The following is a 69,131-nucleotide window of genomic DNA, read 5'->3' as shown; positions in this document are numbered from 1 at the left end:
TTCTAGATTCTTCAAAGTAGCCACCTGTCACGTTCTGACCTTAGTTCCTTTGATTTGTCTTTGCTTTAGTATGGTCAGGTCGTGAGTTGGGTGGGTTGTCTATGTTCAGTTTTCTATGTTGTGTTTGCGTTTGGCCTGGTATGGTTCCCAATCAGAGGCAGGTGTCGTTATTTGTCTCTGATCGAGAATCATACTTAGGTAGCCTTTTCCCACTTGTGTTTCGTGGGTGTTTATTTTCTGTTCTGTGTTTGTATTTCACCGTTCAGGACTGTTTTTGTTTCGTTCTCGTGTTTTGTTGTTTTTGTTCGAGTATTCATTTTCATTAAAAGAGAATATGAATACTTACCACGCTGCACCTTGGTCCTCCTCTCTCTCTCCCAACGACGAACGTTACAGAAACACCCACCACCAAAGGACCAAGCAGCGTGGTAACAGGCAGCAGCAGCAGCGCTCTCAGGACTCCTGCGCATGGGAGGAGATTCTGGACGGCAAGGGACCCTGGGCACAGGCTGGAGAATATCTCCGCCCCAAGGCTGAGCTGGAGGCATCGAAAGCCGAGAGGCGGTGGTATGAGGAGGCAGCGCGGCTGGAAGCCCGAGAGGCAGCCCCAAACATTTCTTGGGGGGAGCCCATGGGGAGTGTGGCGAAGTCAGGTAGGAGACCTGTGCCAACTTCCCGTGCTTACCGTGGAGAGAGAGGGACCGGGCAGGTACCGTGTTATGCCGTGATGCGCACGGTGTCCCCGGTGCGCAGGCATAGCCCGGTGCGGTACATAGCAGCGCCTCGTATCGGCCGGGCTAGGTTGGGCATCAGCCAGTTGCCATGAAGCCGGCTCAGCGCATCTGGTCTCCAGTGCGTCTCCTCGGGCCGGGGTACATGGCACCAGCCCTATGCATGGTGTCCCCGGTTCACCAGCACAGCCTGGCTACGGGGAGCATTCAGACAGGTAGGGTTGGGCAGGCAGTGCGCCTCCACAGTCCGGTCTATCCGGTGCCGCCTCCACGCACCAGCCCTCCGGTGGCAGCCACTCACACCAGGCTGTCTCTCCGTCTCTTCCCTACACGTGCTCCCGCCTGTCCAGTGCTGCCAGAGTCTTCCTCATGCCCAGCGCTGCCAGAGTCTCCCGTCTGTCCTGAGCTATGCAGAGTCTCCCAGTCTGTCCTAAGCTGCCAGAGTCGCCCGTCTGTCCTGAGCTGCCAGAGTCGCCCGTCTGTCCGGAGCTGCCAGAGTCGCCCGTCTGTCCGGAGCTGCCAGAGCCGCCCGTCTGTCCGGAGCTGCCAGAGCCATCCGTCAGCCAGGAGCTGCCAGGGCCGTCCGTCAGCCATGAGCTGCCAGAGCCGTCCGTCAGCCAGGAGCTGCCAGAGCCGCCCGTCTGTCCGGAGCTGCCAGAGCCGCTCGTCAGTCAGGAGCTGCCAGAGCCGTCCGTCAGCCAGGAGCTGCCAGAGCCGTCCGTCAGCCAGGAGCTACCAGGGCCGTCCGCCAGCCAGGAGCTTCCAGAGCCGTCCGTCAGCCAGGAGCTGCCAGGGCCGTCCGCCAGCCAGGAGCTGCCAGAGCCGTCCGTCAGCCAGGAGCTGCCAGAGCCGTCCGTTAGCCAGGAGCTGCCAGAGCCGTCCGTCAGCCAGGAGCTGCCAGAGCCGTCCGTCAGCCAGGAGCTGCCAGAGCCGTCCGTCATCCAGGAGCTGCCAGAGCCGTCCGTCACTCTGGTGCTGCCGGAGTCGTCCTTCACTCCCGCCTGTCCGGTGCTGCCGGAACCTCCTGTCCATTCGGGACCCATTGCTAGGGTCCCCAGTCCGAGGTCGGCGGCGAGGGTCGCCGCTCGATAGAGGCCACGGAGGTGGTTGAGGAGGCGGACAAAGACTATGGTGGAGTGGGGTCCACGTCCCGCGCCAGAGCCGCCACCGCGGTGTCGTTAGTTGTCTCGTTAGTTGTCTCTGATTGAGAATCATACTTAGGTAGCCTTTTCCCACTTGTGTTTCGTGGGTGTTTATTTTCTGTTCTGTGTTTGTAATTCACCGTTCAGGACTGTTTTCGTTTCGTTCTCGTGTTTTGTTGTTTTTGTTCGAGTATTCGTTTTCATTAAAAGAGAATATGAATACTTACCATGCTGCACCTTGGTCCTCCTCTCTCTCTCCCAACTACGAACGTTACACCACCCTTTGCCTTGATGACAACTTATCACACTCTTGGTATTCTCTCAACCAGCTTCATGAGTTAGTCACCTGGAATGCATTTAAATGAACAGGTGTGCCTAGGTAAAAGTTCATTTGTGGAATTGTTTTCCTTCTTAATGCGTTTGTGCAAGTCAGTTATGTTGTGACAAGGTAGGGGTGGTATACACAAGATAGCCCTAATTGGTAAAAGACCAAGTCCATATTATGGCAAAAACAACTCAAATAAGAAAAGAGAAACGACAGTCCGTCATTACTTTATGACATGACTGTCAGTCAATACGGAACATTTCAAGAACTTTGAAAGTTTCTTCAAGTGCATTTGCAAAAACCATCAAGCACTATTATGAAACTGGCTCTCATTAGGACCGCCACAGGAAAGGAAGACCCAGAGTTACCTCTGCTGCAGAGGATAAATTCCTAAGAGTTACCAGCCTCAGAAGTTGTAGACGAAATAAATGCTTCACAGAGTTCAAGTAACAGACACATCTCAACATCAACTGTTCGGAGGAGACTGCGTGAATCTGGCCTTCATGGTCAAATTGCTGCAAAGAAACCACTACCAAAGGACACCAATAATAAGAAGAGACTTGCTTGGGCCAAGAAACACGAACAATGGACATTAGATCTGTCAAAATCTGTCCTTTGGTCCGATGAGTCCAAATTTGAGATATTTGGTTCCAACCGCTGTGTCTTTGTGAGATGCAGAGTAGGTGAATGGATGGTCTCTGCATGTGTGGCTCCCACCGTGAAACATGGAGGAGGAGGTGTGATGGTGTGGGGGTGCTTTGCTGGTGACACTGTCTGTGATTTATTTAGAATTCAAGGCACACTTAACCAGCATGGCTACCACAGCATTCTGCCGCAATACACCATCCAATCTGGTTTTCACTTAGTGGGACTATCATTTGTTTTTCAACATGACAATGACCCAACACACCTCCAGGCTGTGTAAGGGCTATTTCACCAAGAAGGAGAGTGAGGGAGTGCTGCATCAGATGACCTGGCCTCCACAATCACCCGACCTCAACCCAATTGATATGGTTTGGGAAGAGTTTGACAGTGGAGTGAAGGAAAAGCAATAAGTGCTCAGCATATGTGGGAACTCCTTCAAGACTGCTGGAAAAGCAACAGTCTTGAAGGAGTTCTCACAGCTGGTTGAGCGAATGCCAAGAGTGTGCAAAGCTGTCATCAAGGCAAGGTAGGGTACTTTGAAGAATCTAAAGTATAATTTAATTTGTTAAACACTTTTTTGGTTACTACATGATTTTATGTGTTATTTCATAGTTTTGATGTCTTCACAATTATTCTACAATGTAGAAAATAGTACAAATAAAGAAAAACCCTTGAATAAGTAGGTGTACATTTTTTTGACTGGTACTGTATATATATATTTGGGACCCATATGTATACTTTGTACTGTTCTTTATAAAAAAAAATAGATATTTGTTATATTTGACTATGTAAAACCTAGCACTACTACCTATTTATCTGAGATTGAGGCAAATATATAGCATTTATCATGTTTTAGGGAAGACCCAGATGCAGACAGTGTCGAAGTAACAAAAGTTTATTACTAGAACAGGGGGCAGGCAAAACAACAGGTCAAGGGCAGGCAGAGGTTTGTAATCCAGATCAGAGTCAAACAACCCCATGCCATAATTAGATAGTGAAAAAACACATCCATCTCTATCATAATTTCTATAAACAATAAAATATAATTTACCAACATTTCTGAAAATGGATATATAGCATTTTGGAATTAAACTCTTCGTGAAAATGAGTGAAAAAAGCATATGAATAGGAAGAATATTTGCAACCATGATTTCAAACCATCTACTACAACACTTAAACCTATATTTCTAAGCAGTAGGCTGAACAGTTTATTTTCATTTTTATTTCATGCCAACATCAAAACAAATCATACAAGTCAATGTCATACTATATTACTTGATCTACACTGTACTCCCTCCCCTTGCTTCATTTGAAATGCATCCAACATGATACAGTCAAATGGGGGATGTTAGCATTATCTCCGTAAACTCAACTCTCTATGCTCCTCTTCAGGCATGAGCAAATCATCCATTGGATAATGACCATCGTCACCTATATCTTGGATGAAATACTCCTCACTGTCACAGGCAGTGCTGTGGACACCCTGCTGGCAGTCTGTAGCTTGGCTCTGGTGTCTCTCCTCACTCTCACTGGTATCACTCTCTTTACTGTCACTGGTATTGCTGCTATCACTGGTCTCACTAGTGTCACTGCTCTCGCTACTTTCACTGCTTTCGCTACTTTCACTGCTTTCGCTACTATCGCTGGTATCCTTGATGTTACTTGTGTCTCTTATGTCAAAGTTAACAGTACTGACGTCACTGGTGACAGTACTGACATTACCAGTAACAGCACTGACGTCACTGGTATCAATGCTGACACTGGTCTCACTGAGAGAACCAGAGGCTTTGAGGAAGCTCTCCACCAATGCCAAGGCTGCATTGCTCTGAACTGTATCGCCAGGCTGGCTGTGGTTGGTTGTCAAAGTGGTGGGAGAGAGTGTGCTCTGTTTCACTGCTCCCTGATTAGTGGGTAGGTCCAGCTGCCCTTTGACCTCAGAGCTGCTGTTGTCCTCTGCACTCAAGACTCGGACGGCAAACACTCGGATCCAATTCTAGAGAAGTGGACAAGACACAGATGGGTGAAATAAAGGTTGGTTGTCGTCAGTTCATACAGAATGGTAATCCTTCATTTTAAATCAAATCAAACTTTGCTGATAACATGCGCCGAATATGACTGTACAGTGAAATTCTTGCTTCCCGAACCTTTCCCAACGATGCATAGTTTCAAAAATAGCAACTAACACAAGCGGAATAAAATAAAATACACAAGAATGGAGCTACAGTGCATTCGGAAAGTATTCAGACCCCTTGACTTTTTCCACATTTTGTTACATTACAGTGTTATTATGACATGTATTAAGTCCATTTTTTTCTCATCAATCTACACATAATACCCCATAATGACAAAGCAAAAACAGGTTTTTCGATTTTTTTTGGCAAATGTATAAAAAAACAACAACAGAAATATCACATTTACATAAGTCTTCAGACCCTTTACTCAGTACTTTGTTGAAGCATCTTTGGCAGCTATTACAGCCTCGAGTCTTTTTGAGTATGACGCTACAAGCTTGGCACACCTGTATTTGGGGAGTTTCTCACATTCTTCTCTGCAGATCCTCTCAAGCTCTGTCAGGTTGGATGGGAGCGTTGCTGCACAGCTATTTTCAGGTCTCTCCAGAGATGCTAGATCTGATTAAAGTCAGGGCTCTGGATGGGTCACTCAAGGACATTCAGAGACTTGTCCCAAAGCCACTCCTGTGTTGTCTTGGCTGTGTGCTTAGGGTTGTTGTCCTATTGGAAGGTGAACCTTCGCCCCAGTCTGAGGTCCTGAGTGCTCTGAAGCAGGTTTTCATCAAGGATTTCTCTGAACTGTGCTTCGTTCATGTTTCCCTCGATACTGACGAGTCTCCAAGTCCCTGCTGCTGAATAATATCCCCACAGCATGATGCTGCCACCACCATGCTTCACTGTAGGGATGGTGCCAGGTTTCCTCCAGATGTGACTGTCACGCCTGCTCCCGCTCACCCTCTCTGGCGCTCGAGGGTGCCAGGCTGCCTTTCATTACGCACACCTGTCACCATCATTATGCGCATCCGCGCTCATTGGACTCACCTGAACTCCTTCACGTTTTGATTGCATTCCCTATATCTGTCTGTTTTCTCTGTTTCATCTCCATGTCAGCATTATTGTTGTTTCCGTTTCCACTGTCCAGACGCTGTCCGTATTCTGTTCCTGTCTGTGGTTTTTAAATGTTCACTCCCTGTGCCTGCATCTCGTCTCCAGCGGCAATCCTTAGTGTGACGCTTGGCATTCAGGCCAAAGAATTCAATCTTGGTTTAATCAGACCAGAGAATATTATTTCTCATGGTCTGAGAGTCCTTCAGGTGCCTTTTGGCAAACTCCAAGTGGGCTTTCATGTGCCTTTTACTGTGGAGTGGCACAGCTGTCTAAGGTGCAGCAGTTTAAGGCACTACCTCTCAGTGCTAGAGGTGTCACTACAGACCCTGGTTCGATCCTGGGCTGTATCACGTCTGGCTGTGATTGGGAGTCCCATAGGGCAGCACACAATTGGCCCAGCGACGCCCATGTTAGGGTTTGGCCATCGTTGTAAATAAGAATTTGTTCTTAACTGACTTGCCAAGTTAAATAAAGGTTCAACTAAAAAAATGAAAATAAAAAGTGTGACTTCCGTCTGCCCACTCTACCATAATGGCCTGATTGGTGGAGTGCTGCAGAGATGGTTGTCCTCCTGGAAGGTTCTCCCATCTCCATAGAGGAACTCTGGAGCTCTGTCAGAGTGACCATCAGGTTCTTTTACACCTCCCTGACCAAGGCCCTTCTCCCCTGATTGCTCCGTTTGGCCGGGCGGCCAGCTCTAGGAAGAATCTTGGTGATTCCAAACTTCTTTCATTTAAGAATGATAAAGGCCATTGTGTTCTTGGGAACCTTCATTGTTGCTGAAATGGTACCCTTATGGTACCTTTCCCGAGAACTGTGCCTCGACACAATCCTGTCTCGGAGCTCTACGGACAATTCCTTCAACCTCATGGCTTGGTTTTTGCTCTGACATGCACTGTCAACTGTGGGACCTTACATAGACAGGTGTGTGACTTTAAAAAATCATGTCCAGTTAATTGAATTTACCACAGGTGGAAACATCTCAAGGATGATCCAATGGAAACAGGATGCACCTGAGCTCAATTTCGAGTCTCATAGCAAAGGGTCTGAATACTTATAAGGTATTTCTGTCATCTTGTGTTATTTTGTATAGATTGATGAGGAAAATGTTTTCTTTAATCCATTTTAGAATAAGGCTGTAACGTAACAAAATGTGGAAAAAGTCAAGGGTTCTGAATACTTTCAGAATGCACGGTATATACTGGGAGTACTAGTACCAGATCAATGTGCACAGCTACGAGGTACTTGAGGTAGATACTGTACGTACATGAAGGCAGGGTAAAGTGACTAGGCATCCAGATAGATAATAATAAGAGTAAAATAAAGAAAAGAGTAGCAGCAGCAAATTATGAGTGTAAAAGTGTGTGTGTGAATGTGCGTGCGTGTATGTATGTTTGTGTTGTGTCGGTATGTGTGTGTGTGTGTGTGTGTGTGTGCGTGTGTGCGTGTGTGTGTGCGTGCGTATGCATTTTAATGTTTGAAGGTGTGAGAGATTTGTATAGGAGTGACAGTGAAGTGCGTGTGATTAAATGTGTGTATATGGTGTCAATGTATAGTGTAGTGAGTGTGCGTAGGGTCAGTGCAAGATAGAGTCAGTGCAGATTGTTTGGGTACCATTCATTGGCTATTTTAGCAGTCTGGCTATTTAACACACAGGAGGTTGGTGGCTCTTTAATTGGGGAGCACGGGCTCATGGCAATGGCTGGAGTGGAAATATTGGAATGGTATCAAATACATCAAACACATGGATTCCAGGCGTTTGATGCCATTCCGTTCACTTCGTTCCATACATTATTATGAGCTGTACTTCCCTAAGCAGACTCCTGTGATTTTAGCAGTCTTATGTCATGGGGGTAGAAGCTTTCTTGAAGCCTGATGGTCCCAGAACCGATGCTCCGGTACCGTTTGCCAGACGGTAGCAGGGTGAAGAGTCTGGCTTGAGTGGCTGGAGTCTTTGGCAATTTTTTGAGCCTTCCTCTGATGAGCTAGTAGATTGTGAATGACTCGTAAGCACATACTGTATGTAGCAAGTGCTCTGTGCAGACTAAATATAAATGTCAAACTAAGATTTTGACAGGCTTAGCATTGTGTAAAATGCGTTCTTATTATAAGTACATGACATAACAGGACACAGGATACTATGACAAGTGCAAGACGAACCTTTCGAATGTTTTCTTCACTGCCTTGGCTGTTGTCTCGTGTATCCCCAATAGCATTGGAGTCAGTCTGCTGAAACAAACCAACAGAAGATACAGTAAATGCAACCATCGTCATTTTCCTGACATGTTGTCAATTGATTGCATCTTTCTCATTTTATTGTTTTGATATGCACTCTGTGAAATGATGTAAATCTGAGGATCTTTACCCTGTCCTCCAGTGATAGGCTCTCACTCTCCAAAGAATGGCTCTCGGAAGACTGTGTGAAGGGGAACAGATTGCAACAAAATGGACCAAGGAGGTATTTTTCAATGTATCTATTTTTGTATCGATTAACAGCCCTAGTATTTGCACAACCAGAACAACTCACATTAAATACAATACTACAGTTTACTGTAGAATACTACAATACTTACTATAGAATTCTATAGTAAACTGTAGGATACTGTAGAATACTATACTACACACTGTAGTGTCCCTCAATCATTTCTAGTACTTACTAAAGTAAATACTACAGTAATGTCTGCAAAAACACCACAATGTGCAAAATACTGCACTTTTTATATTACAGTATTTAATTTGCATTTACTCTGCCCATTCCCCTCCCCATATAGCAATTTATGCCACGCATAAGTGAGAAACCTACATGCCAAGTATAGAACATATATTGCGTTCTCTACAGGGTATAGAAAAGAGCAGAAGCTCTGAACTATCCGTTCAGACCCCAGTCCTACCTACATACAGGTTATGGAAAATGTGCTCTTTTAGTATTTCTCCAGTAGGTTTCCTGAAGGAGAAAGCCTCCACTTCTATGTCAAAGATAATAAAACTAAAACACTATAGTAAATACTATATTAATATCCGCAAAAACACAACAGTAAATACTACAGTATACTACAGTCCGCAAAAACACTACATTAATTACTATAGTATATACTACAATTTTCTTTTACTACAGTGTTTGTACTATATTTTACTGTGAATACTACAGTGTACTACAGTAAAAACTACAGTGAATAATATAGTATTTATACCATAGTATACTTAAGCAATAAGGCCCGGGGGTGTGTGGTATATGACCAATATAACACGGCTAAGGGGTGTTCTTATGCAGGATGCGACTCGGAGCGGCTAGATACAGCCCTTAGCCGTGGTATAATGGCCATGTACTATAAACCCAGAGGTGTCTTATTCCTATTATAAACTTGTTACCAATGTATTTAGAGCAGTAAAAATATATGTTTTGTCATACTCTGCTATACCACGGCTGTCAGCCAATCAGCATTCAGGGCTCGAACCACCCAGTTAATAATATAGTATTTTTTCAAGTGGGAAGGATAATACTGGAGTAGGAATACTGTTGTTGTCACTCACCTCTGAATTGGATTCCAATGATTCGGACTCAGACTCTGAACTCTGAAACGCAATTTAACACAGATAGAACATTAAAGATTAGAGCCACTTGATAAAGGAGAACAGCGTATGTATCAAGCGTCTCAGAGTATGCTGATCTATGATCAGTTTTGTCTTGTAGATCCTAATGAATAAGGTTACATGGACAATGGGGACTACTGCTCTGAAACGCTGTGTAAATACGCCCCCAGATATATTTAGGCATTGCTTGTAATGTCAATACTTTTGAGCAGCCTTTAAAAAAAAAATATGAACTTACTTGGTCCTCTGAGGTACTTTCTTCTGAGCTCTATAAGAAAAGAGATGTGGGTTATTATAAACATTTATATGTATTACAAATAATAAGCATAGTACATTTATGTCTTGTTCATGCAAGTAATTTTAAAGTGTAACGGATATGTGTTAGATAAAGACCTATTCTGATTTTCGCCAATGCACTTACAACTGTATTTTTTACATTCTACACCTGTTGACATTTTAATATTATTCCATTCAACCCACCTTGAGCTCTGAAGTGTCACTTTGATGCGGAGATTGTGAGGCGGACGAACTTAACCTTTGCGTTTGAGTCTGAAACACAATGCCAGCAGAAAACCGCAATGCATTTAATGACAACCTGTGTGCCAGCATCAACAATCATTATGCTTATTTAAAATATTAACAAGTCCACCTTCGCCCAAAAAACTCATTGTAGGGATAAATATGGGTGTATACAGTGCAATGACCTCTACCTCGACTACAATCTAAACTTGAGGTTTGGCACAGGAGTGCGGAACTACCGTAACTGTCAGCTTTTCTGACTTGGACTGTGGTGGAGGTTGACAACGTGATTGCAGTCAACAGGCTTGCATTTGTGTGCATTTTCTCAGACCCATACCCCAACACAACAATCAAACGTCAGATACTTCTGATTGCTTCTTTTGATAGCACTTACCATGTTTGATGATTCCAGTTCGCTCTGCTCCAAAATAGCTTTGTACAGAATCTGTCAAAAGAAACAAATACAGTAGGAGAACACAAAATAATACAAAAGTCTGATGTGTTAAATCTATATCAACTCACCATTTACATTTTGATTGTGAATGAATTAAGATTGTTCAATAAAAAATAAGGGTACTTACTGGGTTGGCATAAACCACCCCAACCAAGGAAAAAATCACTATTGTAATCTTCATTCTACAATGAACACAGAATATTAACATGGTTGATTTGAGTAACTGTGGATTGATGCATTAGGACTACTGGAATTATTTTTTGTATTTCTAATAACATGTATCAAGCGTCTGAATAAAACCATCAATAGTTTGTCCTAGGTGTGCTGTTAAAAGAAAAGCATAAAAATGTTGCCAACCTAAACAAGTGAGACAGTTGCAGTTCAATTAATTTGCCACATGCAGATTTTTCATTTACATTTGATATACTATAGCTATATCCACTCTATATACTACAACTATATACACTTTAGTGTATAAATTCTGTGCTAAACCTGTGTATTGTGTATGTGTTGAAATCAACCATGGTCCTTTACCTTTTCCCCAGTTCCACCAGAATCAGATGTTTGTAGCTGTAAACCCAACTCTGCCAATAGTCCGTGTACTGTGTACGGTAGTAGTTTGGAACGCCAGGCACTACTATCCCACTGGATGTTGAGACAATAAGAGAGGGATTAAGTGGATGTGGTGAGTTGAGGAGACAGACAGGGCTATATACTAACCAGAACCCTCAATTAACATGATCGCCCCACTTCCTCCCAGCCAACTCAGCTTCACCACACGTTTTGTGAAAGTGTATGGGTGCCGGATACCGAACACACACACACCACACGTGATTACAAGAGTATGACCACATCGACCACACCATCTCCTCCACCTTCAGGGCCTTCTGCATCTCCATGGCCTCATCTTCATTTTCTACTACAGGATCTTCATCACGGCCTGGACCTTGTACCACAAACAGAGCCAGCAACCACAATTACCTCAGTAGCTACCGCGTCACACAAATGCTTCACTAGGACTGCTTTCGATGGCTATGTCTGGACTGATTGTTAATCGGCAAGTAAACAATGTATTAAAGATGCTATGCTAAACCATAGAAAATGTCAACATTTTGGGGGAATAAAAGAGGTTTTCATTTGTACTTAGAAAATTGTAGATTGCCTTTATCCAGAGCGGTATTAGAGAAGAGTATATAACAGATCATTGACAGAATGTTACCAGTGGTGTAGTGGAGGGTAAATGCACACAAATGCTGTTCATGCCAATTATTTTGCACATGCGTGTACCTACCTTTTGCAGAAAAATGCATTGAAAGTAAAGTGAACATTACTTTACTCACACTGACTGGCGATCAGTGTTTACCCACATATTTTTAGTTGAGAATGCATTTAGTTGACAATATGGTTTTCATCTTTCGTCTTTTTGTTAATGAAAACATCAATAATAAAACACCGTTGCAATTAGTCTTAATGTTTTACAGTAGGCTATACAATTGCCATTTTGAATGGAGAAATACAATTACACTAAGAGTGCAGGATTGAAAAGCAGTTATTGCTCATGACATGGTTGCACCATAAGCCTTTAAATCGCTGAGATTTCATGTACCATCCTCCATGCATATTGAGTTACACCTGCCTGGGTCTAGTCTCCAATGCAACCAAGGTCGGAAATTTTAAAACATATGTAAACGGAAAGATAAAAAGATACTGTGGTGTAGCTGTTCTTACACTGATCAATAAATATAAACGCAACATGCGTATTTTGTTTTTATATTTATATTTATATTTATATTTATATTTATATTTAAGGGTCCCCGTTAGCTGCTGCCAAGGCTGCAGCTACTCTTTCTGGCGTCCAGCAACATTAAGACAGTTATATACAGTTTAAAATATTACATGACATGACATTTCCTACCACTTTACCAAATACATTTAGTGTGTTTCCTCAGGCCACTCCTCCACTATCACATATTTACATATTTACAATACAACATCTCATGTATGTAGAGTGTGTTGGTCCCATGTTTCTTGAGCTAAAATAAAAAATCCCTGAAAATGTCCATAACACAAAAAAAAAGTTTTTCAAAAAAATTTGTTTACATCACTGTTAGTGAGCATTTCTCCTTTGTGAAAATAATCCATCCACCTGACAGATTTCTGCATAGTGTACCTTTAATTTAGAGTACATATTCATTAGCATACCTCTCATTTAATTGAGGATACACTGACTCATTAATGTTATTACATGAATATAAACATACCATTGATCTGCATCTCTGAGGGAAATACACGACATGGCCACCACATAATATGGAGTTGGTCCTCCTCGTTGTTATAACAAGCTCTAATCTTCTGGGAAAGCTTTCCACTAGATGTTGGAACATTGCTGCGAGGACTTGCTTCCATTCAGCCACAAGAGCATTAGTGAGGTCAGGCACTTATGTTGGGCAATTAGGCCTGGCTCGCAGTCGGCGTTCCAATTCATCCCCAAAGGTGTTGAGGTCAGGCTCTGTGCAGGCCAGTCAAGTTCTTCCACACCGATTTCAACAAACCATTTCTGTATGGACCTCTCTTTGTGCAAGGAGGCACTGACATAATGAAACAGGAAAGGGCCTTTCCCAAACTATTCCCACAAAGTTGCCTAGAATGTCATTGTATGCTGTAGCCTTAAGATTTCCCTTCTCTGGAACCATGAAAAACAGCCCCAGACCATTATTCCTCGACCACCAATCTTTACAGTTGGCACTATGCATTGGGGCAGGTAGCGTTCTCCTGGCATTCGTCAAACCCATATTCGTCTGTCGGACTGCCAGATGGTGAAGCGTGATTAATCACTCCAGAAAACGCGTTTCCACTGCTCCAGAGTCCAATGATGGCGATGTTTACACCACTCGACAATGAAAACCGTTTTATGAAGCTCCCAAAAAACAGTTTTCGTGCTAACGTTGCGTCCAGAGGCAGTTTGGAACTGGGTAGTGAGTGTTTCAACTGAGGACAGACGATTTTTACGCGCTACTCACTTCAGCACTTGGCGGTCCCGTTCTGTGAGCTCCTAGACAATAACACAACTTACAGTTGACCGGGGCAGCTCTAGCAGGGCAGACATTTGACGAACTGACTTGTTGGAAAGGTGGCATCCTATGATGATGCCATGTTGAAAGTCACTGAGCTTTTCAGTAAGGCCGTTCTACTGCCAATGTTTGTCTATGGAGATTGCATTGAAGTGTGCTCAATTGTATACACCTGTCAGCAACAGGTGTGGATGAAATAGCCGAATCCACTAGTTGGAAGAGGTGTCCACATACCATTGGCCATGTAGTGTATCGGTTTGGTTCTCTGAGAGGATAGTATTATTTCATATACCGTATTCATTGCTTGCACTCATGTTAGCACTGCCCCAGATGATAATAAAGCATGGCCTGGGACTAGTCCTCATGGTTTATATAAGAAACCCCATTTATTTAATGTGAAATATTTAACTTTTCTGTGTAGCTTACATATTTACTTATTTTTGGGAGATATAATTCAGCATGGAAAGATGAATCAGATATTCAAAGTATTAAACATGTCTTTAGATGTATTGATTTACAAAGCAAAAGACCATGAACATAAGTTAAACTAATGAACCAATGACCTTGCCTTGCCTTCTGCATGACATAACAGCAGTTACCTAGCAACATCCCACCTGTTTAAGGGATTAGAAGCTTCCATCCATAGTCAGGATGGAAGGATGGAAGCGTGTTTTCACTTTCGACCATGTGTGCAGTTCCTTTTTTCATTTAAAGGATTAGAGCAGGTAGTCAAGTGGCCAATGCCTCACAGATATCACTGATAAGGTTGGAGGGGTTTACTTAATCCCAGTCGAGCACATGGGCAGAGGTATAAAAGTGAATGGAGGGAGCAATAGGGTCTACACACTGAACACTGACCAGGCTTCCACCAAGATACACAACATACGCAGGTAATGCTTTTCCCATTCACTGTGTTGTGTTTCCAATGTATTGTTTCACTGCTGTGTTTTGTGTTTATGAGTTTTCAACTTCTGAGATGAATATGCTGGTTTTGAATGGTTTTATTCACGTTTCCTGTCAGGATATTGCCACCCGTCACTAAAATGTGCTTGTTGAAATCAACTGGATTATCCCTCATCCTGTCCGCACTTCTAGTCATCGCAGACTCTTATCCAAACAGTGACAAGACAAACAGTGAGTTTTACATTTCAATAACTGTTTTTGTTGATGGTTTATGTGTTTTGGGAACAAAATGAGCAGTGAGTTCTGCAGTGAGTTCTGTTGTCATTACAGAGAGAGAGAGAGAATATAAATTGGTATACTACCTCCTTATTCCCAAACGGTGTGTTTACAAGGAAGAGAGCCACACATTGGTGATGAATAGTGCAACAAGCTTAAGATCAGACTATTCAATAGATTCTCAATGAATGTATGTCATTATCTTCACAGTGGGCTGTGAGGAATGCACACTGAAGCCGAACACAATCTTCCCCAACATCATGCAGTGTACAGGCTGCTGCTTCTCCAGAGCTTATCCAACCCCACTACGGTCCAAGCAAACCATGCTGGTCCCCAAGAACATCACCTCTGAAGCCACATGCTGCGTTGCAAAAGAAGGGGAAAGGGTAAGACAATATTTAGCTAATAAAGTAGTTGGGATTGATATTCTCTACTACCGAAAGTTTGATCATCTGACCTGACGACATTCCTAATGTAACGCACATAACATCTAAACGTATCATTTAACAACAACTCCAATTAACCTGAATGTTTTTTAAATTTTAAACCGTCTCTCTTTCTCTTGATTCTTTCTCTCCTTCTCCTCTCTCAGGTCACCACCAAGGATGGCTTCCCGGTGACGAACCACACAGAGTGTCACTGCAGCACCTGTTATTACCATAAATCATAAAATGTCTGTACGGGCTGGAAATCTCCTTGTTGTAGAAGTAATAGCTTGGCAACAGATCATATATTTTGCACAACTTATTCCTGAAGTTCCTTGTGTTTTAAGAGAAATCACATATTAGGAAATCATTGTGATCCACAAAATATAATATTCTACGGATAATATTTATAGTGCTCTTATGGTAGCAATGATATAAAGTTGTATTCCTGTACTGTGTTAATCAATGTAGACTTTACTGTATGAATTGAATACGGATTAAAATGCCAATTAACATGATTGCATCACTTCCTCCTAGCCAACTCAGCTTCATCACTGTATTGGTGTCGGATGCTGAATGCACACACACACACACACACACACACACACACACACACACACACACACACACACACACACACACACACACACACACACACACACACACACACACACACACACACACACACACACACACACACACACACACACACAGGCACACACACACACAAACACATGCGTGCTTCCAAGAGTTACTCCATTCAGTCTTTCTCCTTCTACCTCCTCCCCCTCACTGACTTAAGTCAATATAATTTAGGATGCTAAACTATAGGGTGGGCAGCTTCTTGTAAAAACAAGCGTTCCCACTCCTGGAACGGAAGACGGAAGGTCAAATAAGAACATGTCTCCTTTCTGTGAAACTATTCCATTTCCTCAAAGAAATACAGTAAATACACACTGAACATACATAGATCATCATTCCAGCCATGAGCCTGTCCTCCTCATTTCTCCCATCACTGGCCTAGTAAGTGAGTGAAAATGTAACTTTCAGTCAGTGTAGATGATAGGGTGGATTATACATTCATACTTGTTGTTAAGATGATGATACCAAAAGCATTATACATATCTCAACATTTTTGGACAGACAATATTACTTTAGGTGTATTGTTTTCTTTCTGAATGTCGGTAGTACATTATTTAACGCTTATAATATGAGTCATACACAGTAATATGATGGATATGAGTGGAATTCTTATGCTATAAACATAGCACAGTCTGTCTAAATGCTGACGACAGTCACTTTCCTCTAGAAGCTCATGTAATAAATTGTTTCCTGGATATCCATATTTGGCTCATCCTAAATTGGCCTATGGAATTCCATGTGTGTGGGGAGGGGACTGATTCTCAGAACAGTGCACTATTCTGGGAGAGAGCCTTTTGTCTCTCACCACACCATGGGTGTGTGTTTGTGGGTGTTCAAGCATATGTGTGTGTCTGGCTGTGGCTTGTGTAGGCAACGTGGTTTAGTTTATGGTGGGGGGCGGGGATGGGGGGGTGTAACATGTGGCTGAAGGCAAAAAACCCACAGCTCACAAAATCTATTTTATTTTGGTCTCTTTGGTAAACAACCTAATTAAACATTTTAGCTAAACATGTCGGCACATACCCTTTGGAAACAGTTCTCTTATTGTAAAGAATCCATTTTTACCCATGTAGATTACCTGTATTGACCAACCCCATTTTGAGAGAAATCAATTTGATCTTTTTTGCAGGCCCCAAAACGATCACATATTGATAGTTGCCGCTATCACCAAATGAAGATTGCACAAAACTAATTGCTGAATTATATTAAATGGGATGTAAGGAAACTTTCTTAGCTGACCCACTTACTTTCAGGGTGACTGAGGAACTTGATACATATGGACATCTAGTGGTGCAAAGTGGCAACATCAACACTTCATCCTCGCTATATGAGCCATGTTATAATTCCCTGGTGTGATGCATAGGGTGTTTGCCTTTCACTTTAGCAACCTGGTTTGCTTTCCTGTCCAGCTGTTTGCTACTTTGGCGTCAGAGTGGGATGCGCCTTCCCTGTTCGGAGGGGGGCAGTGTAGCAATCTTTGCTATATTAGCCACGTTCTCACAAATTGAGTTAACCCTATTGGCGTGATGTATAGGGAGTTTGCCTTTCACGCCAGCTACCCGTGTTCACTTCCCTACTCCGCTGTTGGTTAAAGTAGGTGTAATACATGAGTTAAAACAAGAGAACAACAACCAGCATAAAGCGGAAGTCCAGCTGTTCTATTGTTAATCTTCAATAGAATGACGTAATACAATTGTTATACGAAATCAACTAGACAAACCTACAATTACACCATACTCGCAAAGTCTAGGGTCTCTATGTTCTAAAAGTTAGGGGTCCAACAAGGGTTCTTCTAAGATGTTTCTCGAAGAACCTTAAATGCCACTAAAAGGTGCTTCTTGGCCACAATAGGGACACAGCCCCATCTGTCTCCGGCGACATCACTCTGCCGCGGGGAGGTGTGTGACCCCTGTCTCCATGGGTTCAGTTGGGGATGGTACGAGTTGGTCTACATTAGGCCCGGTGGCGATGGTCAGGCAAGTAGTCGCATCAGCGATGGTCAGGTAAGGCCTGATGACAACGGTCAGGTGAGAAGTCGTGGCGGCGACAGTCAGGTGTGGGCTGACAATGGCAATCAGCTGAGGGTTTACGACGGTAATCAGGTGCGGGCCGACCGCAGCGGTCAGGTGAGTAGTGGCGGCGGCGACAGTCAGGTATGAGCTGATGAAGGTGATCAGATGTAGGCTGACCGTAACGGTCAGGGAAGTAGTCTCGACTGTCAGGTGTGGGTTGACGATGGCGATCAGTGTAGGCTGACCGCAGCGGTTAGTTGAAGGCTGATGTTTTCGATCAGGTGTAGGCTGATCCCAAGGTTTAAATGAGCTGTTCTCTTATCACGCTGCCTTTATGACTGCAGTTTATCATCTCTGGTTGTCACCAGCTGTTCCCGCTTAAGCTGACTTTGATGACGATCTCTAGTTGAAGGTGCGCGTGCTATGGGGGGGCCGGTGAGTTGGCAACCGATGAAGGTGAGGCTCCATCCTCACTGTTGTGGGTCAGCCTGGGAAGAGACTGTTGGGGATCGATTTAAGCGGTTGAATTTAGCTCTTCCGATAGCTCCAGTATCTCCCGTGTCAACTCTACAGTTTCCTCTCCTATCAGCTTCAGGCACGTTATGACTGTTTTGAAAGAAGAACCGGTTTCTCTCTCATCTTGTACAGGAGGGTAGCTGCAGCTGGTCTTGTTGTGAGAGTAAATAATTACACTTACAGCAACCACCACACCGTGTATGTTCAAAACATGAGGAAGCAGTAGTTCCAGTTCATGGTTTCATGAAGATCCACACACACACACACACACATACAACACCACTCTCTCTGATATTAATTGTGGTTCTGTAAAGAAAAGAGAACTTAGGCTCTAGGACAGTACTGGAAAAATATGCCTATTTGCATGTCAACAAACTATGTGGAGCCAAACACATGCTTGATGCACAGAGAAACAATAGAGCAATGTAGAAACATCTACACATTATAAAACATAAGCATGAGCGATCTGCAACCGAAAATAACCTAGCACCACAGACAAATGCTAATCGCTGATAAGCATGCTAAATAGTAATGCATTCTGGATGACAATGCTAATGCTAGTGATAGCTAGCAAGTTTAACACAAATGGTACATATTTACAACAGACACTATTTAGCTCCAAACAACAAGACATCAGGATTTTGGAATTTACATTTAGCTGCACATACAATAAAACATCAGAATGAAAAGCAATTATTTCTGAGGTAGAAAAAGCAGGAGAGTAAAACCGGTTGGTCATCAGAATGGAAACTACAGACTGCCTGAAGCCCTGCTTGGTCGGAATTTACACTTAAGTCCCAGGGAAAAAGGCTGCTGATCGGCTAATAAAATTATGATGATTGGCGTGACCTTTTTTCATTAAAAAAAACAAAAGAAAGTTGGGTTCTTGCAAAGGAGATGAGCTGGCCATTTTTACAACTACAGTATGTTCCTATGACATGTATAACACTGTAGACCTTAACTAGACCTGACTGGCGTATACAGTAGGCCTCCCCTTTTTCCTATCGGTCACTCCCAACTCGGGACAAGGCATCGGCTATCACGTTATCCTTGCCTCCTACATGACAAATAACCAGATTATTCGGCTTCAAAGCCAAACTCCAGCGGAACAACCACTGATTGTTAATCTTGAACTTTTCTCCAAGAACGTGAGCGGATTATGATCTGTATATACAACCAAATCCGCGCCCACCCAGGACACACACTTTAAAGTGCTTTAGCGGCCAGTACCAGAGCGGCCTTCTTCTGATGGTCAGTCGCAGCAGATGGAAGGAGGGGGAGAGGGAGGGAGAGAGACGCTGCCTCCCACCATCCCTCAGCTCTTCCTCTTTCCGCTCCTCTCTCCACTGACTGGCCAAAAAGGAGAAACTGTCTTCCAGCTGATGGCGAAATTCAAGTCGCACTTGATTATTTCTGACTCTGGCATTAATTTATGTTTTTACCCTTACGTGTATGACTTACTCTTTGATATTAGAAAGACACAAGCCGTTAATAACAATGCAAGTCTATCAATACACTTTGTAGCACAAGTGGATAGGGAGACAACGTTTTATGGCTTATAAAAATGATGAATAAAATGTTGACAGTGCTGAATAAAACCTTAAACATTAACAGACTCATGACAGCAGAACTTTGCTGTATTCGTTGACAGTCTCTCTATAGTCTCTCTTGAAATCTCACACAGTAGAGTCAACTTCGCTGTGAGCTCATGGAAGCATCAGACACGGTGATCTGAGCTATCTCATTGGCCAGCGGTAGGCCTATAGGTGTACTTGATTTGCTCTCGGAGCCCACTGAGTATGTAGAGTTTGTACCAGTCAAAATGGTTAAAAATGGGACACTATGACCACCTGATGGGCAGGGCTGCTGAATCAAGTGGCCCTACAGCAAACAGTGTGAAACAAATGCAAAAATAGGAACGTAAAGCTTTATTGTTGGGATTTTTACAGAAAAGTTTGATGATCGAATAGGAAAGCCTAGGAAAGCCGACCAGTCGATCGAGCTAGACTGGTTGGTAACCACTGTTAATAAGCTTTTCGACCCCAGACAAGTTCTTCTTCAGCAACACAGCCCCTACCCCCACATCACGTGCCTCAGCCGCCAGCTTGAATGGTACTGTGAAATGTGGTGCCCCATACACCGGCTCACATGATAAGATGGCCTTGGCCTGTTCCAGTGCCTGCTCACACTGCTCCGTCCAGCAAACCCCAGCCCCTTTTTTTTCCAACAGATTTGTCAGGGGTTCAGTCACTGCTGCGAAGTTGGGTAAAAATCTCTGATAGAACCCACTCATTATCAGAACTCTCAACACCTGCTTCGGTGTCTGTGGCACCAGCAAGTCAAGTATGGCCTGGATCTTGGCTGCCCTTGGCTTCACCTTCCCCAACCCTACCACATGACCCAAAAAGGTCACCTTGGAGTTGTGCAATCTCACACTTGGGTAAGTTTACCACCAACCCTGCCCCCTCCAAACACTGGAACCATCCACATATATGGTCCACATACTCTGCTCATGAGTCGCTGTACACTACCACTTCGTCAATGTAAGGGACCACATTGTTCAACCCTGCTGTCACAGTACTCATCAAACGTTGGAATGTGGCTAGGGCATTTTTCATCCCAAACGGAAGAACCTGACACCGATACAAGCCCTCTGGTTTCACAAAGGCAGATACCTCTTTAACATGTTTTGACAGGGACACCTGCCAGTATCCTTTCAGCAAATAAAACTTTGAGACACACTGAGCTTTCCCAATCCGATCAATGTAATCATCCAGCAGGGGAATAAGATACAAATCATTTGTTTTTGTAAGAAGTATTGACATGCTGAATGCACCGAGCTGTCTGTTTAAACTACCAACACACAGCTCGGACAACATTACACCCCTCTTCTATCTCCTGACTCTCCTTGAGCGATGATGCGGGTATCGATCAGAGGGGCCATGGTAGGGTCCTTCCGTTGCTCCTCAACGAAAACCATCCGCTTGAATTGAAAGGGGTCCCGCACCTCCCCTAGCATAGCAAACCCCCGTGTCTGCTAACTGGGATGCTGGGTGCTCTCAATCCTTTGAGGGGTCTACCGGTACTTGCTTGGCCTACATTTGAGAGCGAATCACTAAACAGTCTGGGAGTATTCCTTTTGCCTCAAAGCTATCAAACTGATCCCGGAGTCCAGCAACAAAATATCTCGAGGCCACCAAGGTTCAGTCGGAATGCCTGAAGTGCACTGCTTGTATTCTTAAAACGTTGGAGTATTGTGTTCCACAAGTTACACTGTAAAGCAGTCACAAGTTTATCCAGTTGGGTATAGTGTGTTAGAGCCTTGTTACACATGGCCAGAGTGTGATTTTCGTCCTTAGATTATTGTAGAAGAGACTGACATAATTGGCATAATTGAACCACAATGCTTTTGTGGCTTGTGCATGGGCAGACCACATCATACCAGAAAGAGTTTTGTGGGTTTCAATTCAACTGTTTTCATTTGGTTGTAAACCTGATGTAACAATCTGCCATTGCCAAGTGGATTTGGGGCAAAAGTTAAATACTTGACTGCATGAAAAACAAATATGTGTCAAGGCAGCAGTTTCCAGTATTTACCCCAACCAAAATCAGAGTATGTGCAGTGCAAGGCACCCACTCTGCCAATGGGTTGATCTCTCATATGCTTGATTGCAGGCATTTTGGATGTTGTGCCTTTATGTTGCTCAGAAAAGAACCTGTCAGTTTGGGTATTGTTTAAGTTGTTGCTCGTGCTGTTGATTTATTTTCTGTAATTTGATTTTCTGGGCCCCACTCAGGCCACTATCACTTTTCCCCACATTTTCAGTAGGCAGGCTAGCTAGCAAGATGTCATATGCCATATTTGGTAACAGCTTTCTGATTGGATTATGAATGACACATGACTCACACAATTGACCAGTTAATTGTACTTATTTTGCAGTTGATTTTTTTGACTTTTTATTAATAAGTTACCCAATCAAGGCAGGACCCCCAGTTACCCACGTGGGCCCCCCAACTACTCTCCTCCCCCATCTAATGATTAGCAGAGCAGCAGCAGGCAGCAACAGGCTGTCTACAGTCATTGAGAGTGGGCTCTTGAGTCCTGCTGTGGTTGGCAGTTGCAGTAAAAAAAAAAAAAAATTATATACAGTTGAAGTCGGAAGTTTACATACACCTTAGCCAAATACATTTAAACTCAGTTTTTCACAATTTCCCTGTCTTAGGTCAGTTAGGATCATCACTTTATTTTAAGAAAGTGAAATGTCAGAATCACATTCCCAGTGGGTCAGAAGTTTACATACATTCAATTAGTATTTGGTAGCATTGCCTTTACATTGTTTAACATGGGTCAAACATTTTGGGTAACCTTCCACAAGCTTCCCACAATAAGTTGGGTTTTTGGCCTATTCCTCCTGACAGAGCTGGTGTAACTGAGTCAGGTTTGTGGGCCTCCTTGCTCGTACATGCTTTTTCAGTTCTGCCCACAAATGTTCTATAGGATTTAGGTCAGGGCTTTGTGATGGCCACTCCAATACCTTGAATTTGTTGCCATTTTGCCACAGCTTTGGAAGTGTGCTGGTGGTCATTGTCCATTTAGAAGACCCAAGCTTTAACTTTCTGACTGATGTCTTGAGATGTTGCTTCAATAAATCCACATAATTTCCCTCCCTCATGATGCCATCTATTTTGTGAAGTGCACCAGTCCCTCCCGCAGCAAAGCACCCCCACAACATGATGATGCCACCCCCGTGCATCACGGTTGGGATGGTGTTATTCGGCTTGCAAGCCTCCCCCTTTTTCCTCCAAACATAACGATAGTCATTATGGCCAAACAGTTCTATTATTGTTTCATCAGACCAGAGGACAATTCTCCAAAAAGTACGATCTTTGTATTCATGTGTAATTGCAAACCATAGTCTGGCTTTTTTTATGGAGGTTTTGTAGCAGTGGCTTCTTTGCTGAACGGCCTTTCAGGTTGTGTCGATATAGGACTCGTTTTACTGTGGATACAGATACTTTTGTACCCGTTTCCTCTAGCATCTTCACAAGGTCCTATGCTGTTGTTCTGGGATTGATTTGCACTTTTCGCACTAAAGTACGTTAATCTCTAGGAGACAAACGCGTCGACCTCCTGAGCGGTATGATGGCTGCGTGGTCCCATCGTGTTTATACGTGCGTACTATTGTTTGTACATATGAACATGGTACCTTCAGGCGTTTGGAAATTGCCCCCAAGGATGAACCAGACTTGTGGAGGTCTACGCATTTTTTTCTGAGGTCTTGGGATTTTCTCATGATGTCAAGCAAAGAGGTACTGAGTTTGAAGGTAAGCCTTGAAATACATCCACAGGTACACCTCTAATTGACTCAAATGATGTCAATCAGCCTATCAGAAGCTTCTAAAGCCATGACATAATTTTCTGGGATTTTCCAAGCTGTTTAAAGGCACCGTCAACTTTGTGTATATCAACACTGGAATTGTGATAAAGTGAATTGTAATTGAAATAATCTGTCTGTAAACAATTGTTGGAAGAATTACTTGTCCTAACCAATACTATAGTTTGTTAACAAGAAATGTGTGGAGTGGTTGAAAAATGAGTTTTAATGACTCCAACCTAAGTGTATGTAAACCTCCGACTTCAACTGTATATTGTATATAAATATATTTTATTTTTTTGCTGTCTCCTGGGCAGAGGGGCTTCAGTTCCGGTAAACCCCTGTATTAATCTGACCCTGACTGTGGCCTACCCCTCTTACCCACCTACTACATACCACAATGCTTATGTATGTTTATCCCACAGGAAGCTGCTGAGAGAAGGACAACTCATAATAATAACTGGAATGGAGTGAATGGAATGGTACGCTATATATAGCAAAGTATGTGGCCCCCCTTTCAAATGAGTGGATTCGGCTATTTCAGCCACACCCGTTTCTGACAGGTTATAAAGATGAGCACACAGCCATGCAATCTCCATAGACAAACATTGGCAGTAGAATTGCCTTACTGAAGAGCTCAGTGACTTTCAACGTGGAGCTGTCATAGGATTCCAACAAGTCAGTTCTCCAAATGTCTGCCCTGCTAGAGCTGCCCCGGTCAAATGTCAGTGCTGTTAGTGAAGTGGAAATGTCTAGGAGCAACAACAGCTCAGCCGCAAAGTGGTAGGCCACACAAGCTCACAGAGCCGGCTGCTGAAGCACGTAGCACATACAAATCGTCTGTCCTAGGTTTCAAGAATCATTACTGAGTTCCAAACACCCCTGGAAGCAAAATCAGCAAAAAAAAACTGTTCGTCGGGAGCTTCATGAAATGGGTTTCCATGTCTGAGCTGTCGCACACAAGCGTAAGCTCACCATGCACAATGCCATTGGACTCTGGAGCAGTGAAAACCATCCTCTGGAGTGATGAATCTCACTTCACCATCTGGCAGTCCGACCGAAAAATCTGTTTTTGGCAGGGTAGCCTAGTGGTTAGAGCGTTGGGCTAGTAACCGGAAGGTTGCAAGTACAAATCCCCGAGCTGACAAGGTACAAATCTGTCGTTCTGCCCCTGAACAGGCAGTTAACCCACTGTTCCTAGGACGTCATTGAAAATAAGAATTTGTTCTTAACTGACTTGCCTGGTAAAAAATAAATAATTGTGCCAACTGTAAAGTTTAGTGGAGGAGGAATAATGGTCTGAGGCTGTTTTTCATGGTTTGGCCTAGGTCCGTTGGTTCCTTTAATGCTACAGTATTCAGTGACATTCTAGACGATTCCATCGAACACCTTTGTGATTAATTCAAACGCTGACTGCGAGCCAGGCAGGCCTAATAACCCAACATCAGTTTCCGACCTCACTAATGATCTTGTGGCTGAATGGAAGCCAGTCCCCACAGCAATGTTCCAACATCTAGTGTAAAGCCTTCCCAGAAGAGTGGAGGCTGTTATAGCAGCAAACGGGGGACCAACTCCATATTATTTCCCATTATTTTGGAATGAGATATTTGTCGAGCAGGTGTCCACATAGATTTGGTCATGTAGTGTATCAAACACATGGCAACCATCTGCTTGATGTGTCCAATACCATTCCATTGATTCCGTTCCAGACATTACTATGAGCCCATCCTCCCCTTTTTAAGGTGCCACCGGCCTCCTGTGGTTCACGCATCAGTGTATCATCCATCCTTGTGATTGTAAACCAGTTTGGGGGATTTTAGTTGACCATAGGAAATAAGAGCTAGTGCGTAAACTTCCACATTACGGGTTTGATTGAATAAGCTCTCTCTCTCGCTTCCCTGCTTGGCCATACTCAGTTGACTGTCTCCTCTGCTGTAGTCCACTGTCCACTGTCCACTGTTTCCCTTGACACAGAAGGCACAAAAGACCCTGAGAGGTGTGGTGTGTGTGTTGCTGGACGAAGCGTCAGTGTGCGAGAGACAGTGTGTGCACTTTCTTGGGTGAGATAGTACATTGTGTGTGTATGTGTGTTTGCGTCTGTGTGACGCAGTCTCAAACCTCTCCTTGCAGCTGCCAACATCAGGTAATAACTTTTTCTTCTTCTCTCTTAGTTACATCCACTTGAAATGATAATTTTCAATTCCTTGAAGACACATTTTGTCGCCACAAAAACAAATCCCTCTAAATCTGTTTTATTGAGGAAATTGACACTGGGGATGTGGTGGATATATATGAGAAGAGTGATTTTGTGTTTTGTTTACTGCTAAATCAATCTGCTTAGGTGTGTATTTTTGTCCCCATTGTGTTGCATAGGGTGCTACTGCAGGATTGTTTTAGATGTTATGGACGTTTTAGACGTCTATGACTCAGATTTGACATTAGCATGCATGCTTTAGAGAGCGTTTCATGAAATTACTGGGTAAAAAAACACATTTTTTTCATACTTTTGAAAACTTTACAAAGTTTGACCAAAGAGTAATCCCATTCATTTATGTAGCTAGTAAAACCGACAAAGACAATGTTCACATGATATTTATATCATTAGGCTAAAACAGAATCATCCTGTTTCAATCTCTTCCAAGTGATTTATCATTTTTGGCATGCAATATCTCCCCCCCTACCCCCCCGCATTGTCTCCAAACACAGGGACAAAAAGTTTGTGGACTTAGTCGACTCTCTTTCCTGTCTAGTAGCTTCTGCTGTTTGCTTTAGCGTCCACTGAACTCTCAATGTGACTTTTTGAGAGAGGGGTGCATCTCTGAAGGGAGAGTTTCACACTATGGAAACCGAGAGGGAGGGTGTTTTAGTTTTGTATTTAAACTTTATTTAAGTTATCTAAGTCATTTAAGAACAAATTCTTATTTACAATGACGGCCTACCCCAGCCAAATCCAGACAATGCTGGGCCAATTGCGCCCCACCATATGGTACTCCCAATCATGGCCGGTTGTGCAACAGCCTGGAATTTAACCAGGGGCTGTAGTGACACCTCTAGCACTGAGATGCAGTGACTTAGACCGCTGCACCACTCAGGAGCCAAAAAGGGACTCAAGATTTAAATGTTCTAAAGTTGGGGGAAATGGTTTGTCCATTGGTTTTGAACGATTGCATAATAAGGGATTGTCATTGCCCTTATCAGAGACCAAGGTGGACAAACCTCATGTCTGTCTTTGATATACAGTATGATCAAATCATTTGAATGGCACATTTATACCTATAATTAAAGGGGCATTCTGCGGTTCAGACAATAACAAAGCGTTTACCCTGCCACTGATTTTTTTAAACAGCTGGTAGATACAGCTGGAAGATAGACAGAGCTATGGATGCAAGGACTGCAAGGACTGACCATCCATGAGATATATAAAATATAATATTTTAGGTTCTGATGGGGTACTACAATTAAACAAGGCATTAATAACTTATATTCTTCAATAATCAATGGGTATATAACAATAATATTTAAGTACAAAAATGTATGTACTAATCACACTTTGCCGCTTTAAAGGCCCAAAACAGCTGTTTTTATCTCAATATCAAAAGAAAGAAGAAAAACGAGATCTCAAGCAAGAATTTTGCTCGGAATGTTTGGGAGTGGTCTGAGTGGAAGGGTTCCCTTTCAGTCGGTACCCTCGGTACAACACAACTCACTTTTGCGACTTTGATTGAAGAACTAAAATCACGCCTGACTAGGCTAATGAAATCCGTGCCTTTCTGAAAGCCCCACCTTCCACAGGTGATAACACTGTGGCTCGAATTCATTCTTAAATGATTTCACTCTTCACCTCAATGTGAGCAAGAATAATTCATGCTTTTTATTGGAACATGAGACTGACTTTGTGCCATCTAAACTGTCCCTTCATGGTCGATCAGTTTGTGTGCGCATTGCCAGCGGCTGCATGCAAACTCTTTGGATAGACATGTAGCATTCTTGAGAAAGCTCGGGGGTTAACATTGGCGACCTTCCTGTGCTGGATGTCGGTACCTGTCAAGTTGCAGGACGTGGGGAGGAATTTGGGGCTGTGGTCAGAGCAGAACTAGCCTCCCAGCAGGGCGATAGTGAGCCGGCTGAATCGGTCTCCCACAGTGACTCACTGGGCCCAGGTTCGGAGGACGACATGTTAACTCTGGCGGGCTCAGCAGGGTTCTTGGTTAATGAGGAGGACTTAATTCAGGGGAAGCCACCTCCTCACGCCTGTGATTGTCCTCCCCCGCAGAAGTGACCTTCCTCCACCACAGAAGAAATCTGTACCTGCACCCTGTGATTGCTGCTGTCAAGCACCACCTGCCTCTTTTTACGGATTTTTTGCAAGGAAGTAACAACAACCTGCTCCAAGCCACATTCCCCTTCGTCCGTAACTATGATGCAGTTCTACCAGACTGAGCTGCTGACGGAGTTGGATGCAGCTTTGACTGCCACGTAGCCCCACACAGAGCTCTTGTGCAGATTTCATTCTGCCCATGTCCCGGTGCACCGTTCTGCAGCTCAGGAAATGTATTGGAGCTACTGTGGTGGCAAAGTGTCAATTTAGCTGACTCTCTCGGAGGTGCCATAGAGGGACAGATAGATGTACTTTGATGAGCAGATTTCTCCTACGGGGTTGTTCGGACCGATTTTAGGCTAAACATAAGCAGGAAAAGGCACTGCGTGCTTTTCCACTTCGGGGCTGACGGTGGAGAACCTTCCCGAAAGGAGACAGGCGGAGCCCTGCCGGCTAAGCGGCTGTCGAGAGTGGTGGAAATAAAAAAGAACCAGTCCATCCCTGTCCACGAGAGGGCATTAATGCCCCCTCAGATGGCACTTTACGGGAGACTCACTGCCTGCTCCGACCAATGTCGCGCATGTGTTGCCCTGGATCATGTGAACAGTGACGTCAGGATACAGGCTGCACGATGACGCCGACAGAGCTCTGCTTCTAGCTTCCAAGCAACTTTGCCGTATTTAGTTTTTTTGTGTGTTATTTCTTACATTAATTAGCCCAGGTCATTTCTTGTGTTACTACATTCAGACGGAAAGAACTAAAGCACTAGTAACTCACCAGTATTACAACCGGGAATACGACTTACCCAAATTGAATCCTTTGTTCGTACCCCTCAGGGCAATTGAACTGATTCCAGAGGCTGATCCAAAACACAGCTAGCGGAGAAGAGATATTTGGAGTGGACTTCTAGTCCGACTCAGGATGCGTACACACCATCCACCGCTTTCGAGTATATATCACGCTAATGTTCAGTCTCTGGATAATAAAGTAGCCGAGCTCAGGGCGAGAATCTCTTTCCAGAGAGACATATTGGATTTATTTTTGCCAAATATTTTTCAACTGTGCTGTGATGCTTTACAAAAGTTCTGAACCTTTCTATTCTCATAGTTTCTACAGATTGTAAATTAAAAATAAACCTTTTTGCTAAAAGTATTAATATATTATTGATCAATTGGCTATGACTTTTCAAATCACCCAGCATTGCTATCTACAGTGTTAGCTCCAGGTAAATGTTGCAATTCTTCAGCCATTCCTGGACCTGTGACCAAAAACAAGCTACATATGGACAGTACCAAAATGATCTAATGACTCTGTCTCTTCGCAGCAACATCTGCAGAGCTGGGAAGGTTGTATCCCCCATATACTGTATATAACATTATTTTGGTTGCATGAATTTTGTATAATAATTTAAATTAAAAAATGTAACGTTTTGAATCCGGCGTCATTTTGCGTGTCAGTTCATAAACCACGTGCCATAGAATCGGTACATTGAAAATCTCTTCCCAACTAAACTTTTTCAAAAGAAAGATGGCCAGGGTCCCTGCTCATCTGCATGAATGTGCATTAGGCATGCTGCAAGGAGGACTGCAGATGTGGCCAGGGCAATAAATTGCAATGTCCGTACTGTGAGAAGTCTAAGACAACGCTACAGGGAGTCAGGATGGATAACTGATAGTCTTCGCAATGGCAGACCACATTTAACAACACCTGCACAGGATCCGGTACATCCGAACATCACACCTGCGGGACAGGTACAGGATGGCAACAACAACTGCCCAAGTTACACCAGGAACGCACAATCCCTCCATCAGTGCTCAGACTGTCCGCAATAGGCTGAGAGAGGCTGGACTGAGGGCTTGTGGGCCTGTTTGTAAGGCAGGTCCTCACCAGAGATCACCGACAACAACGTTGCCTATGGGCACAAACTCACCATCGCTGGACCAGACAGGACTGGCAAAAAGTGCTCTTCACTGACGAGTCGCGGTTTTGTCTCAACAGGGGTGATGGTCGTATTCGCGTTTATCGTCGAGGGAATGAGCATTACACCGAGGCCTGTACTCTGGAGCGGGATCGATTTGGAGGTGGAGCGTCCGTCATGGTCTGGGGCGGTGTGTCACAGCATCATCGGACTGAGCTTGCTGTTATTGCAGGCAATCTCAACACTGTGCGTTACACGAAAGACATCCGTCTCCCTCATGTGGTACCCTTCCTGCAGGCTCATCTTGACATGACCCTCCAGCATGACAATGCCATCAGCCATACTGGTCGTTCTGTGCATGATTTCCTCCAAGACAGGAATGTCAGTGTTCTGCCATGGCCAACTAAGAGCCCGGATCTCAATCCCATTGAGCACGTCTGGGACCTGTTGGATCGGAGGGTGAGGGCTAGGGCCATTCCCCCCAGAAATGTCCAGGAATTTGCAGGTGCCTTGGTGGAAGCGTGGGGTAACATCTCACAGCAAGAACTTGCAAATGTGTTGCAGTTCATGAGGAGGAGATGTCAGAGGATGTTTCTTTTTTTAAAGTTTATTTTGCAATATGTATGGCACAGCTGCCAATTATTTGGTCCTTAAATGAAACTGGGATATTTTTTTATTTATCACAATTTTCTTGAACAAATGTTTGTCTTTAATGCAGGGCCCTGGGATTATTATTGATGCTGCCTTTCCAGCGCTGCGTGGTAGCCACTCTCTTGGATGCATCAATGTCCCTGACAGGCCTGCTGAAAATGGCCCAGTGGGGAGACCCTCCGGTACTGTTGCAAGGGGTGCTCATGGGACAGGTGTTATTATGTTGGTCATGACAGACGTGTCCCCCCAAGTGTGGGGCTACTTGATTTGGGGGTATGGACGGTGGGACAGAGTACCCGACATATCAATTACCTGGAGCGTCTCAGGTTTCAGGCGCCTCCTCCCACGTTCGTTGGGCTGTTTAGTGGAGGCTACACCCCTGGGTGGTTGCCCAGATATGGGAGAGGTTTGGCAGGGCCGACCTAGATCTTTACACATCGCAAGAAAACTCGCAGTGTTGTCTGTTCTTCTCGCTGAGGGACCTAAGTGCCCCGTTGGGAACTATTGCTCACCAGTGATCTTGGACACTGCTGTACCTATTGCGCCCACATGGGATTTAGCTCTGGTTTTGGAGGCATTGTGCCCCCTTTGAGCCTCTGGAGTTGGTGGATCTGAAGATCCTCTCCTACAAGAGCTCTCTGCTTATGGCTTGGGCTTCGGCTAAATGTGTTGGGGGCCTCCACACCTTATCCGTACATGGTTCCTGTACTCAGTTCACCCCTGGCGACTCTAAGGTGACGCTGTGTCCTAATGCAGCCTTCATGGTCATGACCTACACGTCTTTAGCCTTTGAGCTATTTTCCCTTTTCACCTCCTCCTTTAGCTTGTGAAGAGCAACAGAGGTTTCATGCTCTGTGTCCAGTACTAGCTTTATGCATGCCCTTTGAGTGGATCCGAGATATCTGGTTATGTGACCAGATTTCTTCTGTTCAGCTAATCCAGCTCGTAGCAGGGCGCTCTCTGAGCAGCGTCTCTCCTACTGACTTGTGGAGGTTTTCTCCCTGGCATGCAGCAGCAAGTGATAAGGGTTACTTAGCGGTGTACGCGCCCACTCGACCATGGGCCTGGCAGCATCTTGGGCATTATTTAAAGGATTGACTGTAGGGGATATTTGCGCTGCGGCAAGTTGGGCATCATCACACACGTTTGTGAGTTTTTATAGCTTGGATGCTTCTGCTCCCAGTGTAGCCCACAGTGCTTACAGCTGGGAAAGGAGAAGGTGTCCACAATACCAAGACTACCGTGCGGGTGGAGGTCTGGGTGGTCTGCCATGGGCCATTTCAGTTGGTGTCCATTGTGTTGAACTGACATGGTTTGGTAGGTTACTTTCTAAATGTGATCCATTAAAGTTACTAATTACCTGTCCAAAAGTGTGTCAGTAACGTAACTCAACTTTTGGATTACCCAAACTCAGTAACATAATCTGATTACTTTCCGATTAAGAGACATTATTAGAAGACACAAAGTAATATTACCAATTGAACGACACCTATTGCAGGGTCAGTCAATGTTAGAGTTTAGATGGCCATAAATGTATGTTGCAATTTACTTTATGGGCTAGATATGTTTCTTACCCATTGCTTTCTACTTCAATAGATAATTATACGATTAGGCTTTATCTTTATATTAAAAAACAAAATCTGTCAGATTTCTGGTAATTTCAGTTGATTAAATACCCTTTATCTTCAAGCATATGACTTGGAAATATTGATTAGATAAATAGTTTTACCTGAACATAAGCCAAAAACGAAGGACTTATTAGCCTACTCTGTTGTTTATATTTGTGTTGTCAAGGAGGACTGATAAGGCCCATTGCTTCAAAACATTGTTGAAAAAGAAATACTGCTGTCATGGAATGGCATGCCTTGAGCACTTCCAGAAAAATGCTTATTTGCACGTGACAAATGATTGCCCGGCCTGCTGTTTAAGTTTTTGTCGGTGACACTTTGATATCTCGATACCTTCAGTCTATTAAAAGTGCACAAGTTTGAGCATGTGTCCGTTAGGCCTATGTAATGGCTTTCTTCCGTCGAAGGAGAGTCGGACCAAAATGCAGCGTGGTTAGTTCGATACATGTTTAATAAAAGAATAAACACGATAAATACAAAAAACCAGAACGTGAAAACCTATACAGCCTATCTGGTGAAATACAAACACACTGAGACAGGAACAATCACCCACAAACACACAGTGAAACCCAGGCTACCTAAATATGGTTCCCAATCAGAGACAACGAGAACCACCTGACTCTGATTGAGAACCGCCTCAGGCAGCCATAGCCTATGCTAGACACCCCTACTCAGCCACAATCCCAATGCCTACTAAAACCCCAATACGACAATACAATAAACCCATGTCACACCCTGGCCTGACCAAATAACTAAAGAAAACACAAAATACTAAGACCAAGGCGTGACAGCCTATGGAAAAATATTAAATCAGCTCAAATTAGATTGAGCAATAAAAAGTCCCACTCGTTGGTATTCAATATGATACAAAACGAGGGGAAAAAGTAAGTTGCCTGCACGGGTCCTTTAAACTTTATACTCAAGTATAAATACTAATAAATAACATATGCCATTGAATTTGATGTCATTATAGGTATGAGGACCCATTTACTGATCCTTTGCCTATTGACCTCAGCATTTGCTGTGTCTGTAAGTACTGATAAATCCACTCTTGCTTTTTGAAACAGCTTTTTAATAAAATAAATGAATAACCACAAGTCTAATGATATTTGATCAATAATTCCTTGCTATTCCCAAGGTCAAAGGCAAACCTCACGACAAACATCAAGCTTTATCCAAGTCCTCACACACAGCTAAAGAGAAGGTAAAGTGCATCCAACTCCTGTATTTTAAATAAATCTCTATAAAAATGGAACATTGACAAGGATTCCCCAGAAACTTTACCTTTCATTATTATATTATTATTTCATTTATGACAAAAGTTTGTCTAGAGGCTATATCTTTTGTTATATTTACAAAAGTTTTTCCAGAAACTTTACATTTTTAGTTGTACTAACTTTTTACACTTCCCTTCCTGCTAAAGGACATTGTTCCAGATGAGGCCAATGAGGGGGAGGTCTTGCCGACTTTCATGACCTTTGAGTCTAGCAGTCAGGATCAGGAAGATGAGGACATGAGCTACGAGGACAATGCTAATGTTAATATGGGTCCATCCAATGAGGAAGGGGTGTTCGAGGTGTCTGACAGTGGTGAGAGGAGCACCCCTGTCCTGCTGAGCGATAAGGCACTGGTGGACCTGCTCCAGGGGGAGTCAGAGGAAGAAGAGGTGGAAGAGGAGGAGGAGGAAGAAGAGGAGGAGGGAAAGATCGAGTCTGAGGAGACACAGTCTGAAGAGGAGGAGGGAGAAGAAGCGGAGGGAGACTTGGAAAAGGAGGAGGAGGATGAGGAGGTGATAGATGGGGAGGAGGAGGTGGATGTGGAGGCAGAGAAAGAGGCAGAAAAGGTGGAGGCGATGGCAGATGAGGAGGAGTCAGTTGAGGATGAGCAGAAAGGAGAGGAAGAGGAGGAACCTGTGGTCGGGGACGGAGGAGTAAAGCAAGAGGCTGAAGTCGAAGAGACGTACAGCAACACCGAGCCGGAGATTCCAGAGGGTCTGGACTACGCAGGCGACAGTGACAACACACAGCCCCTGGAAACCGAGCTTGAGGAAGGGAAATCCCTCGCCGAAGACGCCCAGCTCCTCTTAAATAAGGAAGAGGAGGCAAAGGTGGAGGAGAAAGAAGAACAAGTTAGCAAGGAAGATGAAATCCCCACTGCCACTGATGACTATGAGTCCCAGCAGGACATACAAGAAGCCGAGGCCTCTGAGAGCCAGGAAGTGCTCGGCCAGTACAAACTCCCTGAGGGAAGCAAGGACCAGCAGAAAGGTTCCAAGGACAATTCCCAAGAAAAGGGGAACAATAAAAAAGACGGAGACACAGACGCTGAACTCCAAGAGACAAAGAACAGTGTGGATCTTGATGGGACACATCTTTCTGTAGAAGGGGGAGAAGAGAAGGAGCAGAAGAACATAAACGAGAGCGCCAGTCACACCCTAGGCAAAGCTACGAAGCAGAGGAAGAACCAGAGGGTGAGGAAGCACCCCCCACAGAGGGATGAGGCCCTGCCAGGAGAAGGAGTCCCAGACCACCAGGGGGATGAGGGGGAGAAGGAGTACTACCGCACCACTGACAATGCTGTCTACAAGCCCAAGCGGAGAAGAGCCGGGAAATGGGTAAAACTCATCACACATCGCCCATTAGGTATAATGCAATGTCATCCTGAAACCTCAACCTACATTGAACCATGTAACCCCTATATAAAGCCTTTTCTGTGAGTGACCTATTTGAAACTCAACCGATGGTCCATGGATGGATCTACTCTATTCTCAGAGCTGTGATACTGTGATACTGTGTATACAGTATGGGAAATAGGGTGTCATTTAAAATGCAGCCCACATCTTATCTATTAACATCTGGGGGTGGTTTGTTGACCTCTATTGTGATTTCACCTTCTGTTTCCTACCCAGGCTCCTCTGGTGGGAATGAACCCGGTCCAGATCAGGGCAACAGTGGACCTCTACCCCAGCGCCAGGCCCTCTTTGGCAGCCAGCCTATACAGACCCCAAGCCTCCGCTGCCGGTAAGTGTCAATCTCAGCAAGGCACACACACACGCACACACACACACACAGACACACACACACACACACACACACACACACACACACACACACACACACACGCACACGCACACGCACACACACACACACACACACACACACACACACACACACACACACACACACACACACACACACACACACACACACACACACACACACACTAGGAATCTGCTGACTGTGCCCTTTCACTAACACTCCCAGAAGAATAGTGCCACTCCAATTCACCGCTGCTACCAAAACAACCCCCTCCCCCGCCTCCGCTGGATTAAGGGTTCAATGAGAGAGCTCATGTTGAACTCGAGCACTGTGCAAACTCAAATGGCAATGGAATGCAGGCGGTAATGGCTGTGGTGTTAGTGCTGGTGTTTCCATTGACATCTATAACCACTGGAAAGTACATACTTGTTAATCATGATTAAGACTTGATTAAAACATTAATAACACATGAACATGCAATAACTTAGTGAATCTAGCAGAAAAGAAACAATAGTGTTATCACATCAATGTTCCACTGATATAAAATTCTAGGGCATGAGTGTGTTTAGACAACAAACAAAAAAAATCTCTTTTAGACCCTTGTGAGAACTTCCGTTGTAAACGTGGAAAGACCTGCAAACTCAACGAGGAGAAGAAGCCTATGTGCGTGTGTCAGGAGCCTTCTGCCTGCCCACAGAGTGTCACTGACTATGATCATGTGAGTATGAACAGTGGCCATTGGGGTGGCCTGGGGCGGGGGGTTCAGAGTTCTGGATCATATGTACTATACAGTATGTACTGCTGAGGAGCATGGGTTGAATCTGACCCACTGCTCTAGCACTTTCTCTCTCTACTCCTTCCTTTCTTTCTATCCTGTCCAATAAACGTAAACAATACGAAAGGAATTCCTTTAAAAACACTTGGGAAGAGTTGCTATTATGGACAGGAACTGTGGGCAATAGAAATCGATAAGATCGGTACCACAGAACTATGCTGCTGTAAAAGTTAGGATTTGGATACGTCTTCTGATCCTACATCTGTAGTTCAAGGAAACTTGAAGGAAATATGCCAAGAATCTGGCAATGGTAGGTACAACCCTGACATGATATTCTAACAACGTTGGGGAGCTGTTGGTTTTGGCTAGAATTGTATCTGCAGGCCCCTGTGTCCAAGACAGGTGCACTAGCCTCAGTCTGAATAGAGTTAACTCTATTGGAACTCTGTGATGCTTAGTTTCTTACCAAGAGCAGGATCACTACAATATCTTTAGCTGAAGCATTTCATTTGTTAAATCCACAACACATGAAGTAATGTATCTTTCATGCAGGTATGTGGAACTAACAATGTCACCTACGACACATCCTGTGAGCTCTTTGCCACCAAGTGCAACCTGGAAGGCAGCAAGAGAGGCCATAGACTTCACCTGGACTACACTGGACCCTGCAAATGTAAGACAGCTATAGTCAGACCACCTCTACAGTTTCTGACCAATACAGTATCTAATCTGAAATAACTACAGTATAACACATTTTTTTTCTCTCCATTTCTTCCTCTCCCTTTCGTTTTTCTTTCTCATTCTCGTCTGTTTCTCACTCTCTATTTAATTGTCTCATCTTACCTTGCCTCTCCCCCTTCCTCTCTTTCTCACTCTCTCTCTCTTTCTTCCACTACCTTGCTCTCTCTGTTAGTCATAGCACCGTGTATGAATGGCGAACTGGTCCAGTTTCCTCTGCGTATGCGCGACTGGCTGAAGAACGTCTTGCTGCAGCTCTATGAACATGACTCCATGTCCCCTGGCTTCCTCACCCCCAAGCAACGCATCAGAGTGAGTAAATATCTTCTTTTTTTCCCTCAAATAAATCTGAGAAAAAATAAACCTTGTATGGATACCCTTAACTTTATGCTTAAAATACGAGGGTAAAACATTGCATTAGACATACCATCTATAAAGGGGTTAGAAGTAGTTCATTGATAGTTCCATTATTTATATTTTCAAAATAATTCATATTCATATAAAGGCGCTTTGTGAAGTTTTAACCAACTGCATTCTTAGGGATTAATAGTGTATATCTCAAAGCCCAAAAATTACCAGTGCCTCACAATTGAGCACACGTTCATATTCAATTCAATCCAATACAATTTTATTATTCATGTGTGACCATAAATAATCTCCCAGGTGAGAAAGATCCACGAGAGTGAGAGGCGCCTCCATGCCGGCGACCATCCCATTGAGTTGCTGGCCCAGGACTTCGAGAAGAACTACAACATGTACATCTATCCCGTGCACTGGCAGTTCGCTCAGATGGACCAGCACCCTTCTGACAGGTACAATACTCCAGGAGAAAAATGATTTTGTTGTTGTCATAAAAAAATAAAAATAAAAAGAACCTGCGGAGCCTCTTGCTTACGCCAAGTTTTCATTGAAATGCTTATGAGCTTCTGTAAAAAGTTACACGCCTAGTGCAGTAGGCCAGTATGACATCATGGATGAAACAAAAGTGGAAGCACAGCTGGGATATTCCTGGAATTAGTCCATTTGGGTAAATCTAGTTCAGACTGTGTGTGAATGGTTTCTAGTTTTGGGTCAGACTTCCCATACTCAACCCCCAATGGAATAAAACGGAGTGAAACAGGGAAGCTCTACTTGAAGAATGGGAGACACTTATTTTAGTTTTCTGTTCCAAAAGGTTTCAAAACGTTTTCCATTGCATAGGCTTATGAAAATGACACTGGTGTTCCTATCCAGGTTCCTGTCCCACTCTGAGCTGGCCCCCCTGAGGGTCCCGTTGGTCCCCATGGAGCATTGTACCTCCCGCTTCTTCCAGGAGTGTGACGCAGACAAAGACAAACAGGTGTCCTTCAGGGAGTGGGCCCACTGCTTCGGCATCAAGGATGGTAAGAGTGTGCAGTCTTATACAAAGTGAAGGCAATTCAATGACCAAAGAATGAGGCTTGACATGATTTTAGCAACGTTGTGATAGTTGTAGTAGTTAGATGGGAGTGAAGGAATGAATGCTGCGTTACTGTAGCTCACAGAAGGACCATGGTCATGTGCTTTCACACGTTTGATAGTATGACCCTATATTGTAAACTCTTGTAAAGATGTCATCTTTGGTGATTTTCCATTTTCCCTCTCTGCAGAGGACATGGATGTCAACCTGCTCTTCTGAGTCCAATCAGTACCTCATCAAGCAACCAGCTTTAATAATCATTTAACAAGATCACCTTCAATTATGGCAGATCCACATACCTTAATTGGCAGAAGAGAGACTTGCGTTGATTTAAACTGTATGTTTTTCGGAATGATCTGTAAAGTTAGACTGGTAGAACCAGCCTAATTGCTGTGTTCACCATTATATTCAACTTCACGTATTCAGTCTGGAATTTCTCCTTATTGAAACTGTTTGAGCCTATGTCTGTAATGAGAAGCATTATTCAAAACCAAGTTGTCAGTGATGGGATCACCTTAAACCAATCAGAGGACTACCTAATTCAAAGCACAGGATTTTGGGGGTGTGTTTTCTGAGAGGACTCTGATTTGACCAGTCATTTCTTGGCTTGTCCTAAACGCCCATCTATTGGAGAAAGCCCAGGTAAAACAGAATGGTGAACACAATAATCAGGTGGGTTCTACCATTCTACTGCAAAGTACAATTGATTAAAAAGTCAAAGTGAGAATGTCCTTCCATGTCTTAAGTCATAGATGGAAGAGGAGGATGGTTCATGTTGCCTTAAATCAGACTAAATCTAAAACAAATGTGGATCTATAAATATGTGGATGTTCTGTGATACTGTATGTAGATACCGTATAGCTGATAGTGGTATTAGTAGAGTACGTTTTTTTTTTAGCAATTAACAATGATATTAGTGTTATGAACACATTCCAAGAGGGGGAAAGTGCTTTTTAGTAGATGACTGACTACAAAACAGAAATGGACTTCGATGCAGGTGAGAACGATCAATTTACTTTTTGACCAAAATATTACAGTATTCATTTTAAACATTTAAGTGGGAGCGTAACAATATTTTTTGGGGGTATGAAAACCATTTGTAATTGACTGTCAAAATAAATTGAGCTGTCAAAAGGAGAAATTGAAATGGCAGTAATGGAGTAGAACATGTGATGTTGACAGAATTACTAAGAGTTGAATGCTTGCAACAGTTTTATTTGTCTTGCCTGATATAGCTACTTTTTTTTCTAACCTTTCTAATAAAAGTAATGTTGACCTCATCGGATCTCATCACATTCCTGTTTTGATTGTTTTACTTTATGCACAATTGGATTGAAGGTAACTTTATTGATCCCCGGGGGGAAATTGTCATCAATAAAGTTATTTCATGCACCATACCAAAAATGGATACAACGAAGAGAAACCACTCCAGTATTTATGATTTAGGTTACACTGAAATACACTCAACCCTTCTTTATATTCTTATATGATCATTTGTACTGTGCAATGACATAATTGGGATGTAAACTGTAATACGTTGTGGTTGTTGATGTCACTTTCACGGCAGTGTTGACGTTTTGTCTTTTCTAGTTTGCATGAAAATAATGACAGGCATCTATTTTACACAGCCACCACAGGCAAACAGTTGACTCATCCAACAAAGGCTTATAATAAGGACATAATCGTAATATGATAATATGGTTCAGATTCATGGTTTGGGTTTGCAATGCAGGTGATTTTGAATAAAGCCCTCTTTGGGTCAACAAGCCACAATTGTGTGGTCTTGTCAAGATGGGGAGGATGACTGTGCATGTTGAGATCAACATTTAGATCTGCATTCTGATTGGACTGTTACCAGTGGACATGGAGGAAGGGGCTCTTTATAAGAGTGGAACTAGAAACGACGTGTCATCTTCAGAAGTGTCTCTGTGAGCTGAAAAACTGCCGTCCTTCACAGAGGTATGACAGATGACATGAGCTTTCATGCAATTTAATCCAATTTCATGTACTTGTTTTGTATTTATTGAACATTCATGACACTGGGTTATTGCTCCTATCGGTTATATGAGATGCTTTTCTGACTTTCTTTTTTGTATGGTAAAGCAGAGCAACATGTTTTGTATGCTGTGGATCGTCTTTCAGACAATGTCTCTCCTGGTAAGACATATTTAAATATGTATTCAATACTGTAGCTACTACAGCGTCCAGACCTGGGTTCAAATACTTGGAAATCCTTTCAAATACTTTGAGCGTTTGCTTGTGTTTGTTAGTAGTGCCAGATTTGGCACTTTCAGATTCAGGGTTTCCAGTTTTGGAACTTTTCTAATTTAATTTAGCTAGGCAAGCTCAAACAGGCACAAAGTATTTGAAATAATTTTTTCAAGAATTTGAAACCCAGGTCTAATAGCGTCCACTGTGCTTTCCTGGTTTCATTTATAGGTGGAAGCTGGAGGACAGTCTTCAGGTAGTGGTGAGGTATTGTGTGTTTCTTAAACATCTTAACAATAAGATATTGTTGATAAAATCGTCTTAACATACATTTACTTTCTGAGCTTCTTTACAATCGCTGAGAGTCACTTTTACCATAATGTTATACACACATACATACAATATAATACATAGCAATGTCTCAATACATATACAGCATAAAGAAATAGTGTGGACAGTATGACTCAGTGAGAGAATTTAAGGCATTATGGGAAAAGTAATAGGATAACGTGCATTACTCTTCCCAGGCTGGTGGTGGCAATGGAGGAGTTGTGAATGGAGGCATGGTCGTTAACGCTGTTAAACCAGGGGTTATGAATGGGCTTGTCTTAAATGGGCAACCCTTTCTGGCACAGGTACGTATACAGTGTGGGGGGGTTCAAAAGTGTCCCTGCGCTGCAACACAGAAATATCAGCTATATATTTCATTACATAGGTTTTTGTTAGGGGATTGCAAACAAACTTACTAGAGAGTAAACTAACATGGTCCAAGCACACCAAGACAGTCGTGAAGAGAGCATGACAAAACGTATTCCCCCTCAGGAGACTGAAAAGTTTTGTCATGGGTCCTCAGATCCTCAAACGGTTCTACAGCTGCACCATTGAGAGCATCTGGTTGCATCACTGCCTGGTATGGCAACTGCTCAGCCTCCGACCGCAAGGCGGGTAGTGGGTAGTGCTAATGACCCAGTACATCACTGAGGCCAAGCTTCCTGCCATCCCCCCCTGTATATAGTCCCCCCCTGTATATAGTCTCCACATTTACTCTGTATCAGTACCCCCCCTGTATATAGTCTCCACATTGACTCTGTACCAGTACCCCCCCTGTATATAGTCTCCACATTGACTCTGTACCAGTACCCCCCCTGTATATAGTCTCCACATTGACTCTGTACCAGTACCCCCTGTATATATTCTCCACATTGACTCTGTACCAGTACCCCCTGTATATAGTCTCCACATTGACTCTGTACCAGTACCCCCTGTATATAGTCTCCACATTGACTCTGTACCAGTACCCCCCTGTATATAGTCTCCACATTGTTAATTTACCGCTGCTCTTTAATTACTTGTTACTTTTATTTCTTATTCTTATATATTTGAAACTGCATCGTTGGTTAATGGGCTCATTTCCCTGTAAGGTTGTACCTGTTGTATTTGGCGCATGTAACTAATAAAATGTGATTTGATTTGAACATTTGATTTGATTTGAGAGTCATATAGACGATGCACGGGTGCTGCAGTACAGGCATTTTAAAAAGTAACTTTTGAACCAGAGCATTTGTACTATGGGCTACCTCTCTAACATGTCATATTTCCAATGTAAACTGTTTCTCCTGGTCCAAACTATTCTTATTGGCAAAACAGGTGATACCAGTTGGTGGATCATTACTTATTCAACAACCGGGTGCACTTGGTCAGGCCGCCATGCCCCAGCTGGTCCCCATTGGTGCACTTCAGCAGGGTGGGGCACTTCCTGTAGGACAGGCGGGAGCAGCCAATGGAGTGCCACTACAACAAGGACAGCTTCCTCAACTAGCCAATAGGGTTTGTCTCCTTTGTCCAACATTTATCCGAAGCCTAGAGATATCAGGAGAATCTATTGAAAATCATCAGTGTTACAGTGTGACTGTTTAAACATATCTTTGCAGGTTGTACCATTATTTGCAGTTCTGCCACAGTCAAATGGCATCGGAGGCCCCCAGGCCCCAATGTTGATGCAGGTATATCATTACTGTTGTATCAGTAGTATGTCTTGTATGTTCATGTTTTTCTAGATATCTCAACGCACCAAATACATCCCATCTAACGGTGCTCACACTTTGATGTCAATGACCCATGACGGTGATTCTGTCTTTTTCATCGTCTCCTGTCAGATTATTCCTGTGGGTGGAGGAAACAACCTTCAGCAGCCAGCGGCTGGAGGGAAGGCAAGAAAAGCTAGAGTCAAGGTAACATGATGGGCCACCTCTGCTCATTAGTCATAAAGTTGCGGGCACTAAAAAGTTCCTCAGGCTGACTGTGCAAAGTGCAGATGGCGGACGTATCCGGTGAATGAGATTAGGTTGTTCTGTGGTATTAGTAGAGCAATTGCCACAATGCAAGCGTGTGCAACACGGCACTAAAATATTCTAGCAATACATAAATGTAAAACCCTGTGCACAGGAGCACGCTTACTGTAGATTCAGGTGCTGGTTTTGGCAGGAACAACTACTCTAGTATCCAATAGTATAGTTTGGCATAAGTATAGTAGTAGTTTGTCACAAAAACATGTACTTGGGCACCAGATTTGAAAAACATTTTAGTGCTCGCAACTGTAGATTACATAGATTACATCACAGTCACAAAGCAACGTATTGTGCATCTTGATATACCTTTGTAAGAGTTTCACCTGCTCTCTCATTTTAAATCCCCTTCACAGCATTCAGTCCCTTTTCATGGAATGCCCACATCAACAAGAACAGATACTCCACTGGTATATTCTCAGTTCTTCCTCCTCTTCACTTCATTTCTGACAGTGGGATTGCCCTTATCATGTATTTGAAAGAATTGCCCTCAAATACAGGTACATTTGACTCATTTCCATATTATCAAGGCAGCTCTCAAATGAACCTTTATCCATTATTCACATTTGAATCACATTCTCATGAAACATGAGACAACTCATGTGGCCTTATGGTTAGAGCACAGAGTTTCTAAACCCAGAGGCGCAACATCGAGAGACATCTGGGAACGCTTGCGAAACAGACCAAGCAGACCAGGCCGGGGTTTGAGAAGTCAATGAGAGAGAAGTCAATTTATTTTACATTTTCTCGAAATGTAAATGAAAACCGAGCCAATTTCTTAAGTAATTGAACATTATTACTCCAACCTTGCGGGAGTGACAAATAGACACATTTTCATTTTTGTCAAAAACAACTATATATCGAAGGAGTGCCTTTGATTTGACAGCCTGCACATGCATAGTTCGACACGAGAAGGCTGTTAGACCCGATTACGTGTTTCTGAGCAAGAGTTTAGCTAGCCAATGTCGCCATGACATCGCCTACAAGTGTGAGAGGAGATTTCTATTGGAGAAGCAGTATCTGTCTATCTTTATACTGTACTGTCTTTGGTTAGAACTCAAGTCCTTCTGCTCACCCGACCTAGAATTACTTACAATCAAATGCCGGCCATTTTACCTACCAAGAGAATTCTCGTCAGTTATAGTCACAGCTGTGTACATTCCCCCTCAAGTAAACAACAAGACGGCCCTCAAGAAACTTCACTGGACTCCATTTAACCATGGAAAGAGGTCTGGAAATTTGGCTGAATTTAAATAGTGTCGTTTTTCCCTCCGCAAGCCAATCAAACAAGTGAAAAACCGGTACAGGGACAAGGTGGAGTTGCAATTAAATGGCTCAGACATGAGGCGTATGTTGCAGGGTCTACAGGAAATGATGGACTACAAAAACAAAAACAGCCACGTCACGGTCACCGATGTCACGCTTCCAGACAAACTAAACACATTCTTTGGCCGCTTTGAGGAATGTACAGTGCCACCATCGCGGCTCGCTAGAAAAGACTGCGTCCACCCTCCCTCTCCTTCTCCGTGGCTGACGTGAGTAGAACATTTCAACTTGTTAACCCTCGAAAGGCTGCTGGCCCAGACAGCATCCCTAGCCGTGAACTCAGAGCATGCACAGACCTGCTGGCTGGTGTGCTTAAGGACATATTCAATCGCTCCCTATCCCAGTCCCACCTCAGTTTGCATACTGTGTCAACAGCTCCACAGATGACGCAATTGCCATCACACTATCCCATCTGGACAAAAAGAATACCTCCAAGCTCATCATCAAACTGGAGGCACTGGGGCTCAACCCCGCCCTGTGCAACAGGGTCCTGCACTTTCCGACGGGCTGCCACCAGGTGGTGGAGGTAGGAAACAACATCTCCACTTTGCTGACCCTCAACACTTGGGGCCCCACAAGAGTATGTGCTCAGTCCTCTCCTGTACTCCCTGTTTACCCACGACTGCATGGCCATGCACGCCTCCAACTCAATCATGAAGTTTGCAAACGACACAACAGTAGTGGGCCTGATCACCAACAACAACAAGACAGCCTACAGGGAGGAGGTAATGGCACTCGGAGTGTGGTGTCAGGAAAACAACCTCTCACTCAATGTCAACAAAACAAAGGAGATGATCGTGGACTTCAGCAAACAGCAGAGGGAGCACCCCCCCTATCCACATCGAAGTGACAGCAGTGGAGAAGGTGGAAAGTTTTACTTTCCTCAGCTTACAAATCACAGACAAACTGAAATAGTCCACCCACAAAGACAGTGTGGGGAAGAAGGTGCAACAGTGCCTCTTCAACCTCAGGAGGCTGAAGAAATGTGGCTTGTCACCCAAAACCCTGACAAACTTTTACAGATGCACAATCGAGAGCATCCTGTCGGGCTGTATCACAGCCTGGTACGGCAACTGCACCGCCCTCAACCACAAGGCTCTTCAGAGAGTGGTGCGGTCTGCACAACGCATCACTGGGGTCAAACTACCTGCCCTCCATGACACCTACAGCACCCGATGGTCACAGGAAGGCCAGATCATCAAGGACAATATCTACCCGAGCCACTGCCTGTTCACACAGCTATTATCCAGAAGGCGAGGTCAGTACAGGTGCATCAAAGCTGGGACCAAGAGATTGAAAAACAGCTTCTATCTCAAGACCATCAGACTGCTAAACAGCAATCACTAACTCAGAGAGGCTGCTGCCTACATTGAGACCCAATCACTGGACACTTTAATAAATAGATCACTAGTCGCTTTAAACAATGCCACTTTAAATAATGCCACTTTAATAATGTTTACATATCTTACATTACACTCATATCACATGTATATACTGCATTTTATACCATCTACTGAACCTTGCTGATACCGCTCGGCCATCGCTCATCTTTATATTTATATGTACATATTCTCATTCACCCCTTTAGATTTGTGTGTATAAGGTAGTTGTTGGGGAATTGTTAGATTACTTGTTAGATATTACTGCACTGTCGGAACTCGAAACACAAGCATTTCACTACAACCTCATTAACATCTGCTAACCAGAAACCAATAATATTGGATTTGATTTGACCAAAGACTCTTAAAATGGGACCTGGTGCCTTCTTGACACTCAGCATTAAGGAAATGTATTGGGGGCAAGCCCTTGCAACAAATAGCGTTTGTACATGCAAAAGACTAGAGTCTTATAAATCAAATTGCCTCATGCTACGGAATCAGGACATAGTGTAGTCTCTTGCCCCTATGGGCCATTCCGGCTCAGACAAGGCTTACTTGCCCAATGTGTACTTCATGAAACATGCATTCTAATGAAACATACGTTTAAATCCTATACGTCACTAATAAACTCAGGTTGTAGCTATACATGTTTTGTTAATATAACACTTGTGATAACAATAACAAATGTACAAAGTAGCTAATAATGCTTCTATCATGTTTCCATTTTGCCCATCAGACCAAGGTGATTGCTGGGGAGGTGGAAGAATCCTCTGGCTCTGACACCAGTGAATGCTGAAGTGAGGCTGAGCCTCTGAAACCTGCACATTTCTGGTAACTGGGACTTCTGGAAAGTGTGAAAGTTACCAGAATCTTACAACCGAAAATAAAGTATTTAAACTGTAATACCAGAATCTCATCAAATTGCCAATTCCAGATGGCAAATTACCTCTACTGGCAGGTTGTTCAATTCCCGGGTGCGCCACTACAACTTGTTGTGTTGCCCTCTTGTTTGTCTCCCCCTCTTACTTCAAAATCTATCTCTGAATAAACGTTATGAAAGAAAAGTGGAATTCCAGTCTCCTTTGAGCAAAACTAAAACTAGATTAACAGGCTGACTGCATCTCGACTGTGTGCCCATTTCCATGTTTTGTAACGGCGTTCCCGATGTACTGGAAATGTTGTTATCACAGCTGATGTCTTTGAATAAATGATTAAACAGATGGCAAACTTTGATCTTTGAAAGTTGTATCTCTCCATGTCCTGCAATCTAATTGTCATTTATTCTCTATTAAACTATTGTGATTGATAATTACACACATAATTGACCATTGACCAGAAACAACAACTGCTTTCTTGGGAATATGGGAGGGATCTAGATAGGTATTGTTAATTTGGTGTTGGATAGGAAACTCATAGATGGCTGAATGAAACACCACTGGTGTTTTTAGCCCCATAAATTCTCACTAAATGCCAACACAACACAACAGCCCATACAACACAAGCCTGGCAATATAAACGCCTGGTTGATGAGGGTAAAAACTTTACAGAACATTCAGATAGATAGAAATGTATTGTATAGATCAGACAATGGCTCAGTTATACCGAGAAGGGTATTAAAAATGTCAGGTGGACCCTTGCAACCAAGAACTGTTTGTGAGTTGATAAAAATTCTGATAAAAGTATTTATCCCTTTTTTGGAACATGTATATCACAACAAGAGTGTCATTATATGAAATATCGTGTCATCACACCAGTGGCGTAGGCAGAAATCTGTTGATTGCAGTGCCAGCAAAAATGTTGGTTCAATTATCATAAAAGCACACACAATAAACCATCCAACATGTGATTTTGCATTACAGACCAAATAGTCTTGTAGGCTTACGTAAATCCCATGACGGTTGCATTTAACATACGACACACATAGACCTACACATAACAAACCATAGGCTTCTAATTAATAGTCTATGAGACTAGAACATAATGCCCTGACACAGCAGTAATAATCACAATAGGCTTGGCAACCTCTCACTGGCTCAGTGACCAGGAGATAGTAGACCAAGCTAGACTAGGCTAGGCTAAGCTCAGCGACCAGGAGATAGTAGGCTAGGATAGGCTAGGCTAGCCTCAGCGACCAGGAGATAGTAGGCTAGGATAGGCTAGGCTAAGCTCAGCGACCAGGAGATAGTAGGCTCAGCGACCAGGAGATAGTAGACCAAGCTAGACTAGGCTAGGCTAAGCTCAGCGACCAGGAGATAGTAGGGATAGGCTAGGCTAGCCTCAGCGACCAGGAGATAGTAGGCTAGGATAGGCTAGGCTAAGCTCAGCGACCAGGAGATAGTAGGCTAGGATAGGCTAGGCTAGCCTCAGCGACCAGGAGATAGTAGGCTAGGATAGGCTAGGCTAGCCTCAGCGACCAGGAGATAGTAGGCCAGGCTAGGAGGCCACAACTGTAACCATTCAACACTAGGAGAGCTGAGAGCGTCATATTGACTCAAAGCAAAATAACTTTTTTAATTACTCTGCCATTTTTTAAGTCCTTGAATTTTCCTAAATAAGTCTATCTAACACACTATCATTGTTAGTATCTTAATATCACAAGCAGAATTTGTGTTATAAGCAATTTTATGAGGACATAAAGCACATTAACATATTTAAACTCAAAATATGCCATTCTGTTCTATAAATAAATGAATTCCTTTAAGACCTGCCCTTAACAAATGAATAATAAATTATCTTTGTGATGGTGTTTATTTAATGGATTTTAACACTTGAATACTGGTGTTTTAGTCATATTTATTTACATAAATTACATAAACTAATGAAAATGCTATTGTTTTCTTTCAAATCGATTTGATTTTGTATTCTAATGCTACGTATGACCTTCATAAACAAAACCAAACGATTCCGATAGCATAAATGAAATGTATTTACTAGACTGTTGACTTTCAAAAGACACGTCATTGGCCCGAAGGGGGGTCCAATGAGGCCAGGCTTTTCTAATGTAAATGTTAATTACTGGCACGGAGGCCAATCAAAGTAGATCAGGTTAGAATTAGGTTGCATGCTGTATATTTAACACCATCAAAGGACACTTAAATTATAGCCTAACAGTATGCTAATACATAATAATAGGTCATAGCCTACATAGACTAAAATAGTGGTCACCAATCTTTTCTTAGTCGAGATCACTTCATAAAATGCAAGCCAAGTGCAGTTCTCTGCTGGGCTCGGGAAATCCAGTTTGCCTACAATGTTTTTTGTGAGATCAATTAAATGATCAATAGCCTGTATAGGGGCCTAACTATAGTGCATGGGTGGAGAAGTGCAGGGCAAAATTATATTTCCAATGAAATTAAATTCGGGGCACCCGAGATAGCATATGATAGCCAAATGTGTAGAATCGCAAGAAATTACCTTTACAAATGTAGCATTTTCTCTCAGCCTCATGACAAAATGTGAACCAAAGTACGAGATGCTTATATAGGAGAAAATCCAATTTCTCTTGAGAGTTCTTACATTTATTAAGGCCTTATACCTTGCTTGAATAGATTCCAGAATCGTATGATTAAACCAATTTGACCCTCTTGCTTCCTAAGCATTTCCACACAGTATGTTTTGAGTGCTCTGATTCAAACAGTTTTGTGGCACTTAAATAGTGCATATCTATAAAAACTCCGTGGGCAAAATGTTAAAAAAAATATTACTATTACTCTATGGAATGAACAAGCTGCACATGCTTTCCTGAAGTTCACATGCTGCATTATGAACTTTCCCTGACCATTCATTCATGAACCCACAAATATGTCACTAAGATGTTTCACATTTTCACTAAGATGTTCAAGACACAATGGCCACGTTGACTATGGAGTGAACCATAGTGTGGGAAATATTTTACACAAACAAACTTATCATACAATATTTCCTTACATTTTTGGACAATAGTCGAACTGTTTTTCAGTGTGTGTGTGGATAACCAAAAAGGATCAGTCATTAGTTGTAACATATCATTAAAAAAAAACAATTTGGTCTCAGACTTCACAAACGACATGTCATACTATAATCCCAATACAGCCGCAGACTCACCTAGGTGGTATTTACCTGTAATACTGTAGTCGGGTACACCAATCCCAGACAACCTAAGAGCTGCATGACACCATTCCCATCCAACCACAATGGAGACGGGGTCATAGCTAAGCATGGGTCCTGTGAACATGTGTGTACTTGTAGGGCTGTTACAGCACGGGAAAGAAAATAGGCAGTTTAAGGTTTAGCAGTAGCACAAGTCTGTTCACAATCTCTTTAGGAAGCAATACGTATGCATTTACCCTGCTTAAGGAGTACATTTGTTAAAACCACAACAATTGTGATCGTGAAAATAGTTACATGTATTCAGAAGCAATCTACAGTCATATTATGTTGATTTACGTTCTTAGATTCTTTAGCCATATGGATGTAATTCTTTACTTAGCTCACGGGCCTCCATGATTACAACCTGGTTGCTTAATCTGTTTGTGACCTTTCATGGTCCTACTGCGGTCACTAGTGGTCACTTAGTAATATTTGGAACAATGGTCAATGGTCTTATTTTGGGGACCAGGTATTGGAGTCATTGAAGACTAAAACCACACAATGCCTCTGGCTTTATCTTAATTGGGCAACTCCTGTTATTATGGGCATCAGGTGACCAACATGAAGATTTCTAATTTCTGGGCTCTGTTCTAATTGGTTGCTATAGAAGATCTAACATCAATAAAAGGCTATGTTCAAATGTCAGAGGGCAACTGAGAATACTGCTTGGAGGACAGCACCTGAAGCAAAACAATTTTCACCACTTCAAGGTCTGTATTTTTGCCTTCATATTCAAACATGATATATTATTTAATAATTTGGTTAGCAGCAAATAATCTAGATAACGTACCTAGTACAGTAGCCCCAGTAGTTTAGCAACACTAATCACGTTTGTGGTCTGTCTGTTAATATTCCAGATTGCAAAATGAAGCTTCTTATTTTTGTAGCCTTCATGGCCACCATCTTCAATGTGAGTATGATCACATGTTCATCACACAACAATGTACAAAATCAAATGTTTGCATTCAAAATGACTCTAATGACAATTTTCCTTTTATTCCCCCCTCAATGATCTGTTTAGGTCAATGCTGGCAAGGTAGGATACTGGACACTAAAAACATATGTATCCTTCACCAATCCAATGCTTTTAGGGTTGTGGGAAGTATTGAATGAGTGGACACTTCAGGAGAAGCTGTTGATAGAATTCAAGGTCATATCATATCTATCTTTGTCATTTCTCAGAAACTGAGACTGCTGGCAGGTCTAAATGGTGGAATTGTGTCTGGGGTTAACCCTGGACTGGTGGTTGGGGGCCTGAACCCTGGCGTCCTCCCTGGTGGCACTGGGTTGATTGGGCAGCCTCAGTTTGCCCAGGTCAGTCATCAATATCCCTGTTTGCAGTTTCATTCTATTTCAAGAAATGTATTATACAGTAACTGTTCACAACAGGTGGATAAACAAAGAATACACTGTTTTTAAACTACTTATACACTTTTATATAAATCATTTCACATAACCATTTATGCAACAGACAGTCAATTGTGTATTAGGGAGAGATGATGTGGGAGGGAAAACTATATCTTTATCTAAGTGCTGAATAATTTGGCATGACTTTCTCTCCTCACTCATACAGATGGTCCCAGGTGTCCCCACATATGTCATGCAACCCCAAGCTGTTCCCAATGGTCCCTATGGTTTCCCCAATGTCGGGATGCTGCAGCCTCAACTGTTCCCTAACTTCCCTGGGCAGTACCAGTATCCTGCCCCACCAGCTAACGGGGTATGACTCAAAATAAATAGACTTTCATACTTCTTATTCTGCTATGTATGTCCTTTTCTGTTGTTTTAATATTTTATTAGTTTTATTAGTTAAAAATGGGAAATAGATTGTACACATTTTTGTCCTGGGTTACAACTTTGAAAAAAAAGGATGTTTATATTGCATATTCTGCTTTTTCTTTTGGTGTTATTATAGTATTATAAGAGAAGAAACCATTTGGAAATGCTTTGCAGTAATTAAAATGTTTGTTCTCCCATGAACAGCTGCCTTACTACATGGGTGTCCCTCAAATGACAGGGATGAATCCTCCACAACAGCAAGTCATGGTATAGACAACTCTATGTACTCAAACATATTCTGAGTTCACTTAATGTTGGAAACTCGGAAACGCTGACATTTCCAACTTGTTAAGCTAGGCGGAAGAGTCGGAATGAGAGTTTCCTACTGGGGAGGTATCAGAATTCACCAATATGAATCTCTAAGCAGATAACTTTAACGTTAATTTGAACTTGGAGGTCCCGAGTTTCCCACATGAGGGCGAGAGTGTATTACATACCAGGAAAATATAGGCACGCACAAATCATGAATACATTTAGTCTACTCCATCATTTACATTTTATAATAAATGTATAATAATAACTCTTCCTTCTGGTTAGGGAGTCCAAGGTGCAGGTGGGATTCCCATGATGCAACAGCAGCAGCCACAGCAGGGTCCTCCACAAGCAGAGCCCGTGAGAAGATTCAAGGTACAGTAATGGTCACTGACTGTACAGTACAGTGTGGCTCATGGTAAATAGTGTATTTCAATCTGTAATTGACTCTGTGTAATAAAATGAATCTAGTTAATGTGCATATGTTCATACAATTTTCACCTTTTAGCGCTTTCTGATGAGGAGGGCTCACACCATGAAACCTGATTTGGACATTCAGGTACAGAATAATGCACATTTAATCGGATACATTCCAGTTGAATACATTCAGTTGGACAACTGACTAGGTATCCCATTTCCCTTTCCTTTTCTCATTCAGATTTCAACTGAGACAACCACAACTCCGTCCCCAACTACTTGTCAAGACAATATTCCAGTTTAGAGTCGACAATTTTGAGAGGAACAAGGTATACATCAAAATACAAATGCTATTTGTGGTACTGTACAATATCCCATTATTGAAAAAAATAATAAGCAAAACGTATCTTGGGTGATTTATTTACAGGTGTCTGCTGTAGAACATGGACACAGGGGAATTTCACCAAGTCGTCCACAGCACTTTAAGTTAATCATATCAGATACGCTAGCGGTTAAGAGCTTTGGTCCATTAACCTAAAGGTTGCTGGTTCAAATCCCTGAGCCAACTAGGTGAAAAATTGGTTGATGTGCCCTTGAGCAAGGCATTTAACCCTAATTGCTCCTGTTAATTGCTCTGGATAAGAGCGATTGCTAAATTACTAAAACGTAAACGTATAATGTCTTCTAACATTGTATACATGCAGATCTTATTTGCCATGTCTATGTTTCTTCTTGAAATTTCAATAAACATGACTATTAGCCTTCATTAAAATTGTTTGTTTGTTTGGTTTGAAATGGGGGTTGATTTTTGGCCCTTCCTACGTTTGTCATGCAAATGTATGGCATATTGCCCCAATTTCGCCATCTAGGGGCAGAATTAAATTAATTTGAGTATCTAAAATATTATGAGCCCAGATTACTAGACTCAGATTAAGTTTAGTCCATAAGAAGCACTTTCAATGGGGAATCTCAATTGAGCATGCATTTCAGTCCAGGACTAGGTTGAAATTCTGTCCAGGAAGCCATCACTTTAAGAATTTGTGAGGACCTGAGAAAGTAAAGACACTGTTGGTGAAGAAGCACATCGACAGGCTTCAAGTGACTGCAGGGCTAAAGGATGAACAGACCCAGCGCCATAAAAAAGTGACTAAGGGGGCAGTTGAAATCGGTTCGGAAGCAACATTTTGGGGGATTCTTGCAATGGAATTATATTGAATTCTGCTTATAATTCTGCTTATACAGTATATCACTCTATACCACAATAAACATAAAGTTCAAATGCCAAGACTCCGAGACCATTGATTGAGTGCTTTTGAAGTGACAGGTTGGCAAGAAATCTGTAGCCTATCTCCGCTGCACTGTATCAATACAATGGACTGCACCCTACTCACCAAAGCATTGACATTTTGGTAATGAATCTAAGCTACAAGATAGATAGGGTAATTCACCTATTACAAACAACCTATGCGAATGCGCATGTCTATCTGTCTTACCAAAATAATGCAAACTAAATGCTGAAAGAAATAACCTAGTTATTCATGCAGGCAAACAAAAATAGTTAAAAGAATCCGCCCCTTTAAATATATTTTTTTTAACCTAAAATTATATACCCAAATCTAACTGCCTGTAGTGCAGGCCCTGGAGCAAGGATATGCATATTATTGGTACCATTTGAAAGGAAACACTTCGAAGTTTGTGGAAATGTGAAAGGAGAATATAACAGAATAGATCTGGAAAAGGATAATACAAAGAAAAAAACAACTGTTCTTTTGTATTTTTTTTGTACCATCATCTTTGGAATGAAAGAGAAAGGTCATAACGTATTATTCCAGCCCAGGTGCAATTTCGATGTTGGCCAGTGTACGTTGTATCAAGACTGCCCAAATGTGCCTAATTTGGTTATTAATAACTTTTCATGTTCAAAATGGTGCACTCTCCTCAAACAATAGCATGGTATTATTTCACTGCAATAGTTACTGTAAATTGGACAGTGCAGTTAGATTAACAATAATTTAAGCTTTCTGCCAATATCAGATATGTATATGTCCTGGGAAATTGTCTTGTTTCTTACAACCTCATGCTAATCGCATTAGCCTTTAACTCAACCGTCCCGTGGAAGGGACACCGATCCCCAAAAGGTTTTAATAGCAGTTTGGCTTAGAATACCAACACAGCTGTGAATGCGAACAAATGAATGTGAATAGAACAGTGGTATCATGTAGGCCTAGAATACAAAATATAAGATCAATAAAGGCATGACAAAATCTATATTTCAGCTAGTTACATTAATAGTAAACAAACGCAGTAAACAAAAGCAGAATGGAGATCCAAATAACCAAAATATAGACTACAACCTACTACAGTGAGAAGCAGCCATGCAGAGCTGTCTTGCCAAACATAAAGACATGGAAAATCATGCTGCTCAGGAGTACAGCAACACGTTGTGATATGGCACAAAACACTTCAGTGGATTAAATTCAACCCACTTTTTAATTTTATTTTAATTTTACCTTTATTTAACTAGGCAAGTCAGTTAAGAACAAATTCTTATTTTCAATGACGGCCTAGGAACAGTGGGTTAACTGCCTGTTCGGGAGCAGAACAATAGATTTGAACCTTGTCAGCTCAGGGATTTGAACTTGCAACTAGTCCAACGCTCTAACCACTAGGCTACCCTGCCACGCCTTAGGGGCTTAATCGATTAAGCAATGCCAGCCTACCATAAACACGTTTCCAATACACACAGTTCCATTTACAAGCACAAAAACCAATAGGCTACCAAGAAAACCATAATAGAATGTTTATTATGAAACATACTGATATGTAACTACACCCAGGAGCATCATTTGAGTTCTTGCATTGGAATTATATTGAATTCTGCAGTAACCCAGTATTCCAGACACTCTTCCTATGAACCAGACGCTGTTAAATGAATGTTTTTGGACAGAAAACCTGCGGCTAGGGTAGTATTCTAGATTAACCTGGGCTGGCTCCTCTGTTCCAAGATCGTCAGGAACAGTCAGAGGTGGAGGGGACTGTGGAGTCAATATCCTGGCGTTTGTGGAAGGGTGGGTAGGCTCTGCACGCAAAGCTAGCTGGAGCTCGGCAGCATCATCGCTGCTGGGCTTGGTGGTGACCTCTGTGGTCTGATGCTGCAGCTGCTGCTCATCACACTCCTTTTATCTTTGTTTGGGTACTTTGGCAAAGCCAATTTTTGATATCAATAGTGGCAGTGGCAGATTAGCTGGTTCGAGCAAGCTAAATAGGCTAAGGCTAATAAGGCTAACTTGACCCCATCTTTATAAATCAAAATCAAATATTACAGGTAGAGGTGTACCATATTATTCAATTAGCCTATCACAGATGAGAAGTGTTTTTCCCAAGATGTTTATGGAAACCCAACCACCCCAGGGGCTTTCCATATCCCCCCTACACACATCCTGTGCTCTCTGTCGATTCTGCTGACACAGCACAGCGGAGATACAGATTTGGCACCATCCTGTCTCTCAATCATTTAAAGGTTTTTGCTATTTTTATATAGGGAGATAGGACTAAAACTGAGTTTCTACTGAGTGCCCAAAGCCCCTTTTGCCCCCTCGTGGAACCTGGCCAGATGAAGAACAGGGGAAATGTTTCTACTGTAGATTGTACTTCTCACTCTTCCTCAATCTCTTTCAGAATGTAATTATGTAATATAATATCATAAGAGTATGCAAATGTTTCTTACATTTTTTACAAATGGTTTTATCCTAAAACCAAATGATGGCGGTTAGGATCTAAACCAGCAGCCCTCCTGTTGCCAGTTCAGTAACCATTGGGATTTGAACCAGCAACCTTACAGCTACCTGCCTATAATACCTTATTTATAGGACATAATAAACACTGATAATGTCAATCAAAAGACTTACATTTACACATGCCAACCCCACACCAGTCCATAGACTAATCGTCTGTCTGAAAACTCTTAACCACCTGCAGCAAACTCTCTTGTAGTGACGCATATTATAATCACAGGTCTCTATGAAAGGTTTACAAATAACGCAGACTCATGGTCATCAGGGGCATTGAGTTCCAGGTTCTTCTGGCCAATATAGGGAAAGTGATGTATAATAGGAGATGTTCTATATATTGTGAACATACTGTAGGGGCAGAATACCCATTGAAATAATGGGACAGGGGTTGACTGTTATCCACCTTTCATCCACCTACTTTGTGTCATATACTGTAGAGTCAACATATTAGACAATAACATTAGAATTGGTGTACGACACGATAGATAATGTCCAGGCATGAGATTCATTTTGACTTATGGTAAGTCCATAATGATACAGCTGCATATATCTGCACTGTAACTGTCTGAGTCTGAGAGTGATGTCATCTCAAAGAGCCTGTGCGTCATATTGACCATAGTCTGTGTGTGTCTGGGACATGACAGCTCAAGTGGGAAGACAGCGATAGTTTAAAAGTAGGAGAGACACAGTAGCCTGGACAGAGAAACAAAGAACACACTGGAAAGAAAGAAGATAGGCTGAAGCTGACGTTCTCTGATAAGGTAATACTGTCATGGGCTATGACTTGCTTTTGTATAATCAAAAATAGTTTAAAAAAAAAAAGTATAAGTACAACATGCTCAAGATGGTTACAAGATGGTATTGAGATGTCAGATATGAACTACATTTGTTCTGTCTTCATTGTAGGATATCATGAAGCCGCAGACTGTAACTGTTTTGGTCTGCCTTTTGGGTGCTAGCCTTTCACTTCCTGTGAGTTTCACACGTTACTCAAATATTCCTTCATTTATAGCGCTACACTTCAAAATGAATCATAACAAACTGTTTTTGTCGCTTTTTTAAAGATATACCAACAGCAAATTGGAATCCTCGCAAGTAACAGCAATGAGGTACATTGAATTGCCCCATATCTTTTTGTCTGCAACTCTTGACATTGCATTTGTTGTTCGTGATTTTTCTTTCACATTGATGTGCAGTAAAATACAATGCAATGTGGAGTAACGGTTGTTAGAAACATTTTCTGACTGCTCACCCATCCTTTACAGATCCTGCGGTTGAATGGACTGACCCTGACAGGTGTAGGCTTTGGGCAAACACAAATGCAGGTACTGAACCAATCCAATCTAACGCAATCGAGGTAGAAATCATTAGCCATGATAATGCTATAGACATACTGTAGTAAAGAAGATTGATATCATTAGCTACATTTGCAGACAGCATAATAGTTAAAAATGGTCTCCAGTGAGCAGTTTCCATTCCCACTTCACCTTTAACTACACATATTTTCAGCTTTGGCACATCAACCGAATTGTTCATTCAATTGCTCGTCACAACTTCGGCCTGCAAAGCTTTGAAATGATCTTAGGTCAGAGACAGATCTTTTACCCAACCATGTTTTTTCAGGCGTCTCCATTCATGCCCCAGTACGTGATCCAGCAGCAGCCTGAACTTGGTCTCCCCCAGATGGTGAACTTTAACCCCCAGGTGGGAGGCCCTTTCGGCCCCCAGATGATGTTCCCTACACAGGGGAACCAGCTGCCCCCCATACTGTATGCCAATGCCCAACAGGAGCAGCCTGGGGCCCCCCAGGACCCCAACAACCCCAATAACCCCCAGCAACCACACAACCCTGCACAGGTAGGCTACTGTACCATTTCAGATCAGTTAGTTGGTCTATGTATGTTTTCACACAAATTCATTGAAATACCAATGTTTCTGATGGATACCAATGACAAAAGGCTTCCCAGCCTCTACTAATGAATACACATATTTTTTTCCTGAAGTCAGTTTATCTATGTTTTTATACAAATTCAATGTAATTCAATGAAATACCATGTGTCAGGTAATCCACTAGTAATTGGCAAAGTCTTTCCAGTATTTGTTGAAGTTGTATTTATTTTATATTATCCTGAAGGGGGTTCCTCAGTTTGCTCAACACTACCCATCATTTTCATTTCCCCAGCAACCAAGAATGCAGGTACAGTGGAGTTTCCCTCTTTCAATGTGATTTGTTCCTCAAGGTGCATCTTGTATTCACTGTAAGAGATGATGTACACTCTTTATTCAGACTAAAGGATCACTTTACCCTCCATTTCCGTGTTGCATTTTCTTAGTAGTTCACTGTCGATATGGTCCCCCACAAATTGGGCATGTCAACAGTAACGTTTTCAAGATAGAGCACTAAGAAGCTAAATGTGTGACCCTGATGTGTTTTGGCATATCAAACATATCATCATCATCACACTTTTTGATCCTTTAAGACTCTTAACTTTCACAAGTGTATCTTCCCTAGGGCTACCCCTACTACATGTCTTACGGTTACCCCAACTACCCCCAGCCTAACCAGAACAACAGGCAGAACCAGCTGAACTTGGAGAAGACCCCTCAGAAACCACAGCTCCCACTACAGGTGAGGAGGGGTCATTACATGGGTGTGCTCTCCTTTCCCCTCATACAGGCCTGTTACACTAGACGAGTGACTTTTGCAGAGTGTGAGACGCTCCTATTCATTTCAATGAAAACCTATGCATAAGCATTGCGGCTCCAGGAGAATAAAACATTTGAATGCGGCAGTTTAAAGTGCAGTGAAATATTCTCAACAGAAAGGAAATTTAGAGACAATGAACTGATAGTATGTCATAATTTCATGATTTTAGTTTCATTTTAAACGAACAATAATTGTATAATTCGAAAATTCAACAGGCCAGACAGAGTATCTGAATAATTATTATTACCCTTTCAAAATTGCAGCAGGCTGCCCAACCTCAGGCACCAGGAAAGGTAAGTAAGCACTTACTACTGTGTCTGAATCATATATGGATAACATTAATGTGTCCTCTATGTGAGGGCTGTTGATGTAGACTGAGCTGTGTGATATCTAACTGTATTTTTGTGTTGTTGATAGACATGGCCTAAAGGATTCCAGACAGAGGCCGCCAACCCTCCACCAGATCACCGTGGAGACACAGTTGACCCTGGCTTGGATGAGGTATGACCTCTAACTTCTTTTACTATGACTATAACAATGCCAATATAATATATAATATATTATAGTATGTATACATTGTATATATAGATTTTAGTAAGTGATATGAAACATATGTTGTCCTTGTGATAATGTCATCCTGAATTTTTTTTTTTTTACAGGGTCGTCCCAACTTCCCTTTCCTGTTTGAGCCATAGAATTGCATGTGGGGTCAAATGAAATTGAGGTAGGGTAACATTAGGGCCATTTCCAGGTTTTATTATGGGAAGGAAACATTTCTTCAACTGAACACCTGAAATGTATTCATATAGGTAGTATACTGTACTTCCATTTAAGTGTTTATTTGTTTTGTTTCATTTTCAGGGATCGGCACATCAATCTCACATTCCTACTCCTATATTAATATAAGATATGTTGTCCGTTACAATATGATACATTTTCTATTGTCAAATAAATCCATTATCAAGCAAAATCACAGTTGTCAATTGTACTTTGTATGCACACAAAAACAAGAGTTCTTAGTTTGCATGCTGGAAGTTTTAATGAATGTTATAGAGCAATTGAAAGTGTCAAATTATATCACAGAAGTAACCTCCACCAACACCTGCCATGTACTGTATAGTTAAAAATAGGTTCTAAAGAGGCTACACATATCTTGCCACTGGGGGTGCTCTTGAGCCAAAAGGGGTCCCCTAATTGGACAGAAATATTGTCCAGAAATTACCTTACTGGACAGAAAGAGGCCCACCTCCCCACACCCATGAGTAAAATCAAATATTGTTAGGCTAAAACTAAAGATTATTTGGTTTCATGAGTTAAGAAATGTATTAGTATTTAGGAAAACATTTACCAACTGAATATCCAAATGTAATCTGTAAAGTTGAATGTACTCCAGATAGATATGAAAATATGTCAAAAATGTAATCTCATTCCAATCAACGATTCCAATCCAGATGCAAGGCTTGGGCTTCTTCTCCCTGTAAACAGGGAAGAAGAAGTCAGAAAAGGATAAAGAAATAGATGATGCATTGCAAGGAAATGCCTATGCAAAGTGTTTAACACACCTTGTATCCACCATATTATTGTCCTTCCTCTTCCCAAGCCTTTGTTTCTTCAGCCTGCAGATAGATCAATCATATCATGGTTTAAGAAAGGAAATACATTATTTTATTGTAGGAATACAGATACAACAATGTCATTAGCAATTTCTTACCTTCATGAACGATGGGAGCTTGGGGTAAAGGTTGAAGGATTCAAATAATGTTTTAGATGGTATTGTGAGTGACATTTGATTGAAAAATAAACAATATTGTTACATTTGACAATATTCATTCATGATGACACTAAAGCTGAAAGGGAATATTAAAATCTCAATAAGAAGCATGTTTAGTAAACAGCCAATACTTACAAGTGTTGTTATCCCATATTCAAATGAGATTTTATTCTGCAGGGAAAATAACAGATAACAGATTTAAAACATGTTAAAGTATATTTCTTAATTAAGAAAAAATATAAAATCTCACATAACATATTTGCATTGTGGTATTTTGTTGATGTTAAATCATAAATGTATACATACGGTAGCTGAGGGGTTGTAGATGAGCTTCAGGTAAGGCTGGAACTGAGACAAAAAAAACAAAAGTTTTGCTATTTCTCAAATCTTCAAATCAACTTGTTTTCTATTTATTCAGCATTGTAAATATATAACAAAATAGTTTAAATGTTCATTAGGACACTTACCTGAAAACCAGATGAGTATGGGTATCCAAACTATCAAAACCAGGGACACAGAAAAAAATATCAACTGCTTTTCAAGTTCTTTCAAGAAATTCACACTTCACACCAAAATTCACAGCAAAATGTACTAGAATATGATTTAAAACGGAATATCTCGTCATACCCCTAATTCTTGAGGTCTTTTATGTCCATGCTGTAAAACATATTACAGTTTACTTATCTGTTATATACAGTACAATGGCATACTTCCTGCAATGTTGCCTACAATACTTCCGAGTCATAGAATTAAGCTAACATGGAATGAGAGGCTAGTCCATACCCTTGGTGGGGGTGTTCCTCGTCTTCCCTGATAGTAAAGAAAATACAGTATTTGTTTTACACAATTCCATCATGCAGTACTCCAGCCATCATAATACTAAAATAAATCATTGTTTGTGTGAATTCCTCACCTTTGGCAGCAGGAAAATGTTCTCACCCTACAAAGGGAAACACGTTCGCCACATGAACAGATATAGACGACATGCACTGTATAATACTGGGAAAATTAACGCATGTATAATATATGATAACAAATTCTATAGCCTGATTTAATCTTAGATCATTCAGGCAAATTCATTATTTTACCTCTTTTAGGGGCAGACCACTAGCATTCTGGGAAAGAAAAAAAGCATTTTGTTTCAATATGATTTTAAGTATGTAAATCCATTCAGTTTTTGATAGTAAAAACATAATCTTACCTGTAAAGTCACATTGTCAGCCTGTAAAAGAATCATAACATGACATTTTTTTAAATTCTAATTTCTCAAGAATTTCTAAATGAATAAACAAGGAATAACAAGGAATAACATCATATTTAACAATAAATTATACATATCTCATTATCCATATGACTGTATTCACAAAGCGATGTTCTTCATTGACATACATTAATTACCAATGGCCAAGGTACTGTACCTGAAAGATGGGGATGAATTCTCTGTTGCCCTAAAACGTTAAAAAAATTGGATATAAGTTAATTTTGTCTACGTTAACCTTAATGCCGGGTTATGACATAACCAGGATCTATTAACAACCTACCACCATCTCAGGTTGCAACAGTCTTCCTCCAAAGAAGGTGTCATCAAACGGGGGCCGTCCACCTGCTCCAGATGGAACAGCTGAGGGGCGAATGGGGTTCCTGTCAGGCTGGGGAGATAAAGAGACACAACACCCTTCATTATATCAAAGCTAATTAGTTCTGTCGTCTCCTAGCCAGCGTCCCATGATCTATGCGCTTTAAACAACAGAAAGACAGAGAGGGATACATTGGCTAACACACTAACAAACTGGACCGCCAGGCTAGTACTTTCCAATATAGTCTGAAATAAAAGTTTAAAAAATGTCTTGCCCTTGCATCAAGGTTTCTCATGTTGGGTCTTCCTCCTCTTGGGGGCCCTGCAGGTCTACGCCTTCGGGACCCTGGCCCGCGAGGGGGGCCCTGGCCAGGGTGTGGTCCAGGTCCATTGGGAGCATACCCAAAGTCAGATCCCTATTGAGAGAGAGAGAGAGAAACATTAAATTCTAGTTCTACAATCAGTTAAGCATCTTAAGTGGAATCGGTGATTGTTTTCATAGCAGGTTGCATGGAGGTCGCCATTACACCGTTTACTCACGGTCACAGGTGGAAGATCGGCAGGGGATGATGATCCTCGGTCTCTTCTCATGGTTCCCTGGTTCCACCATTGACCTTCATCCTCTCTCTTGACCAGGAGTGAGCATCACATTATACATGTTAATTAACAATAGATTTTCAATTGATGGAGGATCCCTGACAGCTTTTATATTTGTATCCTTTATTTATTTAGGAGATCATATTGAGATTACAAATCACGTTTCCAAAATGAGACCTGAGTACATCATGGCAATAAAACGATCACAAAAACAGCATATGAGAAGAAAAAACATTGAAAAAGCAATACATTACATAAATAAAATAGAAAATAACCAGACACGACATACCCTTTTATAATCCCGATCAGGGTAGTCGAGGGGTCCTCCAGACTCGGGCCCTCCCATTAGTCGCTGAGTGTCCCCACTTCCTGGGCCTCCAGAGGGTCTGTTTGTGTACCAAGGGGGCATTTGATCCTGGTCGGGCTGCACAAAAGAAATTCAGTCAAGTAAAAAGTACTATATCATAACTATTACTACTAGTAGATACAATGAATTAGTAGTTTGGGAAAATCACAATTGTTAATCAAATTAGAAGGCCATCATACCCATCCTGGGTTGCCAGTTCCACCCATATCCCATCCTTGCCACGTAGGTCCTCCACCGATTGGTCTAGAGTTCTCTCCTCCTCCACCTATTGGCTGGCCCCCAAATGGAGGGAGGGAACCATCCTTCATCCAGGGATCTCTACCATTGGGCTTGACAAAGTAAAGGAAAATAATATGAGCTTCAGATATAACCATTAAGTAAGAAAACAAAGTCAAATCTAGAATTGTCTGTTTTTCTCTAAATCTTGATTGACTTTGATTTAGGTCTCTTGGATCTCTTGGAAATCTCTTTGACCTTTTTTTCTTACTCTCATAGGGTGTCTGTCTGGACTTTGTTGAGGTCCGCCAAATGGGAGGAATCGACTGTCTCCCTGTTGCAATTGTCTCCATGGGTCAGCCTGGGCAAAGTAAATCACAATTTAATAAAGGACATGATCTGCCGTGCTGAATATTAATAAACCTAATGCATTGCACCCATATATTTTTCCGGATTATTCTCTATTCTCTCTTGACTATTTACTCACATGTGTAGCCACAGCCGAGAAAAGTAAAATGACAACACAGAGGTACTCCATTGCTTCCTATATGCCTGTAAGACAATTATTCATATTTAAACACTGAAAACACAAAGTTGTTTAACACTGATATTGCTAACACTGAAAACACAAAGTTGTTTAATACTGGATCGGTGTCCCCCTCACGGGACGGATGAGCTAACGAAGGCTAATGTGATTAGCATGAGGTTGTAACAAGAACATTTCCCAGGACATAGACATATCTGACATGGGCAGAAAGCTTAAATTAATGTTAATCTAACTGCACTGCCCAATTTACAGTAGCTATTACAGTGAAAGAATACCATGCTATTGTTTGAGGAGAGTGCACAGTTATGAACTTGAAAATGTATTAATAAACCAATTAGGCACATTTGGGCAGCCTTGATACAACATTTTGAACAGAAATGCAATGGTTCTTTGGATCAGTGTAAACTTTGCACATACACTGCTGCCATCTTTTACCAGCTCTAATATGTGTTATATTCTCCTACATTAATTTCACATTTCCACAAACTTCAAAGTATTTCCTTTCAAATGGTGTCAAGAATATGCATTTCATTGCTTCAGGTCCTGAGCTACAGGCAGAGAGATTTGGGTATGTTATTTTAGGTGATTTTTTTTTTTTAAAAGGTCCGATCCTTAAAGAGGTTTTAACATTGAAAATACATTTTAACACTGCAAACACAAAGTTGTTTAACACTGAAAACACATTACTGAAAACAGTAGTTTTAACATTAAAAGCACCAAGTCATTTTTGCACCCAGATTGCTTGAAAACAACCTGTCTATTCTAAACCTAGTGTTTCTCCGTAGCACTTACCTTCACCTTGGAAGTCTCTTTGTGCTCTAAGCTCCTACCTATGGACACTTATATTAGACATGAAGTGTTGAGCAAATCTCTATACTGCTTGAGAAAACACAGCCTATGACTAATGCTTTGATGTGTGCAATATGGCAATTATCACGCAGGCTTTGCTAAAGGGGTATTTCATTGACATTGAGTCGCGCAATGCCAGTTTGCCAATAGAAAGAGCCCTTTGATTGCAATGACAGTCTGACAGTAGCTCATATAAGTGTATTTAAATTGTATAATGTACACTGAACAAAAAATATAAACATGTAACATTTTCAAAGATTTGACTTAGTTACGGTTCAAATAAGAAAATCAGTCAATTGAAAGAAATTAATTTGGCCCTAATCTATGGATTTCATATGGTCACAGATACAGTGCAGTCGGAAGTAATCAGACCATAGAAATTTTCCCACATTTTGTTACGTTACAGCCTTATTCTAAAATGGATTAAATTGTTTTCCCCCCTCATCAGTCTACACACAATACCCCACAATGACAAAGCAAATGCAGATTTAAAGAAAAACTAATCTGAAAAATCACATTTATATAAGTATTTAGACCCTTTACTCAGTAATTTATTGAAGTACCTTAGGCAGTGATTACAGCCCTGAGTCTTCTTGGGTATGATGCTACAAGCTTGGCACATGTGTATTTGGGGAGTTTCTCCCATTCTTCTCTGCAGATTCTCTCAAGCTCTGTCAGGTTGGATGTGGAGCATCGCTACACAGCTATTTTCAGGTCTCTCCAGAGATGTTTGATCGGGTTCAAGTCCAGGCTCTGGCCGGGCCACTCAAGGACATTCAGAGACTTGTCCCGAAGCCAATCCTGTGTTGTCTTGGCTGTGTGCTTAGGGTTGTTGTGCTGTTGGAAGGTGAACCTTTGCCCCAGTCTGAGGTCCTGAGCGCTCTGGAGCAGGTTTTCATCAAGGATCTCTGAAATTTGCTCCGTTCATATTTCCCTCGATCCTGACTGGTCTCCCAGTCCATGCTTCTGAAAAACATCCCCACAGTATGATGCTGCCACCCCCATGCTTTACCGTAGGGGTGGTTTTACCGTAGGGATGGTTTCCTCCAAAAGTGAGGCTTGGCATTCAAAGCAAAGAGTTCAATATTGGTTCATCAGACTAGAGAATCTTGTTTCTCATGGTCTGAGTGTCCTTTAGGTGCCTTTTGGCAAACTACATACAGGCTGTCATAGCTTTTTACTGATAAGTGGCTTCCATCTGGCCACTTTACCATAAAGGCCTGATTGATGGAGTGCTGCAGAGATGGTTGTCCTTCTGGAAGGTTCTCCCATCTGTGTCTAGCCACAATCCAATCCTACCTATCTCTACGGACAATTCCTTCGACCTTATGGCTTGGTTTTTGCTCTGACATGCACTGTCAACTGTGGGACCTTACATAGACAGGCGTGTGCCTTTCCAAATAATGTCCAATCAATTAAATTTACCACAGGTGGGCTCCAATCAAGTTGTAGAAACATCAAAAGGATGATCAAAGGAAACAGGATGCACCTGAGCTCAATTTCGAGTCTAATAGCAAAGAGTCAGAATACTAATGCAAATAAGGTTTTTCTGTTTTTTCTGTTTTTTATTTTGAATTCATTTGCAAAAATAAAATCCTGTTTTCACTTTGTCATTATGTGTAGATTGACGAGGAAAAATGTGTATAATCCATTTTAGAATAAGGCTGTAATGTAACAAAATGTGGAAAAAGGGAAGGGGTCTGAATACTTTCCGAATGCACTGTACCTTTAAAAACAAGTAGGCCTATGGAATGTTGTCCCACTCCTCTTCAACGGTTGTGCAGTTGCTGGATATTGACTGGAACTGTAACACGCTGTCGTACACGTCAATCCAGAGCATCCCAAACATGCTCAATTGGTGACATGTCTGGTGTGTGCAGGCCATGGAAGAACTGGGACATTTTCAGCTTCCAGGATTTATGTACAGTTCCTTACGACATGGACTGTGCATTATCATGCTGAAACATTAGGTGATGGGGGCAGATAAATTACATGACAATGGGCCTCAAGATCTTATCATGGTATCGCTGTGCATTCAAATGCAATTATGTTTGTTGTCCATAGCTTATGTCTGACCATACCATAACCCCACTGGCACAATGGGATACTCGGTTCACAACATTGACATCGGCAAACCGCTCGCCATGCGTGTGCCATCTGCCAGGTACAGTTGAAACTGGGATTCATCCGTGAAGAGCACACCTCTCCACCCCTGCCAGTGACCATCGAAGGTGAGCATTGATTGGCTCACTGAGGTCTGTAGAAAGGTCAAGAACTGCAGTAAGGTCAAGACCCTGGTGAGGACAACAAGCATTCCGATGAGCTTCCCTAAGACGGTTTTTGACAGTTGGTGCTGATATTCTTTGGTTGTGCAAACCAGTTTCATCAGTTGCCCGGGTGGCTGGTTTCAGACGATCCCACAGGTGAAGAAGCCAGATGTCCTGGGCTGGCATAGTTACACGTGGTCTGCGGTTGTGAGGCCGGTTGGGCTTACTGACAAATTCTTTAAAATAAAGTTGGAGGTGGCTAATGGTAGAGAAATTAACATGAACATGAATATTCAGCAGCTCTGGTGGACATTCCTGCAGTCAGCATGCTAATTGCACGCTCCCTCAAAACTTGAGACATCCGTGGCATTGTGTTGGGTGATAAAACTGCATATTTTAGAGTGACCTTTAACTGTCACCAGCGCAAGGTGCAGCTGTGTAATGATCATATGGTTGAATCAGATTGATGATATGCCACTCCTGTCAGGTGGATGGATTATCTTGGTAAAAGAGAAATGCTCACTAATAGGGATGTAAACAAAATTGTGCACAGAATTTGAGAGAAATAAGCTTTTTGTGCATCTGGAAAATGTATTGGATATTTTATTTCAGCTCATGAAAAATGGGACCAACACTTTACATGTTGTGTTAACATTTTTGTTCAGTGTTTAATAGTTTACTTCTCTACAAATACAGATGCCTTTGAAATGTGTGAACTCTTGAACATGATCCTAAATGAATGTTTTTGCCTGGAGCAACATATACTTGAAAGAAAGAAAAACAGTTGGACATTTGTCGTGGCAAGGTGCGGATTGTGTTGCGTATTATACTTGTTAAGCCGGTGACTCAAATACTTCCCATGAGGTTTGGGCAACATTTAATGGTGGGGAGCTAAGAGGGTGTTTGTTTTCAAAACACTGGTACTGCATGTGTTTTCAAAATGATTAATATCCATTTCTATCACATATTCAACAATTATTTTAGCGATTAGCTGGATGTAGTTGATATTTTGTCTTTATAGTAACATTTATGACTAAGCTTTATTCTAATAAATGTTCAGAAATGTTTGAAATTAATATATTATAAGACATTTTATATGCTTATGCATTGTATACTTATAATACTTATACATGTTTTTAAATAATGATATACCATTTACTAATAATAAACACTATTTATAAAAGGTTTATTCATGAAAATGACTGTGAACTGTTACCACACGGTTGTGTTTTATATCCTACATTTGACATGTGACTCATCTGTGAAGTTATAATGTAAATCACTTAGTATTACCCACACCTATCCTTCAACAGAGAGTTTAAAGATTTCAGAAAATTAAACATCGTGAGTATTAGGGGTTGTGACTCTTAACTATTAGGGGTTGTGACTCTTAAGTATTAGGTGTTGTGACTCTCAGTGCTCTTAACTTAAACCCACCGACTGGGTATAGCTCATTGTCTTCGCATCATTACACCTGATCAACTGCTGAAATGAACTGTGACTCAAAGGTAAGGGAATTGGTCTTAAAGCAGGGCTTTTGAATGTTGGTAAATATACTTATGCTGTGGTGTTCACATGCTATTTCAGCATTCAGAACAAAAACAAAAAGGTCATCTAAGCTGCTTTTGCTTCTTAATATGTTTTTAGAACTGACCACCAAGATGAGGATGAAGACTACAATCTTTCTGGGATGCCTCCTGGGCCTGTCATTGACTCTTCCTGTGAGTTTAACAAAAATAAACATACAATAGATATGGCCCAAATGACGTAGTATTCTACATTATATCATATTTTATTTATATTTTCGATAGATTTTTTTACAAATATATTCATATATATATGCATATTTACATTTACACAAAATTATTATTTTTCAGGCTGATGTGGATCATTTGAGAGTTGCACGTTCCAGCTCTGACTCCAACTCTAACTCAAACTCCAAGGAGGTGCGTTCCATAGCTCCACAGATTATGAGCAGAAATTATTTAACATATAGTAGTGAAGATCAATGTGTATGAAACATATGTGAATATTCTGAGATATGATTCCACGTGTGGTGTGTATATCAAAATGACAGCTGTTGTTTTCTTTCCTATTTAGGCTGGTTCCATTCTGCCCTCCCTGAATTCAGATCAGCTCCTTCAACTGCTACTTAACCTGTTTGCTGCCTCTTCCCCAGCCCCTGCTCCTGCCCTATCCCCTGCACCAGCCCCTGCACCAGCCCCTGCATCAGCTCCAACCCCTGCATCAGACTCAATCCCTGCACCAGCCCCTGTACCAGCCTCTGCACCAGCTCCAA

At 42.1% G+C, this 69,131-nt stretch overlaps 7 protein-coding genes and 1 non-coding gene across 12 annotated transcripts; 6 read left to right on the top strand and 2 right to left on the bottom strand.

Annotated features, from left to right (window-relative positions):
* Positions 1-3,722: 3,722 nt before the first annotated feature.
* scpp1 (secretory calcium-binding phosphoprotein 1) lies at positions 3,723-11,216 on the bottom strand. Its single transcript, XM_029674018.2, has 9 exons — positions 11,061-11,216; positions 10,654-10,708; positions 10,467-10,517; positions 10,034-10,102; positions 9,792-9,821; positions 9,494-9,535; positions 8,328-8,378; positions 8,123-8,191; positions 3,723-4,836 (listed from the first exon to the last, which is right to left on the bottom strand). Exons 2-9 carry the CDS (start codon positions 10,705-10,707, stop codon positions 4,198-4,200), a joined length of 1,005 nt encoding a protein of 334 aa, XP_029529878.1. The 5' UTR covers position 10,708; positions 11,061-11,216; the 3' UTR covers positions 3,723-4,197.
* LOC115137833 (U7 small nuclear RNA) lies at positions 8,872-8,924 on the top strand. Its single transcript, XR_003864863.1, has one exon. It is a non-coding gene; the product is annotated as a U7 small nuclear RNA (small nuclear RNA).
* Positions 11,217-14,361: 3,145 nt separating the features above from the next.
* Positions 14,362-15,698, top strand: LOC115137690 (glycoprotein hormones alpha chain 2). Its single transcript, XM_029674017.2, has 4 exons — positions 14,362-14,487; positions 14,619-14,731; positions 14,987-15,162; positions 15,369-15,698. The coding sequence occupies exons 1-4, from the start codon at positions 14,396-14,398 to the stop codon at positions 15,444-15,446; spliced, it is 459 nt and encodes a 152-aa protein (XP_029529877.1). The 5' UTR covers positions 14,362-14,395; the 3' UTR covers positions 15,447-15,698.
* Positions 15,699-25,661: 9,963 nt separating this feature from the next.
* Positions 25,662-39,530, top strand: sparcl1 (SPARC-like 1). The gene is made up of 11 exons (XM_029673434.2): positions 25,662-25,889; positions 33,235-33,290; positions 33,400-33,465; positions 33,685-34,875; positions 35,170-35,281; positions 35,896-36,017; positions 36,627-36,747; positions 36,988-37,124; positions 37,476-37,624; positions 38,046-38,194; positions 38,441-39,530. Exons 2-11 carry the CDS (start codon positions 33,237-33,239, stop codon positions 38,467-38,469), a joined length of 2,130 nt encoding a protein of 709 aa, XP_029529294.1. The 5' UTR covers positions 25,662-25,889; positions 33,235-33,236; the 3' UTR covers positions 38,470-39,530.
* A 625-nt stretch (positions 39,531-40,155) lies between these two features.
* LOC115137241 (uncharacterized) lies at positions 40,156-46,739 on the top strand. Of its 2 annotated transcripts, none has more exons than XM_029673435.2 (9): positions 40,156-40,209; positions 40,354-40,407; positions 40,690-40,725; positions 40,986-41,093; positions 42,106-42,285; positions 42,390-42,461; positions 42,615-42,689; positions 43,160-43,213; positions 46,245-46,739. In XM_029673435.2, the coding sequence occupies exons 2-9, from the start codon at positions 40,363-40,365 to the stop codon at positions 46,302-46,304; spliced, it is 630 nt and encodes a 209-aa protein (XP_029529295.1). In that variant the 5' UTR covers positions 40,156-40,209; positions 40,354-40,362; the 3' UTR covers positions 46,305-46,739. The 2 variants fall into 2 exon arrangements, with proteins under 2 accessions (XP_029529295.1, XP_029529296.1); XM_029673436.2 differs by having other exon boundaries at positions 40,158-40,209; positions 40,357-40,407.
* A 3,521-nt stretch (positions 46,740-50,260) lies between these two features.
* On the top strand, positions 50,261-52,691 carry scpp9 (secretory calcium-binding phosphoprotein 9). The gene is made up of 10 exons (XM_029674016.2): positions 50,261-50,346; positions 50,494-50,546; positions 50,658-50,672; positions 50,819-50,950; positions 51,210-51,356; positions 51,620-51,682; positions 52,013-52,102; positions 52,236-52,286; positions 52,386-52,473; positions 52,572-52,691. Exons 1-9 carry the CDS (start codon positions 50,268-50,270, stop codon positions 52,446-52,448), a joined length of 693 nt encoding a protein of 230 aa, XP_029529876.1. The 5' UTR covers positions 50,261-50,267; the 3' UTR covers positions 52,449-52,473; positions 52,572-52,691.
* Positions 52,692-56,589: 3,898 nt separating this feature from the next.
* On the top strand, positions 56,590-59,612 carry odam (odontogenic, ameloblast associated). Of its 3 annotated transcripts, none has more exons than XM_029673433.2 (11): positions 56,590-56,696; positions 56,842-56,907; positions 57,000-57,044; positions 57,201-57,260; positions 57,559-57,792; positions 58,118-58,132; positions 58,448-58,564; positions 58,906-58,935; positions 59,060-59,143; positions 59,302-59,366; positions 59,504-59,612. In XM_029673433.2, exons 2-10 carry the CDS (start codon positions 56,848-56,850, stop codon positions 59,335-59,337), a joined length of 681 nt encoding a protein of 226 aa, XP_029529293.1. In that variant the 5' UTR covers positions 56,590-56,696; positions 56,842-56,847; the 3' UTR covers positions 59,338-59,366; positions 59,504-59,612. The 3 variants fall into 3 exon arrangements, with proteins under 3 accessions (XP_029529293.1, XP_029529292.1, XP_029529291.1); XM_029673432.2 differs by having other exon boundaries at positions 58,070-58,132; positions 58,909-58,935; XM_029673431.2 differs by having other exon boundaries at positions 58,070-58,132.
* On the bottom strand, positions 59,391-64,539 carry LOC115137238 (proline-rich protein HaeIII subfamily 1-like). Of its 2 annotated transcripts, none has more exons than XM_065024692.1 (20): positions 64,509-64,539; positions 63,657-63,721; positions 63,441-63,530; positions 63,133-63,282; positions 62,876-63,010; positions 62,530-62,616; positions 62,271-62,405; positions 61,955-62,062; positions 61,832-61,861; positions 61,615-61,635; positions 61,502-61,528; positions 61,327-61,353; positions 61,197-61,223; positions 61,041-61,070; positions 60,881-60,910; positions 60,720-60,761; positions 60,549-60,584; positions 60,354-60,371; positions 60,205-60,258; positions 59,391-60,117 (listed from the first exon to the last, which is right to left on the bottom strand). In XM_065024692.1, the coding sequence occupies exons 2-19, from the start codon at positions 63,705-63,707 to the stop codon at positions 60,220-60,222; spliced, it is 1,083 nt and encodes a 360-aa protein (XP_064880764.1). In that variant the 5' UTR covers positions 63,708-63,721; positions 64,509-64,539; the 3' UTR covers positions 59,391-60,117; positions 60,205-60,219. The 2 variants fall into 2 exon arrangements, with proteins under 2 accessions (XP_064880764.1, XP_029529289.2); XM_029673429.2 differs by having other exon boundaries at positions 59,393-60,117; positions 62,265-62,405; positions 64,509-64,537.
* Positions 64,540-69,131: the final 4,592 nt, after the last annotated feature.

The sequence above is a fragment of the Oncorhynchus nerka genome, linkage group LG11, assembly GCF_034236695.1.
Source record: "Oncorhynchus nerka isolate Pitt River linkage group LG11, Oner_Uvic_2.0, whole genome shotgun sequence".
Lineage (NCBI taxonomy): Eukaryota > Metazoa > Chordata > Actinopteri > Salmoniformes > Salmonidae > Oncorhynchus > Oncorhynchus nerka.
This window is presented reverse-complemented; position numbering and strand designations above follow the sequence as displayed.

Coding starts and splice junctions, on each gene's coding strand:
- scpp1 (XM_029674018.2), bottom strand. CDS start 10,707: ATGAAGATTACAATAGTGATTTTTTCCTTGGTTGGGGTGGTTTATGCC. Junction 9,822..10,033: donor GTGACACTTCAGAGCTCAAG/GTGGGTTGAATG, acceptor CTTTTCTTATAG/AGCTCAGAAGAAAGTACCTC. Junction 8,379..9,493: donor CATTGGAATCCAATTCAGAG/GTGAGTGACAAC, acceptor CCCTTCACACAG/TCTTCCGAGAGCCATTCTTT.
- LOC115137690 (XM_029674017.2), top strand. CDS start 14,396: ATGGGCAGAGGTATAAAAGTGAATGGAGGGAGCAATAGGGTCTACACA. Junction 14,732..14,986: donor AAACAGTGACAAGACAAACA/GTGAGTTTTACA, acceptor TTATCTTCACAG/TGGGCTGTGAGGAATGCACA. Junction 15,163..15,368: donor TTGCAAAAGAAGGGGAAAGG/GTAAGACAATAT, acceptor CTCCTCTCTCAG/GTCACCACCAAGGATGGCTT.
- sparcl1 (XM_029673434.2), top strand. CDS start 33,237: ATGAGGACCCATTTACTGATCCTTTGCCTATTGACCTCAGCATTTGCT. Junction 33,291..33,399: donor CCTCAGCATTTGCTGTGTCT/GTAAGTACTGAT, acceptor GCTATTCCCAAG/GTCAAAGGCAAACCTCACGA. Junction 36,018..36,626: donor GTGTCACTGACTATGATCAT/GTGAGTATGAAC, acceptor TCTTTCATGCAG/GTATGTGGAACTAACAATGT.
- LOC115137241 (XM_029673435.2), top strand. CDS start 40,363: ATGTTTTGTATGCTGTGGATCGTCTTTCAGACAATGTCTCTCCTG. Junction 41,094..42,105: donor GGCAACCCTTTCTGGCACAG/GTACGTATACAG, acceptor TTGGCAAAACAG/GTGATACCAGTTGGTGGATC. Junction 42,690..43,159: donor CAAGAAAAGCTAGAGTCAAG/GTAACATGATGG, acceptor TCCCCTTCACAG/CATTCAGTCCCTTTTCATGG.
- scpp9 (XM_029674016.2), top strand. CDS start 50,268: ATGTTCAAATGTCAGAGGGCAACTGAGAATACTGCTTGGAGGACAGCA. Junction 50,347..50,493: donor ACAATTTTCACCACTTCAAG/GTCTGTATTTTT, acceptor TTAATATTCCAG/ATTGCAAAATGAAGCTTCTT. Junction 52,103..52,235: donor AGCCCGTGAGAAGATTCAAG/GTACAGTAATGG, acceptor TTCACCTTTTAG/CGCTTTCTGATGAGGAGGGC.
- odam (XM_029673431.2), top strand. CDS start 56,848: ATGAAGCCGCAGACTGTAACTGTTTTGGTCTGCCTTTTGGGTGCTAGC. Junction 58,133..58,447: donor CCCAGCAACCAAGAATGCAG/GTACAGTGGAGT, acceptor TATCTTCCCTAG/GGCTACCCCTACTACATGTC. Junction 59,144..59,301: donor TTGACCCTGGCTTGGATGAG/GTATGACCTCTA, acceptor TTTTTTTTACAG/GGTCGTCCCAACTTCCCTTT.
- LOC115137238 (XM_029673429.2), bottom strand. CDS start 63,707: ATGGAGTACCTCTGTGTTGTCATTTTACTTTTCTCGGCTGTGGCTACA. Junction 62,063..62,264: donor TGAGAAACCTTGATGCAAGG/GCAAGACATTTT, acceptor TTATCTCCCCAG/CCTGACAGGAACCCCATTCG. Junction 60,762..60,880: donor CATACTCATCTGGTTTTCAG/GTAAGTGTCCTA, acceptor TTTTTGTCTCAG/TTCCAGCCTTACCTGAAGCT.